Raw genomic sequence first — 54488 nt, 5'->3', positions numbered from 1 at the left:
CTTAAACCAGCTTATATTTCACCCCTCTCCTAACTTCACTCAGTTCTGCCGAAGGGTCGTGAGGACTTGAAACATCAACTCTTTTCTTCTCCGCCGATGCTGCCAGACCTGCTGAGTTTTTCCAGGTAATTCTGTTTTTGTTCAGGAACTGTAGGCCAATCAGTATAATCTTGGCTGTGGGGAAGCTTCTAGAAACTATATTCAGGAAAAAATTCATAGTCACATGGACAAATGCAGGTTAATGAAGGAAAGTCTGCATGGATTTCTTAGGGGAAAATCGTGTTTAGTTAACTTGCTGGCCTTTTTTTTTTGAAGAGTTAGCAGAGGGTTGATAAGGGCAATACTGCTGATGTGGTGTACATGGACTTCCAAAAGTGCCGCACAACAGACTTGTGATCAAAGTTGTAGCTCATGAAATTAGCAACATGGATACGAAATTGGCTGAGTGACAGGAAACAGGGTAGTTAATGGAGGAAGTTTTATAGTGGAGTCGTCCAGGAGTCTGTGTTCGGACGCTTTCTCTTCCTGATATATATTAATGACATACACCTTGGTGTAAAGGGCACAATTGCAAAATTTGAGGATGATACAAAACTTGAGGACGATGGTTAGAACTTCAAAAGAACATAGACAAGTTAGTGGGATGGGTGGACAAGTGGCAGCTGAAGTTCAATGCAGAGAAATTTAAGTGATTCATTTTGCTAGAAAGAGCACAGACAGATAATATGAAATAAAGGGTACAATGCTAAAGAGGGTGCAAGAGCAGAGGGACCTGGATGTTTATGTGCATAAAATCAGTCAAGGATGAAAGAGCACTTAATAAAACATATGGGATCCTGGGCTTTATTAATAGGGCCATAGAGCACAAGAGCAAGGAATTAATGATAAACCTGTATGAAACACTGGTTTGGCCTCAGCTGAAATATTGTGTCCAGTTCTGGGCAGCACACTTTAGGAAGGATGTGAAGGCATTATAGAGGGTGCAGAAAAGATTTGTGACAATGCTTCCAGGGATGAGGGACTTCAGCCAAGGAGATAAATTGGAAAAGTTGGGACGGTTTTCATTGGAGAAGAGAAGGTTGAGACGAGATTTGATAGAGGTATTCAAAATCATGAGGGGTCTGGACAGAGTACATAGGGAGAAACTGTTCCCATGAAAGGATCGAGAACCAGAGGGCACAGATTTAAGGTAATTGGCAAAACAAACAATGGAGCCATGAGAAAAAACTGTTTCATGCAACGAGTAGTTAGGATCTGGATTGGAACATAAGGAATATGTTGGGAGATATGGGGAGATTGTGGTATAGTGGTAATATCACTGGTTAGTAATCCTGAGGCCCAGCCTGGGGACATGGGTTTAAATCCTACCAACACAACTGGTGAGATTTAAATTCAATTAATAATTCTGGAATATAAAGCTAGTCTCATTAATGGTGACCATGAAACTATCGTCAATTATTGTGAAAACCCATCTGGTTCACTAATGTCCTTTGGGAGGAAATCTTCTATCCTCAGCCTACTTTTGATTCCAGTTGCACAGAAATGTGGTGGACTCTTTACTGCCTTCTGAAATGGCCCAGCAAGACACTCGGATCAAGGGCAATCCAGGGATGGGCAACACATGCTGTCTTGCACATGCTCAATGGCTGAGCCTCCACAGCTCAGAAGGTAGAGAATTCCAAAGATTTATCACCATCTGTATGAAGAAATTCCTCCTCATCTCCATCCTACATGGCCTACCTCTCATTCTGAGAATTTGTCCCCCGTCCCTAGAACTTCCATCCAGGGGTAACATCCTTCCTGCATCTACACAGTCGAGCCCTGGAAGAATTTTGTATATATCAAAGAGGTTGCGCCTCACCCTTCTAAACTCTAGGAATAAAGGCCCAGTCTCCTCAATCTATCCTCATAGGACAATCCTGCTATCCCAGGAATCAGTCTGGTACACCTTTGTTACAGTCTGTCTATGGCAAATATAACCTTCCTTGGGTAAGGAGACCAAAACTGCACATGATACTCCAGGTGCACTCTCACCACAGCTCTATATAATTGCAGCAAGACATCTTTACTCCTGTACTCAAATCAATAATAACTCAAATCAATCAATAATAACTCAATAAAGGCTTGAGTGTGTTGTGGAGGTAGGTTTAATCGAGGCATTGATTATGAATTGGCTTATTATCTGGCAAGGACGAATGCAGGTTATGGAGAGAAAGTGGGAGATTGGGATGTGATGAATTGCTCCTTCAGAGGGCTGGCACAGACACAGTGGGCTGAATGGTCTCCTTGTGTAACCATTCTATGATTTTTTGAACAAGAACTGTCTCAGCAGTCATGCATCCCACAGGCGAATATCCTGTGTCCTAGTATTTATTGCGGGGTCGGTGGGGATGTGACATTCCCTGAACACAGTAAGTATTTTTGGGATGTCGCACCCAGGGGGTAGGCTGAGGCTCTGGCCCAGCTGTGGGGCCCACACTCTCCAGCTGGAATTGCCCCTTTAAGGGTTTGAACTTCCCCTTGAGGTTGGGCCACGTCAGCGCCGCTTCTGATTGGCGGAGAGGAGCGGAAGATTCGCTTGTTACCGGAAACGGAGCAATGGAGGAGCCGGGAACAGAGACCGAGACAGGGACAGGTATAGAGAGAGGGGGAGGGGGATCGGGGTGGGGATGAGGTGGGGGCAGAGAGGGGGTGGGGGTGGGGATGAGGGGGCGGAGAGGGGGATGGGATTGGGGGGAGGGGGAGGGGGATGGGATTGGGGGGAGGGGGATGGGATTGGGGGGAGGGGGAGGGGGAGGGGGATGGGATTGGGGGGAGGGGGATGGGATTGGGGGGAGGGGGAGGGGGAGGGGGATGGGATTGGGGGAGGGGGAGGGGGAGGGGGATGGGATTGGGGGGAGGGGGAGGGGGAGGGGGATGGGATTGGGGGGAGGGGGAGGGGGAGGGGGAGGGGGATGGGATTGGGGGGAGGGGGGAGGGGAGGGGGATGGGATTGGGGGGAGGGGGAGGGGGATGGGATTGGGGGGAGGGGGAGGGGGATGGGATTGGGGGGAGGGGGAGGGGGATGGGATTGGGGGGAGGGGGAGGGGGAGGGGGAGGGGGATGGGATTGGGGGGAGGGGGAGGGGGATGGGATTGGGGGGAGGGGGAGGGGGATGGGATTGGGGGGAGGGGGAGGGGGATGGGATTGGGGGAGGGGGAGGGGGAGGGGGATGGGATTGGGGGGAGGGGGAGGGGGATGGGATTGGGGGGAGGGGGAGGGGGATGGGATTGGGGGGAGGGGGAGGGGGATGGGATTGGGGGGAGGGGGAGGGGGAGGGGGATGGGATTGGGTGGGGGGGGAGGGGGATGGGATTGGGTGGGGGGGGAGGGGGATGGGATTGGGTGGGGGGGGAGGGGGATGGGATTGGGTGGGGGGGAGGGGGATGGGATTGGGTGGGGGGGGAGGGGGATGGGATTGGGGGGAGGGGGAGGGGGATGGGATTGGGGGAGGGGGAGGGGGATGGGATGGGGTGGGGGGGGGAGGGGGATGGGATGGGTGGGGGGGGGAGGGGGATGGGATGGGGTGGGGGGGGGAGGGGGATGGGATGGGGTGGGGGGGGAGGGGGATGGGATGGGGGGTGGGGGGAGGGGGGGGATGGGGTGGGGGGAGGGGGGGGATGGGGTGGGGGGGGGGGGGATGGGATGGGGGGGTGGGGGGGAGGGGGGGGGATGGGATGGGGGGGTGGGGGGGAGGGGGGGATGGGATGGGGGGGTGGGGGGGAGGGGGGGATGGGATGGGGGGGTGGGGGGGAGGGGGGGATGGGATGGGGGGGTGGGGGGAGGGGGGATGGGATGGGGGGTGGGGGGGAGGGGGATGGGATGGGTGGGGTGGGGGGGGAGAGGGGGATGGGATGGGGGGGTGGGGGGGAGGGGGGATGGGATGGGGGGGTGGGGGGGATGGGATGGGGGGGGTGGGGGGGAGGGGGATGGGATGGGGGGGTGGGGGGGAGGGGGATGGGATGGGGGGGGTGGGGGGGAGGGGGATGGGATGGGGGGGGTGGGGGGGAGGGGGATGGGATGGGATTGGGGGGTGGTGGAGGGGGTTGGGATTGAGGGGGGGTGGAGGGGGATGGGGATGGGATGGGGGGGATTGGATTGGGGGGGAATGGGATTGGGGGGGGGATGGGATTGGGGGGAGGGGGATGGGATGGGGGGTGGGGGGGGAGGGGGATGGGGTGGGGGGGGAGGGGGTGGGAATGAGGGGGTGGGGATGAGGGGGCGAGAGGGGGGTGGAGGTGGGGAAATTGGAGGGATGGGTGCTGGAACTGGGTTACCGATGTGTCAATTTCAATGCCCCTTTGATGAGTGAAAGTGTAGCTGAGTATCTGCTCTTGGTTCAACTGCCTTACCTTTCAGATAAGATTCTTTAACTACTGATTTTTTAAACATATAATGTTTATATTTTGTGTTCATAATGTGTCGTGGTCAATATGGCACAGAAGGAGGCCATTTTGCCCATTGCAGCCATACCAGCTCACTGGCAAACAATCCAGTCAGTCTCCTTCGCCCCTCGCTCTATCCTCTCAGCTCTGCCAGTTTATTTCCTTCAAGTGCCCATCCAATATCCTTTTGAAATCATCAATTGTTTCCACTTCCACCACTCATTACCACTCACTGTGTAAACAAAAATTCTTCCCATTTGTCTGCCCATTCTGCTAGCCTGCCTATGCCTTGTTGTAGTCAATTGGTATTATCCTCACTGTTTGCCACTCCAAGTTTGGTACCATCAGCAAATTTTGAAATTTCACTCTGTATTCCCATATCCAAGTAATTTTATATAACACGACTGTCTACCATCTTCCAGTCTGAAAAATAGCTATTTCCCACAATTCGCTGTATTCAGTCCTTAAGCCAGTATTTTTATCCAAGTTGACACTGACCCTCCCATTTCACGTGCCACAGTTTTATTAACCAATATTGGATCTTTGTCAAACGCTTTCTTAAAACCCATATGGACAATATCCATTGTGTTCACTTCATCAAACTTCTCTGTTATTTCATCAAAAATAGTCAATTAGTCAAGTACTACCTGTGAACAAAATCAACAATAATATCAAGGTGAAGAACATGTACAGACAGGCAATTATCACCAATCATGAAAGTAATGCTGCAACTGGATAAGATGTATTAGGCTATATCTATAAAGCATCTGAATTCCTCATGGATTGGATTGAGTGTGTGCCATTTGTGTTGAAATAACTAGAAGTCATTGATAGAGCATTTCTGAAACTGTTTTTGTTGATTTTTTTTATTCATTCATGGGCTTCGCTGGCTGGGCCAGCATTTATTGCCCATCCCTAATTGCCCTTGAGAAGGTGAATTATATCTTGTGAATTGTGTAAATCAGCAAACGCAGTTTATTTCCTTTGCCTGTTGAGGTTGCAGTGAGGGGGGTGGGAATCCTTGGCGCGGGAATGGGGTAGCTTGGGTGGTGCTGTGGGAGATGCAGCTTGGTATAAGGAGTGCATTTTGCTGATGTCACGGTGTGGGAGGTTTGGGAAGCAGGGGGAATGGGAGAGACTGCAGGTTGCTGAGGCAGGCAGTGGGCAGAAGGATCAGTGAGAGGAAACGGGATGGTTGGGGGTTGACCAGGGTATGGGGGCAATGGGGAAGCAGTCGATGGAAAGATGCTGAAAGGTTGTGGGTGAGCAGACAACACTGAATCAGCACCTCCCTAATTTGTCATTGATTCTCTTTGAGTCTTTGCATTGGTTCAGATTTCTGGGTTGGTTTAGAGTTGGGAGTTTGGCCCCTGCTGATTTTGCCCGTCTGTGGGGTACTACTCCCCAGGTTTGCCAATTGTCCAGAACTTTGAGAGTTGAGAAAGTAAGGGAACCTGAGGACATTCTCATCCCAAATCCAGCAGGGATCACTGGTGGGATCAGGAGCAGGAACTGAAACTGCTTTACCTCCTCCATCTGCCCCTGTTCTGCAGGGACACTGCACAACATGCCAGATTTTAATAAACTGACATAAATAAGACTATAATGAGCAGACCTGAGCTCGGTTATTTGTTCTTATGATTTTCCCAGCTGAGTAAAGTGTCAGCAGTTGATTCTGTTTTCCTTTCAGCGACACAGGTGCTGCACATCCTGTCTGAATATGGCTGGTACATCCTCTTCAGCTCCATCGCCATCTACTTCATCCTGCAGAAAATCAATGGGATGCTGCAGTCAAGAAGCCACAAGTGGACACAGGCTTCAGAGGCCCAGCTCGGTACAAATGATGCCTTATTTATATTTTCGAGTGAACTTTTCTTTTGTCAACTTCTCATCTTTCTGAATGTGTTTTAAACTTGTCATTTTGCCTTTAATCTAGTGAAATAATAGATTCTAGAATGAGATTGGGCATCAGTCACACACTTTTGGATTATTTTATGAATTTGTAACTTTTAAACCTGAATGAGTAGAATCAATGGACAGGTAATCCTGAGGCCCGGGCTAATGCTCTGGGGACATGGGTTCAAATCTCAGCACAGCAGATGGTGGAATTTAAATTCAATTCATAAATCTGGAATTAAAAGCTAGTCTTAGTAACGGTGACCATGAAACCATTGTCGATTATTGTAAAAACCCATCTGGTTCACTAATGTCCTTTAGGGAAGGAAATCTGCCGTCATTACCTGGTCTGGCCTACATGAAAGTCCAGACCCACAGCAATGTGGTTGATTCTTAGATGCCCTCTGAAATAGATTAGCAAGCCACTCAGTTGTATCAAACCGCTACGAAATCTGAAAGGAATGACACCAGACGGACCACCTGGCATCAATCTGGGCACTGGAAATGACAAAGGCAAAGCCAGCCTTGTCGATCTGCAAAGTCCTCGTTACTAACATCTGGGGGCTTGTGCCAAAATTAGGAGAACTGTCTCATTGATTTGTTGTTACTTGACTACTCTACGTCCCAGACACCACCTACTCAGAAACAATCTGCTCACTGACACTCAGTTTGGTTCTGCCAGGGCCACTCCTGTCCTCATTACAGTCTTAGTTCAAACATGGTCTGTGACTAGTGGTGTACCTCAGGGATCTGTACTGGGACCATTGTTGTTTGTTGTCTATATCAATGATTTGGATGATAATGTGGTGAATTGGATCAGCAAGTTTGCTGATGACACTAAGATTGGAGGCGTTGTGGACAACGAGGAAGGCTTTCAAAGCTTGCAGAGGGATCTGGACCAACTGGAAAAATGGGCCAGAAAATGGCAGATGGAATTTAATGCAGAAAAGTGTGAGGTGTTACATTTTGGAAGGTCAAACCAAGGTAGGACATACACAATAAATGGTAGGGCACTGAGGAGTGCGGAGGAACAAAGGGATCTGGGAGTTCAGATACATAATTCCCTGAAAGTGACGTCACAGGTAGACAAGGTTGTAAAGAAAGCTTTTGGCATACTGGCCTTCATAAATCAAAGTATTGAGTATAGGAGTTGGAATGTTATGGTGAGGTTGTATAAAACATTGGTGAGGCCAACTTTGGAGTATTGTGTGCAGTTCTGGTCGCCTAACTACAGGAAGGATATCAGTAAGATTGAGAGAATGCAGAGAAGATTTACTAGGATGTAGCCGGGTCTTAAGGAATTGAGTTACAGGGAAAGATTAAACAGGTTAGGACTTTATTCCTTGGAGCGTGGAAGAATGAGGGGAGATTTGATAGAAGTTTACAAAATTATGAGGGGTATAGACAGAGTAAATGCGAGTAGGCTCTTTCCACTTAGATTAGGAGAGATAAACATGAGAGGATATGGCTTTAGGGTGAAAGGGTGTCGCGGAAATCGGAGTGAACACTCAGACCCAGGAGGTTTGTCTCGGAAACCTTTATTAATCGTGATATCACGGAGAGCCCAGCAGCATACAATGGAGCTAGCTGACACTCTGAGGAAGCATCAGAGCACACACATATTTACAGCAGAAATTGTACATATCAAAGAGCTTGAAGGTGATAAGACTGTCTAACCTTCAATGATCAATTACATTGAGAATCATTGTCACACAATTAGTCTATTCTAAGTTTATGACTATACAGGATATTGGGGGAGGCTCACGTAGTAATAAAAAGTGAGACAGAGAATAGATAACCATGCTTGACCTTATCTTTAGTGCTAGGGGGTGTACACTCTAGAGAACAGATGACCATTGCTTGATCCTGTCTCTTTGTGTTGGGGGCAGACATCCCAGACCCGTCTCAAGGACTCCAGGAAGCCTGCCCATGACACTCCCCTTTCTCCCCTCCTGCTCAATCAGCTGGCAGCTGCAGGTGTACCTGCTAGAACAAAAGAGGGAACTGTGCTGTAGTATTCCACTATGGTTTTAACTGTTTAACCCTTAGTTGACCTGTAGATGTATTTTGTTCTTCCACAAAGGGGAAAGGTTTAGGGGGAACATTAGGGGGAACTTCTTCACTCAGAGAGTGGTGAGAGTGTGGAACGAGCTACCATCTGACGTGGTGAATGCGGGCTCACTCTTAAGTTTTAAGAATAAATTGGATAGATACATGGATGGGAGAGGTCTGGAGGGTTATGGACTAGGTGCAGGTCAATGGGACTAGCGGAATAATATTTCGGCACAGACTAGAAGGGCCGAATGGCCTGTTTTCTGTGCTGTAGTGTTCTTTGGTTCTATGGACAAAATAGTTGAATTCAAAAGGTGAGGTAGAAATACTGTCTTTGACACCAAGGAGCCCTAGGAAAACTGAAGTCGATGGGAATCAGGGGAAAACTCTCCACAGGTTGGAGTCATACCCAGCACAAAGGACGTTTATTATGGTTGTAGGAGGTCAATCATCTCAGTCCCAGGACATCACTGCAGGAATTCCTCAGGGTAATGCCCTAGGCCCAACCATCTTCAGCTGCTTCATCAATGACCTTCCCTCCATCATAAGGTCAGAAGTGGGGATGTTCGTTGATGATTGCACAATGTTCAGCACCATTCATGATTCCTCAGATACTGAAGCAGCCCATGCGCATGTGCAGCAAGACCTGGACAATATCCAGGCTTTGGCTGAAAGGTGGGAAGTAACATTCGCACCACACAAGTGCCAGGCAATGACCATCTCCAACAAGAGAGAATCCAACCATCGCCCCTTGACATTCAATGGCATTACCCATTAGCAACATTCTGGGGGTTACCATTGACCAGAAACTGAACTGGACCAGCCATATAAATCCTGTGGCTACAAGAGCAGTCAGGGGCTGGGAATTCTGCAGAGAGTAACTCACCTCCTGACTCCCCAAAGCCTGTCCACCATCTACAAGGTACAAGTCAGGAGTGTAATGTATTACTCTCCACTTGCCTGGATGAGTGCAGCTCCAACAACACTCAAGAAGCTTGACACCATCCAGGACAAAGCAGCCCACTGATTTGCATCCCATCCATCACCTTAAACATTCACTTCCTCCATACTAATGCACAGTGGTAGCAGTGTGTACCATCTACAAAATGCACTGCAGCATCTCACCAAGGTTCCTTTGACAGAACCTTCCAAACCCATGACCTCTACCACCTTGCAGGACAAGAGCAGCAGATACATGGAAACACCACCACCTGGAAGTTCCCCTCCAAGTCACTCACCATCCTGACTTGGAAATATATCGCCGTTCCTTCATTGTTGCTGGGTCAAAATCCTGGAACTCCTTTCCTACCAGCACTGTGACTGCAGCAGAAGTCAGCTCAGAACTATCTTCTCGAGGGCAATTAGGGATGGGCAATAAATGCTGGCCTGGCCAGTGACGCCCACATCCCGTGAACCAATAAATTCTTTCAAAAATTTAAAAATAACCCAATGAATCTTGAAAGCTGCTGGTAGCTACGGACGGCCTTATGTTTGGCTGTAGTTTGTTTCTTGCAGTAAGTCCATTTCTTCAGTACAATCGTGATTTAATGATTTTCTTGTATGTTTCCTACAATTTTTGCCAAGATGTGTCACCTGTGGGAGCCCTGGGCTGCCTCCCCCTCCTGCCTTTCTCCCACCTTCCCCTCTTTCTCGACGCTTATTCAGCGATTGGACTCACTTTACCCTCCACTTCCAGTTGATCCCTACAAAGCTGCAGGAGAGACAAAGGAGAGTGAGAGCTAAACAGAAAAAGGAGAAATAAAGGAACAGGGATGCGGAACTGAAACAAGGAGAACATAACACTAACAAGGCAAAGAAAGAGGTTGAAAGGGAGGAGACAGAGCAGAGCGAGAGAAGAGAAAATGGCTCCTGACCTATCCCTACACTGTCACCATGGCAACCCCCAAGCATCCATCTTCCTCAGCTACATGCCATTTCTTGCAACACCGTCTGTGGATAGGGATATGTAGGTTGAGGACACTCAGCTCTACCTCACTTCATTCTTCCATTGAATCAGACTGGGCCAAATAGTGGCACATTCATCGTGAGGAAGTAAGAGATCATCCACTTTGGACCTGAGAACAGAGTATTTCCTAAATGGTAAGATACTAGGAACTATGGAGGAGCAGAGATTCGAGTGTCCATATACAGAAATTACTAAAAGTTAGCAGACGGGTACAAAAATATTTAAAAGGCTAATAGAATGTGAGCATTTATTTTAGGACAGCTGGAATACAAATGGGTGGAAGTTATGTTACAATTGTACAGAGCTCCAGTTCAATCCCATCTGGGGTATTGAATCAGTTCTGGACACCATTCCTCAGGAACTATGGATTGTCTTTGGAGGGAGTGCAGTGCAGATTCACCGCAATAATAACCAGAGCTAAAAGTGTTAAATTACAAGGAGCCTAGACTAGATTTGTACTCCCTTACATCTAGAAATTGAGGTGATTAATTGCTGTTTAATGTGATTAAAGGATTTGAGAAGATGGAGAAAAAACATTTCTTCCAGTGGGGGAGGGACTTACAATTAGATCCAGGCTGAAGAGACTGTTTTATCCTTAGCTGAGCCTCTGAGCATTTCTAAGAGTGCCTACTTCCACCATCATAACGTCGCCCGTCTCATGCCTCAGCTGACCTGCACCTTTGCTACCTCTATGCTCCCTGATGGCTCTCCCATCTTCCACCATCCGAAATCTTCAGTGTATCCAAAACTGTCTTATCCAACACTAAGTCCCATGACATCTTTGTCATTTTAATTTCCCCCATCCTCAATTTCCTTGACCTTCTGTTTTGCTGCACCCACCCCTCCCCCTTTTGCAACAGCATAAAACTCATCATATTTCCACCTCTTCAGTTCCAGAGAGGAGTCATTTTGGACTCGAAACGTTAACTCTGTTTCTTTCTCCACAGATGCTGCCAGACCTGCTGAGTATTTCCAGCATTTTGGTTTCATTATTGAAGAACTAACTAGCTTCAATATAAGTAAAACGATGGTGACAGAGAAACTGCGATAAAAGATAAATCTCCATGTTTTTTTGCTTTTGGACCTTTTAGCAATTAAACCTTAATTTTATAGTGGATGGCACAGTAACCAATATGTGAAATGGACTTCCAAATATAGCAGAGAATTCACTAACCAATTGGATCTGGGGTGAAGAGGGAGATTTTAAAATCTGGATGGTTGAATTAAAAATCATCTTCATTCGTCATCCTTAATTATCTTTTAATCTCATTTAAAGATGCCAGAGGTGACCTATTCCTAAGAGTGTTTGCCACTTGTAAAGTATAGTCGTAATGACACTTACTTTAAAAGTTAAAATCTGTGGTAGAGGAAAATGTTGCCTAAGAAAAGCTGGAAGTACATTTTTTGAATAAATTGCTTCATTAAACATGTGCAGCTTATTGAACTGTTTTATTCTCTTTGAAATTAGAACCATCATTAATTCTAAGGCGACAGGGAGCGATGGATGCTGCTCGCCATCGGATGCAGCAGGAGCTGGATGAACAGGCAGCGAAATATCGAGAGAAGCAGAAAGAAGTAAGGGTGCAGCGAATCAGCTAGGAACTGATGATAAATTAACAGGCCTGGTATAGGTAGATGATTTGGATTTTAGTACAAGGAAGCACAATTTCACGATTTATCAAAGATACTTATGTGTTTTGACTGGCAGGAAGTTCAGTTACCAGTGGGGACACATTCAAGAAAATTGGGGTGAAGAACCAGCTGAGGAGAAGTTTTGTTTAACGGGGAGTAAGTTGTGCTCTGGCAGGTTGGAACGTGCTGCCTGAAAGGCTGGTGTAAGCAAAATCAATTGTAACTTTCAAAAGGGAACTGGATAAATGGTTGGAAGAGGCAAAATTGTAGTGTTACAGGGAAAGAAGAGAGGAGCGGGACTAATTTGAGGGCTTTTTCCGAGACCTAGCACTGGCACAGTTAGCTGAGTGGCTGTACTGTAAGATTCTATAATTCTAAGAGGGTTAGCAAACAGACTGAAGTGTAAATTGCATCAAGTGAACAGAATGGGCAGACAGGGGGTAAAATTTAATGTGGATCAGTGAGAGATTTTTGGAAGCAATACCAGGAATAGGAGAGTGCCCTCATTGGAAAGACGGTGAAGGTGTAAGGAAACTGAAGGCCATAAATACATTACCTGCTGAGAATCAGAGTGCAGATCTATATGGGCGTTAAAATTGTATTTTGGAATTTATAAATAGGGGCAGAGAGGACAAGAGTAAAGAGGTAATGAAGAATTTACTTGTGTGATGCCGTGGTGGTTGAAGTTATTGTTGTTCTATGCAGATTGAAGAAGAGAAGAGGAGAGAGAAAATCGAAGCGTGGGAAAATATGCAAGAAGGAAAGAGCACCCGGAAGAGAACAAAACTCCATCCTGTAACGTGCTGTTATGTTTAGTTATTATTCATGAGTAAGATGTTTATAATGACCACTGCCTAATCTTGATTAGTTGTGGTTATACGATGGCTAATTGTTTTATTTTTGTTTAACATCAGGAGTCAGAATCCAGTGCACCGAGTTCAGCGAAACCCAAATCCGATAAGAAGCCCCTGAGAGGAGGTAAGTGCTCACAGTCATCGACCATTCTTTCACACAAAATGGTCAATGTGTCAGCAAAAATGAACAAGGACATCAATGCTAATACACACAGTCAATGCTAATACACACAGTCAATGCTAATACACACAGTCAATGCTAATACACACAGTCAATGCTAATACGCACAGTCAATGCAAATACGCACAGTCAATGCTAATACGCACAGTCAATGCTAATACGCACAGTCAATGCTAATACGCACAGTCAATGCTAATACACACAGTCAATGCTAATACACACAGTCAATGCTAATACACACAGTCAATGCAAATACACACAGTCAATGCTAATACACACAGTCAATGTTTTAGAGTCAGGATTATCTTCACTGCTTTATATTAATTCTGAGGCGGCAGGGAGCGATGGATGCTGCTCGCCATCGGATGCAGCAGGAGCTGGATGTACAGGCAGTGAAATACCAAGAGAAGCAGAAAGCAGTAAGGGTGCAGCGAATCAGCTAGGAACTGATGATAAAATGACAGGCCTGGTATAGGTAGATGATTTGGATTTTGGTATAAAATGTTTAATGAAGCAATTTATTCAAAAAATGTATTTCCAGCTTTTTTTGGGCAACATTTTCCTCTACCACAGATTTTAACTTTTAAAGTAAGTGTCATTACGACTATACTTTACAAGTGGCAAACACTCTTAGGAATAGGTCACCTCTGGCATCTTTAAATGAGATCAAAAGACAATTAAGGATGACAAATGGAGATGACATTTAGTTATAAGTTATAAAATATTACCAGCAAATCTGCTTAAATTGGCACAGAGCTGGTGAAAACCCCAAGGTTTGAATAACAGCATTAACTCAACAGGCGTTAGGAGAACAGTTGTGCACTGAGGTGATAACGTGAGTCAGCTGAACTATAGTTTCACACAACTTGAAGCATAATCTCCCCCCAGCAGGAAACGAGGACTTTATCACTCTCTCTGCAGTGACTGTGATTTCACAGCTCTCTCTGCAGTGACTGTGATTTCACAGCTCTCTCTGCAGTGACTGTGATTTCACAGCTCTCTCTGCAGTGACTGTGATTTCACAGCTCTCTCTGCATTGGAAGCTCGAGTTTCAGAGCTGGAACGGCGGCTGGGGACACTGTGGAGCATCCGCGAGTCTGAGAGCATCGTGAATAGCACGTTTAGAGAGGTGGTCACACCGCAGATACAGGGACTTGAGGAAGGAAGGGAATGGGTGACCACCAGGCAGTACAACAGAAACAGGCAGGTAGTTCAGGAGTCCCCTGGGGTCCTGCTTGCAAATCGGTATTCCGTTTTGGAGGCTGATGAGGGCGCTGGTTCCTCCAGGGAGTGCAGACAGAGCCAAGCTTCTGGCACCACAAGCAGCCTGTCTGTACAGGAGGGGAGGAAGAGAGGAAGAGCAATAGTAATGGGGGATTCTATAGTCAGGGGAACAGATAGGTGCTACTGTGGCCGTCAACGTAACTCCAGGATGGTGTGTTGCCTCCCTGGTGCCAGGGTCCAGGATGTCACTGAACGGCTGCAGGGCATCCTGAAGGAGGAGGGTGATAAGGCAGAGCTCATGGTACATGTTGGTATCAATGACATAGGTAGAAAGAGGGATGAGGTCTTGCATCAAGAATTCAGGGAGTTAGACAGTAGACTAAAAAGCAAGACCTCTCGGGTTGTAATCTCTGGATTACTCCCAGTGCCACGTGCTAGCGAGCTCAGAAATAGGGGAATAGCGCAGATGAATACGTGGCTTAAGAGTTGGTGCAGGAGGGAGGGTTTTAGATTCCTGGATCACTGGGACTGTTTCTGGAGAAGGTGGGACCTGTACAAGCGGGATGGTCTACATCTGAACCAGAGCGGGACTAACATCCTTGTGGGTGGGTTTGCTAGTGCTGTTGGGAGGAGTTTAAACTAATTCGGCAGGGAGAGGGGACACAGAATGTTAGCAGAATAGGGACACATCATAATACAGTAAAACAATCAAGTCAGAGGGAGTACAGCTGCATTAAGTCTCAAGGGAGTAAGGCAAGGCTGGATGGCCTCTACTTTAATGCCAGGAGTATTACAGGTAAAACGGATGAGTTAAGGGTGAGGATTGACATGTGGAATTGTGATATAGTAGCCATCACAGACGTTGTTGAGGGAGGGGCAGGATTGGCAGCTCAACATTCCGGGATATAGAATCTTCAGGCGAGACAGGGGGGTGGGTAAAAGAGGAGGAGGCATTGCATTATTAGTTAAGGAGTCTGTTACTGCAGTAAGGAGAGATGATATCTTGGATGGGGCATCGAATGAAGCTTTGTGGGTAGAGCTTTGGAATAAAAAAGGGGCAGCCACATTGTTAGGTGTTTATTATAAACCCCCAGATAGCAGGAAATTGAGAAGCAAATATGTGCACTATTTGCGGAGGTGTGTAAAAACAATAACAATATGGTGATTTCAACTTTCCCAACATTAATTGGGATAGACATAGTGCTAAGGGCTTGGATGGAGTGGATTTCTTGAAATGTGTACAGGAGAACTTTTTAGGTCAATATGTAGAGGGTCCAACAGGGGACGGCGCAGTGCTGGACCTAATTCTGGGGAATGAAGCCGGACAGGTGGCTGAGGTGGTGGTGGGGGAGCATTTTAGTGATAGCGATCACAACATGGTACAAGTAAAGTTTGTTATGGACAAAGAAATAGACAAGTTGCAAACAATTGTTTTGGATTGGGGGAGAGTGGATTTTAATAAAGGCGGGATCTGGCCAAGGTAGACTGAGAACAGCTACTTGTAGGGAAATCTACAGAGGAGCAGTAGAATACAGAAAGTGCAGGGTGGAGCTTAAGAAAGCAATTAGAAGAGTAAAAAGGGGACATGAGAAAGCTCTGGCTGGTAAAATCCCAGGATATTCTGTAAGAGTATCAATGGGAAGAGGATAACCAGGGAAAGAGTGGGACCCAGAAGGGACAATCTATGGGTGGAGCCAGAGGACATCGCTAGAGTGTTGAATGAATGCTTCACATCCATCTTCACCCAAGAGAATGAGGATGAAGGTATTGAACTCGGGGAGAGAGACAGCGAGGTTATTAAGCAAATTGACATAAGGAGTGACAAGGTATTGGAGGTGTTGGCAGGCTTAAAAGTGGACAAATCTCCAGGTCCAGATGATTTGTGTCCCAGACTGCTGAGGGAGGCAAGGAAGGAGATCGCAGGGGCTCTGACCCAAATTTTTAATTCCTCTCTGGCCACGGGGGAGGTACCAGAGGACTGGAGAACAGCCAATGTGGTTCCGCTATTTAAGAAGGGTTGTAGAGATAAGCCAGGGAACTACAGGCCAGCGAGTCTCATGTCAGTGGTAGAGAAACTATTGGAGAAAATTCTGAAGGAGAGAATCTATCTCCACTTGGAGAGGCAAGGTTTGATCAGGGATAGTCAGCATGGCTTTGTCAGATGGAGGACATGCCTAACAAATTTGATTGAATTTTTTGAGGAGGTGACCAGGTAGATGAGAGTAGTGCAGTTGATGTAGTTTATATGGATTTCAGCAAAGCCTTTGACAAGTTCCCACGTGGGAGACTTATAAAGAAGGCAAATGCACATGGGATACAGGGTAATTTGATAAGGTGGATTCAAAATTGGCTTAGTTGTAGGAGACATGGCTGATGACAGAAGGATGCTTTAGTGACTGGAAGCCAGGGGACATAAGTTCAAGGTGAGGGGCAGGCGGTTTAGAGGGGGTGTGAGGAAAATCTTTTTTACCCAGAGCGTGGTGACGGTCTGGAATGCACTGCCTGGGAGGGTGGTGGAGGTGGGTTGCCTCACATCCTTTAAAAAGTAACTGGATGAGCACTTGGCACGTCATAACATTCAAGGCTATGGGCCAAGTGCTGGTAAATGGGATTAGGTAGGTAGGTCAGGTGTTTCTCAGGTGTCGGTGCTGGCTCCATGTGCCGAAGGACCTCTTCTGCACTCTGTGATTCTGTGATTGACTGTGATTTCACAGGTCTCCCTGCATTGACTGCGATTTCACAGGTCGCCGTGCAGTGACTGCGATTTCACAGGTCTCCGTGCAGTGACTGCGATTTCACAGGTCTCCGTGCAGTGACTGTGATTTCACAAGTCTCCGTGCAGTGACTGTGATTTCACAGGTCTCCGTGCAGTGACTGCGATTTCACAGGTCTCCGTGCAGTGACTGCGATTTCACAGGTCTCCCTGTAGTGACAGATTTCACAGGTCTTCCTGCATTGACTGCGATTTCACAGGTCGCCGTGCAGTGACTGCGATTTCACAGGTCTCCGTGCAGTGACTGCGATTTCACAGGTCTCCGTGCAGTGACTGTGATTTCACAGGTCTCCGTGCAGTGACTGTGATTTCACAGGTCTCCCTGCAATGACTGTGATTTCACAAGTCTCCCTGCAGTGACAGATTTCACAGGTCTTCCTGCATTGACTGTGATTTCACAGGTCTCCGTGCAGTGACTGCGATTTCACAGGTCTCCCTGCAGTGACTGTGATTTCACAGGTCTCCCTGCAGTGACAGATTTCACAGGTCTTCCTGCATTGACTGTGATTTCACAGGTCTCCGTGCAGTAACTGTGATTTCACAGGTCTCCGTGCACTGACTGTGATTTCACAAGTCTCCCTGCATTGACTGCGATTTCACAGGTCTCCGTGCATTGACTGCGATTTCACAGGTCTCCGTGCAGTGACTATGATTTCACAGGTCTCCCTGCAGTGACTGCGATTTCACAGGTCTCCCTGCATTGACTGCGATTTCACAGGTCTCCGTGCAGTGACTATGATTTCACAGGTCTCCCTGCAGTGACTGCGATTTCACAGGTCTCCATGCAGTGACTGTGATTTTACAGGTCTCCTTGCATTGACTGCGATTTCACAGGTCTCCGTGCAGTGACTGTGATTTCACAGGTCTCCCTGCAGTGACTGATTTCACAGGTCTCCCTGCAGTGACTGCGATTTCACAGGTCTCCATGCAGTGACTGTGATTTTACAGGTCTCCTTGCATTGACTGTGATTTCACAGATCTCCGTGCAGTGACTGTGATTTCACAGATCTCCGTGCAGTGACTGTGAATTGACAGGTCTCTCTGCAGTGACTGCGATTTCACAGGTCTCCGTGCAGTGACTGCGATTTCACAGGTCTCCATGCAGTGACTGTGATTTCACAGGTCTCTCTGCAGTGACTGCGTTTTCACAGGTCTCCGTGCAGTGACTGCGATTTCACAGGTCTTTCTGCAGTGACTGTGATTTCACAGGTCTCTCTGCAGTGACTGTGATTTCACAGGTCTCTCTGCAGTGACTGTGATTTCACAGGTCTCCCTGCAGTGACTGTGATTTCACAGGTCTCCGTGCAGTGACTGTGATTTCACAGGTCTCCGTGCAGTGACTGTGATTTCACAGGTCTCCGTGCAGTGACTGCGATTTCACAGGTCTCCCTGCAGTGACTGCGATTTCACAGGTCTCTCTGCAGTGACTGCGATTTCACAGGTCTCTCTGCAGTGACTGTGATTTCACAGGTCTCTCTGCAGTGACTGCGATTTCACAGGTCTCCCTGCAGTGACTGTGATTTCACAGGTCTCTCTGCAGTGACTGTGATTTCACAGGTCTCTCTGCAGTGACTGTGATTTCACAGGTCTCTCTGCAGTGACTGTGATTTCACAGGTCTCTGCGGTGACTGTGATTTTACAGGTCTCTCTGCAGTGACTGCGATTTCACAGGTCTGTCTGCAGTGACTGCGATTTCACAGGTCTCTCTGCAGTGACTGCGATTTCACAGGTCTCCATGCAGTGACTGTGATTTCACAGGTCTCTCTGCAGTGACTGTGATTTCACAGGTCTCTCTGCAGTGACTGTGATTTCACAGGTCTCTGCGCTGACTGTGATTTTACAGGTCTCTCTGCAGTGACTGTGATTTCACCGGTCTCTGTGCAGTGACTGCGATTTCACAGGTCTCCCTGCAGTGACTGCGATTTCACAGGTCTGTCTGCAGTGACTGTGATTTCACAGGTCTCTCTGCAGTGACTGCGATTTCACAGGTCTCCGTGCAGTGACTGCGATTTCACAGCTCTCCGTGCAGTGACTGTGATTTCACAGGTCTCCGTGCAGTGACTGTGATTTCACAGGTCTCCGTGCAGTGACTGTGATTTCACAGGTCTCCGTGCAGTGACTGTGATTTCACAGGTCTCCGTGCAGTGACTGCCATTTCACAGGTCTCCCTGCAGTGACTGTGATTTCACAGGTCTCTCTGCAGTGACTGTGATTTCACAGGTCTCTCTGCAGTGACTGTGATTTCACAGGTCTCTGCGGTGACTGTGATTTTACAGGTCTCTCTGCAGTGACTGTGATTTCACCGGTCTCTGTGCAGTGACTGCGATTTCACAGGTCTCCCTGCAGTGACTGCGATTTCACAGGTCTGTCTGCAGTGACTGTGATTTCACAGGTCTCTCTGCAGTGACTGCGATTTCACAGGTCTCCGTGCAGTGACTGCGATTTCACAGCTCTCCGTGCAGTGACTGTGATTTCACAGGTCTCCGTGCAGTGACTGTGATTTCACAGGTCTCCGTGCAGTGACTGTGATTTCACAGGTCTCCGTGCAATGACTGTGATTTCACAGGTCTCCGTGCAGTGACTGCGATTTCACAGGTCTCCGTGCAGTGACTGCGTTTTCACAGGTCTCCGTGCAGTGACTGTGATTTCACAGGTCTTTCTGCAGTGACTGCGATTTCACAGGTCTCCCTGCAGTGACTGTGATTTCACAGGTCTCCATGCGGTGACTGTGATTTCACAGGTCTCTCTGCAGTGACTGTGATTTCACAGGTCTCTCTGCAGTGACTGCGATTTCACAGGTCTCCGTGCAGTGACTGTGATTTTACAGGTCTCCCTCCAGTGAATGTGATTTCACAGGTCTCCGTGCATTGACTGTGATTTCATAGGTCTCCGTGCAGTGACTGCGATTTCACAGGTCTCCCTCCAGTGAATGTGATTTCACAGGTCTCCGTGCATTGACTGTGATTTCACAGGTCTCTCTGCAGTGACTGCGTTTTCACAGGTCTCCGTGCAGTGACTGTGATTTCACAGGTCTCCGTGCAGTGACTGCGATTTCATAGGTCTTTCTGCAGTGACTGTGATTTCACAGGTCTCTCTGCAGTGACTGCGATTTCACAGGTCTCCGTGCAGTGACTGTGATTTCACAGGTCTCCCTGCAGTGACTGCGATTTCACAGGTCTCCGTGCAGTGACTGTGATTTCACAGGTCTCCGTGCAGTGACTGCGATTTCACAGGTCTCCCTGCAGTGTCTGCGATTTCACAGGTCTCTCTGCAGTGACTGCGATTTCACAGGTCTGTCTGCAGTGACTGCGATTTCACAGGTCTCTCTGCAGTGACTGCGATTTCACAGGTCTCCCTGCAGTGACTGTGATTTTACAGGTCTCTCTGCAGTGACTGTGATTTCACAGGTCTCTCTGCAGTGACTGTGATTTCACAGGTCTCTGCGCTGACTGTGATTTTACAGGTCTCTCTGCAGTGACTGTGATTTCACCGGTCTCTCTGCAGTGACTGCGATTTCACAGGTCTCCCTGCAGTGACTGCGATTTCACAGGTCTGTCTGCAGTGACTGTGATTTCACAGGTCTCTCTGCAGTGACTGCGATTTCACAGGTCTCCGTGCAGTGACTGCGATTTCACAGGTCTCTCTGCAGTGACTGTGATTTCACAGGTCTCCGTGCAGTGACTGCGATTTCACAGGTCTCCGTGCGGTGACTGTGATTTCACAGGTCTCCGTGCAGTGACTGCGATTTCACAGGTCTCCGTGCAGTGACTGCGTTTTCACAGGTCTTCGTGCAGCGACTGTGATTTCACACGTCTTTCTGCAGTGACTGCGATTTCACAGGTCTCTGTGCAGTGACTGTGATTTCACAGGTCTCCCTCCAGTGAATGTGATTTCACAGGTCCGTGCATTGACTGTGATTTCATAGGTCTCCGTGCAGTGACTGCGATTTCACAGATCTCCGTGCAGTGACTGTGATTTCACAGATCTCCGTGCAGTGACTGTGATTTCACAGATCTCCGTGCAGTGACTGTGAATTGACAGGTCTCTCTGCAGTGACTGCGATTTCACAGGTCTCCGTGCAGTGACTGTGATTTCACAGGTCTCCCTGCGGTGACTGTGATTTCACAGGTCTCCTTGCAGTGACTGATTTCACAGGTCTCCCTGCATTGACTGTGATTTCACAGGTCTCCCTGTGGTGACTGTGATTTCACAGGTCTCCCTGCAGTGACTGTTTTCACAGGTCTCCCTGCAGTGACTGCGATTTCACAGGTCTCCCTGCGGTGACTGTGATTTCACAGGTCTCTCTGCAGTGACTGCGTTTTCACAGGTCTCCGTGCAGTGACTGTGATTTCACAGGTCTCCGTGCAGTGACTGCGATTTCACAGGTCTTTCTGCAGTGACTGTGATTTCACAGGTCTCTCTGCAGTGACTGCGATTTCACAGGTCTTTGTGCAGTGACTGTGATTTCACAGGTCTCCCTGCAGTGACTGCGATTTCACAGTTCTCCGTGCAGTGACTGTGATTTCACAGGTCTCCGTGCAGTGACTGCGATTTCACAGATCTCCGTGCAGTGACTGTGAATTGACAGGTCTCTCTGCAGTGACTGCGATTTCACAGGTCTCCGTGCAGTGACTGTGATTTCACAGGTCTCCCTGCGGTGACTGTGATTTCACAGGTCTCCCTGCAGTGACTGATTTCACAGGTCTCCCTGCATTGACTGTGATTTCACAGGTCTCCCTGTGGTGACTGTGATTTCACAGGTCTCCCTGCAGTGACTGATTTCACAGGTCTCCCTGCAGTGACTGCGATTTCACAGGTCTTTCTGCAGTGACTGTGATTTCACAGGTCTCTCTGCAGTGACTGCGATTTCACAGGTCTCTGTGCAGTGACTGTGATTTCACAGGTCTCCCTGCAGTGACTGCGATTTCACAGGTCTCCGTGCAGTGACTGTGATTTCACAGGTCTCCGTGCAGTGACTGCGATTTCAAAGGTCTCCCTGCAGTGTCTGCGATTTCACAGGTCTCTCTGCAGTGACTGCGGTTTCACAGGTCTGTCTGCAGTGACTGCGATTTCACAGGTCTCTCTGCAGTGACTGCGATTTCACAGGTCTCCCTGCAATGACTGTGATTTTACAGGTCTCTCTGCAGTGACTGTGATTTCACAGGTCTCTCTGCAGTGACTGTGATTTCACAGGTCTCTGCGCTGACTGTGATTTTACAGGTCTCTCTGCAGTGACTGTGATTTTACAGGTCTCTCTGCAGTGACTGCGATTTCACAGGTCTCCCTGCAGTGACTGCGATTTCACAGGTCTGTCTGCAGTGACTGTGATTTCACAGGTCTCTCTGCAGTGACTGCGATTTCACAGGTCTCCGTGCAGTGACTGCGATTTCACAGGTCTCCGTGCAGTGACTGCGATTTCACAGGTCTCCGTGCAGTGACTGTGATTTCACAGGTCTCCGTGCAGTGACTGTGATTTCACAGGTCTCCGTGCAGTGACTGTGATTTCACAGGTCTCCGTGCAGTGACTGTGATTTCACAGGTCTCCGTGCAGTGACTGCGATTTCACAGGTCTCCGTGCAGTGACTGCGTTTTCACAGGTCTCCGTGCAGTGACTGTGATTTCACAGGTCTTTCTGCAGTGACTGCGATTTCACAGGTCCCCGTGAAGTGACTGTGATTTCACAGGTCTCCGTGCAGTGACTGCGATTTCACAGGTCTCCGTGCAGTGACTGTGATGTCACAGGTCTCTCTGCAGTGACTGTGATTTATCAGGTCCCTCTGCAGTGACTGCGATTTCACAGGTCTCCGTGCAGTGACTGTGATTTCACAGGTCTCACTCCAGTGAATGTGATTTCACAGGTCTCCGTGCATTGACTGTGATTTCATAGGTCTCCGTGCAGTGACTGCGATTTCACAGGTCTCCGTGCATTGACTGTGATTTCACAGGTCTCAGTGCAGTGACTGCGATTTCACAGGTCTCCGTGTAGTGACTGCGATTTCACAGGTCTCCGTGCATTGACTGCGATTTCACAGGTCTCCGTGCAGTGACTGTGATTTCACAGGTCTCCCTCCAGTGAATGTGATTTCACAGGTCTCCATGCAGTGACTGTGATTTCACAGGTCTCCCTCCAGTGAATGTGATTTCACAGGTCTCCATGCAGTGACTGTGATTTCACAGGTCTCCCTACAGTGAATGTGATTTCACAGGTCTCCGTGCAGTGACTGCGATTTCACAGGTCTCCCTGCAGTGACTGATTTCACAGGTCTCCCTGCAGTGACTGCGATTTCACAGGTCTCCCTGCAGTGACTGTGGTTTCACAGATCTCCCTGCAGTGACTGATTTCACAGGTCTCTCTGCAGTGACTGCGTTTTCACAGGTCTCCGTGCAGTGACTGCGATTTCACAGGTCTCCCTGCAGTGACTGAGATTTCACAGGTCCCCATGCAGTGACTGTGAATTGACAGGTCTTTCTGCAGTGACTGTAATTTCACAGGTCTCTCTGCAGTGACTGCGATTTCACAGGTCTCCATGCAGTCACTGTGATTTCACAGGTCTCCCTGCAGTGACTGCGATTTCACAGGTCTCCGTGCAGTGACTGTGATTTCACAGGTCTCTCTGCAGTGACTGTGATTTCACAGGTCTCTCTGCAGTGACTGTGATTTCACAGGTCTCTGCGGTGACTGTGATTTTACAGGTCTCTCTGCAGTGACTGCGATTTCACAGGTCTGTCTGCAGTGACTGCGATTTCACAGGTCTCTCTGCAGTGACTGCGATTTCACAGGTCTCCATGCAGTGACTGTGATTTCACAGGTCTCTCTGCAGTGACTGTGATTTCACAGGTCTCTCTGCAGTGACTGTGATTTCACAGGTCTCTGCGCTGACTGTGATTTTACAGGTCTCTCTGCAGTGACTGTGATTTCACCGGTCTCTGTGCAGTGACTGCGATTTCACAGGTCTCCCTGCAGTGACTGCGATTTCACAGGTCTGTCTGCAGTGACTGTGATTTCACAGGTCTCTCTGCAGTGACTGCGATTTCACAGGTCTCCGTGCAGTGACTGCGATTTCACAGCTCTCCGTGCAGTGACTGTGATTTCACAGGTCTCCGTGCAGTGACTGTGATTTCACAGGTCTCCGTGCAGTGACTGTGATTTCACAGGTCTCCGTGCAGTGACTGTGATTTCACAGGTCTCCGTGCAGTGACTGCCATTTCACAGGTCTCCCTGCAGTGACTGTGATTTCACAGGTCTCTCTGCAGTGACTGTGATTTCACAGGTCTCTCTGCAGTGACTGTGATTTCACAGGTCTCTGCGGTGACTGTGATTTTACAGGTCTCTCTGCAGTGACTGTGATTTCACCGGTCTCTGTGCAGTGACTGCGATTTCACAGGTCTCCCTGCAGTGACTGCGATTTCACAGGTCTGTCTGCAGTGACTGTGATTTCACAGGTCTCTCTGCAGTGACTGCGATTTCACAGGTCTCCGTGCAGTGACTGCGATTTCACAGCTCTCCGTGCAGTGACTGTGATTTCACAGGTCTCCGTGCAGTGACTGTGATTTCACAGGTCTCCGTGCAGTGACTGTGATTTCACAGGTCTCCGTGCAATGACTGTGATTTCACAGGTCTCCGTGCAGTGACTGCGATTTCACAGGTCTCCGTGCAGTGACTGCGTTTTCACAGGTCTCCGTGCAGTGACTGTGATTTCACAGGTCTTTCTGCAGTGACTGCGATTTCACAGGTCTCCCTGCAGTGACTGTGATTTCACAGGTCTCCATGCGGTGACTGTGATTTCACAGGTCTCTCTGCAGTGACTGTGATTTCACAGGTCTCTCTGCAGTGACTGCGATTTCACAGGTCTCCGTGCAGTGACTGTGATTTTACAGGTCTCCCTCCAGTGAATGTGATTTCACAGGTCTCCGTGCATTGACTGTGATTTCATAGGTCTCCGTGCAGTGACTGCGATTTCACAGGTCTCCCTCCAGTGAATGTGATTTCACAGGTCTCCGTGCATTGACTGTGATTTCACAGGTCTCTCTGCAGTGACTGCGTTTTCACAGGTCTCCGTGCAGTGACTGTGATTTCACAGGTCTCCGTGCAGTGACTGCGATTTCATAGGTCTTTCTGCAGTGACTGTGATTTCACAGGTCTCTCTGCAGTGACTGCGATTTCACAGGTCTCCGTGCAGTGACTGTGATTTCACAGGTCTCCCTGCAGTGACTGCGATTTCACAGGTCTCCGTGCAGTGACTGTGATTTCACAGGTCTCCGTGCAGTGACTGCGATTTCACAGGTCTCCCTGCAGTGTCTGCGATTTCACAGGTCTCTCTGCAGTGACTGCGATTTCACAGGTCTGTCTGCAGTGACTGCGATTTCACAGGTCTCTCTGCAGTGACTGCGATTTCACAGGTCTCCCTGCAGTGACTGTGATTTTACAGGTCTCTCTGCAGTGACTGTGATTTCACAGGTCTCTCTGCAGTGACTGTGATTTCACAGGTCTCTGCGCTGACTGTGATTTTACAGGTCTCTCTGCAGTGACTGTGATTTCACCGGTCTCTCTGCAGTGACTGCGATTTCACAGGTCTCCCTGCAGTGACTGCGATTTCACAGGTCTGTCTGCAGTGACTGTGATTTCACAGGTCTCTCTGCAGTGACTGCGATTTCACAGGTCTCCGTGCAGTGACTGCGATTTCACAGGTCTCTCTGCAGTGACTGTGATTTCACAGGTCTCCGTGCAGTGACTGCGATTTCACAGGTCTCCGTGCGGTGACTGTGATTTCACAGGTCTCCGTGCAGTGACTGCGATTTCACAGGTCTCCGTGCAGTGACTGCGTTTTCACAGGTCTTCGTGCAGCGACTGTGATTTCACACGTCTTTCTGCAGTGACTGCGATTTCACAGGTCTCTGTGCAGTGACTGTGATTTCACAGGTCTCCCTCCAGTGAATGTGATTTCACAGGTCCGTGCATTGACTGTGATTTCATAGGTCTCCGTGCAGTGACTGCGATTTCACAGATCTCCGTGCAGTGACTGTGATTTCACAGATCTCCGTGCAGTGACTGTGATTTCACAGATCTCCGTGCAGTGACTGTGAATTGACAGGTCTCTCTGCAGTGACTGCGATTTCACAGGTCTCCGTGCAGTGACTGTGATTTCACAGGTCTCCCTGCGGTGACTGTGATTTCACAGGTCTCCTTGCAGTGACTGATTTCACAGGTCTCCCTGCATTGACTGTGATTTCACAGGTCTCCCTGTGGTGACTGTGATTTCACAGGTCTCCCTGCAGTGACTGTTTTCACAGGTCTCCCTGCAGTGACTGCGATTTCACAGGTCTCCCTGCGGTGACTGTGATTTCACAGGTCTCTCTGCAGTGACTGCGTTTTCACAGGTCTCCGTGCAGTGACTGTGATTTCACAGGTCTCCGTGCAGTGACTGCGATTTCACAGGTCTTTCTGCAGTGACTGTGATTTCACAGGTCTCTCTGCAGTGACTGCGATTTCACAGGTCTTTGTGCAGTGACTGTGATTTCACAGGTCTCCCTGCAGTGACTGCGATTTCACAGTTCTCCGTGCAGTGACTGTGATTTCACAGGTCTCCGTGCAGTGACTGCGATTTCACAGATCTCCGTGCAGTGACTGTGAATTGACAGGTCTCTCTGCAGTGACTGCGATTTCACAGGTCTCCGTGCAGTGACTGTGATTTCACAGGTCTCCCTGCGGTGACTGTGATTTCACAGGTCTCCCTGCAGTGACTGATTTCACAGGTCTCCCTGCATTGACTGTGATTTCACAGGTCTCCCTGTGGTGACTGTGATTTCACAGGTCTCCCTGCAGTGACTGATTTCACAGGTCTCCCTGCAGTGACTGCGATTTCACAGGTCTTTCTGCAGTGACTGTGATTTCACAGGTCTCTCTGCAGTGACTGCGATTTCACAGGTCTCTGTGCAGTGACTGTGATTTCACAGGTCTCCCTGCAGTGACTGCGATTTCACAGGTCTCCGTGCAGTGACTGTGATTTCACAGGTCTCCGTGCAGTGACTGCGATTTCAAAGGTCTCCCTGCAGTGTCTGCGATTTCACAGGTCTCTCTGCAGTGACTGCGGTTTCACAGGTCTGTCTGCAGTGACTGCGATTTCACAGGTCTCTCTGCAGTGACTGCGATTTCACAGGTCTCCCTGCAATGACTGTGATTTTACAGGTCTCTCTGCAGTGACTGTGATTTCACAGGTCTCTCTGCAGTGACTGTGATTTCACAGGTCTCTGCGCTGACTGTGATTTTACAGGTCTCTCTGCAGTGACTGTGATTTTACAGGTCTCTCTGCAGTGACTGCGATTTCACAGGTCTCCCTGCAGTGACTGCGATTTCACAGGTCTGTCTGCAGTGACTGTGATTTCACAGGTCTCTCTGCAGTGACTGCGATTTCACAGGTCTCCGTGCAGTGACTGCGATTTCACAGGTCTCCGTGCAGTGACTGCGATTTCACAGGTCTCCGTGCAGTGACTTTGATTTCACAGGTCTCCGTGCAGTGACTGTGATTTCACAGGTCTCCGTGCAGTGACTGTGATTTCACAGGTCTCCGTGCAGTGACTGTGATTTCACAGGTCTCCGTGCAGTGACTGCGATTTCACAGGTCTCCGTGCAGTGACTGCGTTTTCACAGGTCTCCGTGCAGTGACTGTGATTTCACAGGTCTTTCTGCAGTGACTGCGATTTCACAGGTCCCCGTGAAGTGACTGTGATTTCACAGGTCTCCGTGCAGTGACTGCGATTTCACAGGTCTCCGTGCAGTGACTGTGATGTCACAGGTCTCTCTGCAGTGACTGTGATTTATCAGGTCCCTCTGCAGTGACTGCGATTTCACAGGTCTCCGTGCAGTGACTGTGATTTCACAGGTCTCACTCCAGTGAATGTGATTTCACAGGTCTCCGTGCATTGACTGTGATTTCATAGGTCTCCGTGCAGTGACTGCGATTTCACAGGTCTCCGTGCATTGACTGTGATTTCACAGGTCTCAGTGCAGTGACTGCGATTTCACAGGTCTCCGTGTAGTGACTGCGATTTCACAGGTCTCCGTGCATTGACTGCGATTTCACAGGTCTCCGTGCAGTGACTGTGATTTCACAGGTCTCCCTCCAGTGAATGTGATTTCACAGGTCTCCATGCAGTGACTGTGATTTCACAGGTCTCCCTCCAGTGAATGTGATTTCACAGGTCTCCATGCAGTGACTGTGATTTCACAGGTCTCCCTACAGTGAATGTGATTTCACAGGTCTCCGTGCAGTGACTGCGATTTCACAGGTCTCCCTGCAGTGACTGATTTCACAGGTCTCCCTGCAGTGACTGCGATTTCACAGGTCTCCCTGCAGTGACTGTGGTTTCACAGATCTCCCTGCAGTGACTGATTTCACAGGTCTCTCTGCAGTGACTGCGTTTTCACAGGTCTCCGTGCAGTGACTGCGATTTCACAGGTCTCCCTGCAGTGACTGAGATTTCACAGGTCCCCATGCAGTGACTGTGAATTGACAGGTCTTTCTGCAGTGACTGTAATTTCACAGGTCTCTCTGCAGTGACTGCGATTTCACAGGTCTCCATGCAGTCACTGTGATTTCACAGGTCTCCCTGCAGTGACTGCGATTTCACAGGTCTCCGTGCAGTGACTGTGATTTCACAGGTCTCCGTGCAGTGACTGCGATTTCACAGGTCTTTCTGCAGTGACTGTGATTTCACAGGTCTCCGTGCAGTGACTGCGATTTCACAGGTCTCCCTTCAGTGACTGCGATTTCACAGGTCTCCCTTCAGTGACTGCTATTTCACAGGTCTCCCTGCAGTGACTGCTATTTCACAGGTCTCCCTGCAGTGACTGTGATTTCACAGGTCTCCCTGCATTGACTGTGATTTCACAGGTCTCCCTGCAGTGACTGATTTCACAGGTCTCCCTGCAGTGACTGTGATTTTACAGGTCTCCGTGCAGTGACTGCGATTTCACAGGTCTCCGTGCAGTGACTGCGTTTTCACAGGTCTCCGTGCAGTGACTGCGTTTTCACAGGACTCCGTGCAGTGACTGCGTTTTCACAGGTCTCCGTGCAGTGACTGCGTTTTCACAGGTCTCCGTGCAGTGACTGTGATTTCACAGGTCTCCCTGCAGCGACTGCGATTTCACAGGTCTCCGTGCAGTGACTGTGATTTCACAGGTCTCCGTGCAGTGACTGTGATTTCACAGGTCTCCCTACAGTGAATGTGATTTCACAGATCTCCTTGCAGTGACTGTGATTTCACAGGTCTCCGTGCAGTGACTGCGATTTCACAGGTCTACGTGCAGTGACTGCGATTTCACAGGTCTCCCTGCGGTGACTGCGATTTCACAGGTCTCCCTGTAGTGACTGCGATTTCACAGGTCTCCGTGCAGTGACTGATTTCATAGGTCTCCGTGCAGTGACTGTGATTTCACAGGTCTCTCTCCAGTGACTGTGATTTCACAGGTCTTTCTGCAGTGACTGCGATTTCACTGGTGTCTCTGCAGTGACTGCGATTTCACAGGTCTCCGTGCAGTGACTGCGATTTCACAGGTCTCCGTGCAGTGACTGTGATTTCACAGGTCTCCCTGCAGTGACTGCGATTTCACAGGTCTCCGTGCAGTGACTGATTTCACAGGTCTCCGTGCAGTGACTGTGATTTCACAGGTCTTTCTGCAGTGACTGCGATTTCACAGGTCCCCGTGCAGTGACTGTGATTTCACAGGTCTCCCTGCAGTGACTGCGATTTCACAGGTCTCCGTGCAGTGACTGTGATTTCACAGGTCCCTCTGCAGTGACTGCGATTTCACAGGTCTCCGTGCAGTGACTGTGATTTCACAGGTCTCCCTCCAGTGAATGTGATTTCACAGGTCTCTGTGCATTGACTGTGATTTCATAGGTCTCCGTGCAGTGACTGCGATTTCACAGGTCTCCGTGCAGTGACTGTGATTTCACAGGTCTCAGTGCAGTGACTGCGATTTCACAGGTCTCCGTGTAGTGACTGCGATTTCACAGGTCTCCGTGCAGTGACTGCGATTTCACAGGTCTCCGTGCAGTGACTGTGATTTCACAGGTCTCCGTGCAGTGACTGTGATTTCACAGGTCTCCCTCCAGTGAATGTGATTTCACAGGTCTCCATGCAGTGACTGTGATTTCACAGGTCTCCCTACAGTGAATGTGATTTCACTGGTCTCCGTGCAGTGACTGCGATTTCACAGGTCTCCGTGCAGTGACTGTGATTTCACAGGTCTCCCTGCAGTGACTGTGATTTCACAGGTCTCCCTGCAGTGACTGATTTCACAGGTCTCCCTGCATTGACTGTGATTTCACAGGTCTCCCTGCGGTGACTGTGATTTCACAGGTCTCCCTGCAGTGACTGATTTCACAGGTCTCCCTGCAGTGACTGCGATTTCACAGGTCTCCCTGCAGTGACTGTGGTTTCACAGATCTCCCTGCAGTGACTGATTTCACAGGTCTCTCTGCAGTGACTGCGTTTTCACAGGTCTCCGTGCAGTGACTGCGATTTCAGAGGTCTCCCTGCAGTGACTGAGATTTCACAGGTCCCCATGCAGTGACTGTGAATTGACAGGTCTTTCTGCAGTGACTGTAATTTCACAGGTCTCTCTGCAGTGACTGCGATTTCACAGGTCTCCATGCAGTCACTGTGATTTCACAGGTCTCCCTGCAGTGACTGCGATTTCACAGGTCTCCGTGCAGTGACTGTGATTTCACAGGTCTCCGTGCAGTGACTGCGATTTCACAGGTCTTTCTGCAGTGACTGTGATTTCACAGGTCTCCGTGCAGTGACTGCGATTTCACAGGTCTCCCTTCAGTGACTGCGATTTCACAGGTCTCCCTTCAGTGACTGCTATTTCACAGGTCTCCCTGCAGTGACTGCTATTTCACAGGTCTCCCTGCAGTGACTGTGATTTCACAGGTCTCCCTGCAGTGACTGCGATTTCACAGGTCTCCCTGCAGTGACTGATTTCACAGGTCTCCGTGCAGTGACTGCGTTTTCACAGGTCTCCGTGCAGTGACTGTGATTTCACAGGTCTCCCTGCAGCGACTGCGATTTCACAGGTCTCCGTGCAGTGACTGCGATTTCACAGGTCTCCGTGCAGTGACTGCGATTTCACAGGTCTCCGTGCAGTGACTGCGATTTCACAGGTCTCCGTGCAGTGACTGTGATTTCACAGGTCTCCGTGCAGTGACTGTGATTTCACAGGTCTCCCTACAGTGAATGTGATTTCACAGATCTCCTTGCAGTGACTGTGATTTCACAGGTCTCCGTGCAGTGACTGCGATTTCACAGGTCTCTCTCCAGTGACTGTGATTTCACAGGTCTTTCTGCAGTGACTGCGATTTCACTGGTGTCTCTGCAGTGACTGCGATTTCACAGGTCTCCGTGCAGTGACTGATTTCACAGGTCTCCGTGCAGTGACTGTGATTTCACAGGTCTTTTTGCAGTGACTGCGATTTCACAGGTCTCCCTGCATTGACTGCAATTTCACAGGTCTCCGTGCAGTGACTGTGATTTCACAGGTCTCCGTGCAGTGACTGGGATTTCACAGGTCTCCATGCAGTGACTGTTATTTTACAGGTCTCCCTGCAGTGACTGTGATTTCACAGGTCTCCGTGCAGTGACTGCGATTTCACAGGTCTCCGTGCAGTGACTGTGATTTCACAGGTCTCCGTGCCGTGACTGCGATTTCACAGGTCTCCGTGCAGTGACTGTGATTTCACAGGTCTCTGTGCAGTGACTGTGATTTCACAGGTCTCTGTGCAGTGACTGTGATTTCACAGGTCTCCGTGCAGTGACTGTTGATTTCACAGGTCTCTGTGTAGTGACTGTGATTTCACAGGTCTCCGTGCAGTGACTGTTGATTTCACAGGTCTCCGTGCAGTGACTGCGATTTCACAGGTCTCCCTGCAGTGACTCGATTTCACAGGTCGCCCTGCAGTGACTCGATTTCACAGGTCGCCCTGCAGTGACTCGATTTCACAGGTCTCCCTGCAGTGACTGCGATTTCGCACGTCTCCGTGCAGTGACTGCGATTTCACAGGTCTCTCTGCAGTGACTGTGATTTCACAGGTCTCCGTGCAGTGATTGTGATTTCACAGGTCTCCGTGCAGTGACTGTTGATTTCACAGGTCTCCGTGCAGTGACTGCGATTTCACACGTCTCTGTGTAGTGACTGCGATTTCACAGGTCTCCGTGCAGTGACTGCGATTTCACAGGTCTCCGTGCAGTGACTGCGATTTCACAGGTCTCCGTGCAGTGACTGCGATTTCACAGGTCTCCGTGCAGTGACTGCGATTTCACAGGTCTCCGTGCAGTGACTGCGATTTCACAGGTCTCCGTGCAGTGACTGCGATTTCACAGGTCTCCGTGCAGTGACTGCGATTTCACAGGTCTCCGTGCAGTGACTGCGATTTCACAGGTCTCCGTGCAGTGACTGCGATTTCACAGGTCTCCGTGCAGTGACTGCGATTTCACAGGTCTCCGTGCAGTGACTGCGATTTCACAGGTCTCCGTGCAGTGACTGCGATTTCACAGGTCTCCGTGCAGTGACTGCGATTTCACAGGTCTCCGTGCAGTGACTGCGATTTCACAGGTCTCCGTGCAGTGACTGTGATTTCACAGGTCTCCGTGCAGTGACTGCGATTTCACAGGTCTCCGTGCAGTGACTGTGATTTCACAGGTCTCCGTGCTGTGACTGGGATTTCACAGGTCTCCATGCAGTGACTGCGATTTCACAGGTCTCCCTACAGTGAATTTGATTTCACAGGTCTCCGTGCAGTGACTGCGATTTCACAGGTATCCGTGCAGTGACTGTGATTTCACAGGTCTCCCTGCGGTGACTGTGATTTCACAGGTCTCCCTGCAGTGACTGATTTCACAGGTCTCCCTGCATTGACTGTGATTTCACAGGTCTCCCTGCGGTGACTGTGATTTCACAGGTCTCCCTGCAGTGACTGATTTCACAGGTCTCCCTGCAGTGACTGCGATTTCACAGGTCTCCCTGCAGTGACTGTGATTTCACAGATCTCCCTGCAGTGACTGATTTCACAGGTCTCTCTGCAGTGACTGCGTTTTCACAGGTCTCCGTGCAGTGACTGCGATTTCACAGGTCTCCCTGCAGTGACTGAGATTTCACAGGTCCCCATGCAGTGACTGTGAATTGACAGGTCTTTCTGCAGTGACTGTAATTTCACAGGTCTCTCTGCAGTGACTGCGATTTCACAGGTCTCCATGCAGTCACTGTGATTTCACAGGTCTCCCTGCAGTGACTGCGATTTCACAGGTCTCCGTGCAGTGACTGTGATTTCACAGGTCTCCGTGCAGTGACTGCGATTTCACAGGTCTTTCTGCAGTGACTGTGATTTCACAGGTCTCCGTGCAGTGACTGCGATTTCACAGGTCTCCCTTCAGTGACTGCGATTTCACAGGTCTCCCTTCAGTGACTGCTATTTCACAGGTCTCCCTGCAGTGACTGCTATTTCACAGGTCTCCCTGCAGTGACTGTGATTTCACAGGTCTCCCTGCATTGACTGTGATTTCACAGGTCTCCCTGCAGTGACTGTGATTTCACAGGTCTCCCTGCAGTGACTGTGATTTTACAGGTCTCCGTGCAGTGACTGCGATTTCACAGGTCTCCGTGCAGTGACTGCGTTTTCACAGGTCTCCGTGCAGTGACTGCGTTTTCACAGGTCTCCTTGCAGTGACTGCGTTTTCACAGGTCTCCGTGCAGTGACTGCGTTTTCACAGGTCTCCGTGCAGTGACTGCGATTTCACAGGTCTCCCTGCAGCGACTGCGATTTCACAGGTCTCCGTGCAGTGACTGTGATTTCACAGGTCTCCCTACAGTGAATGTGATTTCACAGATCTCCTTGCAGTGACTGTGATTTCACAGGTCTCCGTGCAGTGACTGCGATTTCACAGGTCTACGTGCAGTGACTGCGATTTCACAGGTCTCCCTGCGGTGACTGCGATTTCACAGGTCTCCTTGTAGTGACTGCGATTTCACAGGTCTCCGTGCAGTGACTGATTTCATAGGTCTCCGTGCAGTGACTGTGATTTCACAGGTCTCTCTCCAGTGACTGTGATTTCACAGGTCTTTCTGCAGTGACTGCGATTTCACTGGTGTCTCTGCAGTGACTGCGATTTCACAGGTCTCCGTGCAGTGACTGATTTCACAGGTCTCCGTGCAGTGACTGTGATTTCACAGGTCTCCCTGCAGTGACTGCGATTTCACAGGTCTCCGTGCAGTGACTGAGATTTCACAGGTCTCCGTGCAGTGACTGTGATTTCACAGGTCTTTCTGCAGTGACTGCGATTTCACAGGTCCCCGTGCAGTGACTGTGATTTCACAGGTCTCCCTGCAGTGACTGCGATTTCACAGGTCTCCGTGCAGTGACTGTGATGTCACAGGTCTCTCTGCAGTGACTGTGATTTCACAGGTCCCTCTGCAGTGACTGCGATTTCACAGGTCTCCGTGCAGTGACTGTGATTTCACAGGTTTCCCTCCAGTGAATGTGATTTCACAGGTCTCTGTGCATTGACTGTGATTTCATAGGTCTCCGTGCAGTGACTGCGATTTCACAGGTCTCCGTGCAGTGACTGTGATTTCACAGGTCTCCGTGCAGTGACTGCGATTTCACAGGTCTCCGTGTAGTGACTGCGATTTCACAGGTCTCCGTGCAGTGACTGCGATTTCACAGGTCTCCGTGCAGTGACTGTGATTTCACAGGTCTCCCTCCAGTGAATGTGATTTCACAGGTCTCCATGCAGTGACTGTGATTTCACAGGTCTCAGTGCAGTGACTGCGATTTCACAGGTCTCCGTGTAGTGACTGCGATTTCACAGGTCTCCGTGCAGTGACTGCGATTTCACAGGTCTCCGTGCAGTGACTGTGATTTCACAGGTCTCCGTGCAGTGACTGTGATTTCACAGGTCTCCCTCCAGTGAATGTGATTTCACAGGTCTCCATGCAGTGACTGTGATTTCACAGGTCTCCCTACAGTGAATGTGATTTCACAGGTCTCCGTGCAGTGACTGCGATTTCACAGGTCTCCGTGCAGTGACTGTGATTTCACAGGTCTCCCTGCGGTGACTGTGATTTCACAGGTCTCCCTGCAGTGACTAATTTCACAGGTCTCCCTGCATTGACTGTGATTTCACAGGTCTCCCTGCGGTGACTGTGATTTCACAGGTCTCCCTGCAGTGACTGATTTCACAGGTCTGCCTGCAGTGACTGCGATTTCACTGGTCTCCCTGCAGTGACTGTGGTTTCACAGATCTCCCTGCAGTGACTGATTTCACAGGTCTCTCTGCAGTGACTGCGTTTTCACAGGTCTCCGTGCAGTGACTGCGATTTCACAGGTCTCCCTGCAGTGACTGAGATTTCACAGGTCCCCATGCAGTGACTGTGAATTGACAGGTCTTTCTGCAGTGACTGTAATTTCACAGGTCTCTCTGCAGTGACTGCGATTTCACAGGCCTCCATGCAGTCACTGTGATTTCACAGGTCTCCCTGCAGTGACTGCGATTTCACAGGTCTCCGTGCAGTGACTGTGATTTCACAGGTCTCCGTGCAGTGACTGCGATTTCACAGGTCTTTCTGCAGTGACTGTGATTTCACAGGTCTCCGTGCAGTGACTGCGATTTCACAGGTCTCCCTTCAGTGACTGCGATTTCACAGGTCTCCCTTCAGTGACTGCTATTTCACAGGTCTCCCTGTAGTGACTGCTATTTCACAGGTCTCCCTGCAGTGACTGTGATTTCACAGGTCTCCCTGCAGTGACTGCGATTTCACAGGTCTCCCTGCAGTGACTGATTTCACAGGTCTCCGTGCAGTGACTGCGTTTTCACAGGTCTCCGTGCAGTGACTGTGATTTCACAGGTCTCCCTGCAGCGACTGCGATTTCACAGGTCTCCGTGCAGTGACTGCGATTTCACAGGTCTCCGTGCAGTGACTGCGATTTCACAGGTCTCCGTGCAGTGACTGCGATTTCACAGGTCTCCGTGCAGTGACTGTGATTTCACAGGTCTCCGTGCAGTGACTGTGATTTCACAGGTCTCCCTACAGTGAATGTGATTTCACAGATCTCTTTGCAGTGACTGTGATTTCACAGGTCTCCGTGCAGTGACTGCGATTTCACAGGTCTACGTGCAGTGACTGCGATTTCACAGGTCTCCCTGCGGTGACTGCGATTTCACAGGTCTCCCTGTAGTGACTGCGATTTCACAGGTCTCCGTGCAGTGACTGATTTCATAGGTCTCCGTGCAGTGACTGTGATTTCACAGGTCTCTCTCCAGTGACTGTGATTTCACAGGTCTTTCTGCAGTGACTGCGATTTCACTGGTGTCTCTGCAGTGACTGCGATTTCACAGGTCTCCGTGCAGTGACTGATTTCACAGGTCTCCGTGCAGTGACTGTGATTTCACAGGTCTTTTTGCAGTGACTGCGATTTCACAGGTCTCCCTGCATTGACTGCAATTTCACAGGTCTCCGTGCAGTGACTGTGATTTCACAGGTCTCCGTGCAGTGACTGGGATTTCACAGGTCTCCATGCAGTGACTGTTATTTTACAGGTCTCCCTGCAGTGACTGTGATTTCACAGGTCTCCGTGCAGTGACTGCGATTTCACAGGTCTCCGTGCAGTGACTGTGATTTCACAGGTCTCCGTGCCGTGACTGCGATTTCACAGGTCTCCGTGCAGTGACTGTGATTTCACAGGTCTCTGTGCAGTGACTGTGATTTCACAGGTCTCTGTGCAGTGACTGTGATTTCACAGGTCTCCGTGCAGTGACTGTTGATTTCACAGGTCTCTGTGTAGTGACTGTGATTTCACAGGTCTCCGTGCAGTGACTGTTGATTTCACAGGTCTCCGTGCAGTGACTGCGATTTCACAGGTCTCCCTGCAGTGACTCGATTTCACAGGTCGCCCTGCAGTGACTCGATTTCACAGGTCGCCCTGCAGTGACTCGATTTCACAGGTCTCCCTGCAGTGACTGCGATTTCGCACGTCTCCGTGCAGTGACTGCGATTTCACAGGTCTCTCTGCAGTGACTGTGATTTCACAGGTCTCCCTGCAGTGATTGTGACTGGGATTTCACAGGTCTCCATGCAGTGACTGCGATTTCACAGGTCTCCCTACAGTGAATGTGATTTCACAGGTGTCCGTGCAGTGACTGCGATTTCACAGGTCTCCGTGCAGTGACTGCGATTTCACAGGTCTACGTGCAGTGACTGCGATTTCACAGGTCTCCCTGCGGTGACTGCGATTTCACAGGTCTCCCTGTAGTGACTGAGATTTCACAGGTCCCCATGCAGTGACTGTGAATTGACAGGTCTTTCTGCAGTGACTGTAATTTCACAGGTCTCTCTGCAGTGACTGCGATTTCACAGGTCTCCATGCAGTCACTGTGATTTCACAGGTCTCCCTGCAGTGACTGCGTTTTCACAGGTCTCCGTGCAGTGACTGTGATTTCACAGGTCTCCGTGCAGTGACTGCGATTTCACAGGTCTTTCTGCAGTGACTGTGATTTCACAGGTCTCCATGCAGTGACTGCGATTTCACAGGTCTCCCTTCAGTGACTGCGATTTCACAGGTCTCCCTTCAGTGACTGCTATTTCACAGGTCTCCCTGCAGTGACTGCTATTTCACAGGTCTCCCTGCAGTGACTGTGATTTCACAGGTCTCCCTGCATTGACTGTGATTTCACAGGTCTCCCTGCAGTGACTGATTTCACAGGTCTCCGTGCAGTGACTGCGATTTCACAGGTCTCCGTGCAGTGACTGTGATTTCACAGGTCTCCCTGCAGTGAGTGTGATTTTACAGGTCTCCGTGCAGTGACTGCGATTTCACAGGTCTCCGTGCAGTGACTGCGTTTTCACAGGTCTCCGTGCAGTGACTGCGTTTTCACAGGTCTCCGTGCAGTGACTGCGTTTTCACAGGTCTCCGTGCAGTGACTGCGTTTTCACAGGTCTCCGTGCAGTGACTGTGATTTCACAGGTCTCCCTGCAGCGACTGCGATTTCACAGGTCTCCGTGCAGTGACTGCGATTTCACAGGTCTCCGTGCAGTGACTGTGATTTCACAGGTCTCCCTACAGTGAATGTGATTTCACAGATCTCCTTGCAGTGACTGTGATTTCACAGGTCTCCGTGCAGTGACTGCGATTTCACAGGTCTCCGTGCAGTGACTGCGATTTCACAGGTCTACGTGCAGTGACTGCAATTTCACAGGTCTCCCTGCGGTGACTGCGATTTCACAGGTCTCCCTGTAGTGACTGCGATTTCACAGGTCTCCGTGCAGTGACTGATTTCATAGGTCTCCGTGCAGTGACTGTGATTTCACAGGTCTCTCTCCAGTGACTGTGATTTCACAGGTCTTTCTGCAGTGACTGCGATTTCACTGGTGTCTCTGCAGTGACTGCGATTTCACAGGTCTCCGTGCAGTGACTGATTTCACAGGTCTCCGTGCAGTGACTGTGATTTCACAGGTCTCCCTGCAGTGACTGCGATTTCACAGGTCTCCGTGCAGTGACTGATTTCACAGGTCTCCGTGCAGTGACTGTGATTTCACAGGTCTTTCTGCAGTGACTGCGATTTCACAGGTCCCCGTGCAGTGACTGTGATTTCACAGGTTTCCCTGCAGTGACTGCGATTTCACAGGTCTCCGTGCAGTGACTGTGATGTTACAGGTCTCTCTGCAGTGACTGTGATTTCACAGGTCCCTCTGCAGTGACTGCGATTTCACAGGTCTCCGTGCAGTGACTGTGATTTCACAGGTCTCCCTCCAGTGAATGTGATTTCACAGGTCTCTGTGCATTGACTGTGATTTCATAGGTCTCCGTGCAGTGACTGCGATTTCACAGGTCTCCGTGCAGTGACTGTGATTTCACAGGTCTCAGTGCAGTGACTGCGATTTCACAGGTCTCCGTGTAGTGACTGCGATTTCACAGGTCTCCGTGCAGTGACTGCGATTTCACAGGTCTCCGTGCAGTGACTGTGATTTCACAGGTCTCTGTGCAGTGACTGTGATTTCACAGGTCTCCCTCCAGTGAATGTGATTTCACAGGTCTCCATGCAGTGACTGTGATTTCACAGGTCTGCCTACAGTGAATGTGATTTCACAGGTCTCCCTGCAGTGACTGATTTCACAGGTCTCCCTGCATTGACTGTGATTTCACAGGTCTCCCTGCGGTGACTGTGATTTCACAGGTCTCCCTGCAGTGACTGATTTCACAGGTCTCCCTGCAGTGACTGCGATTTCACAGGTCTCCGTGCAGTGACTGCGATTTCACAGGTCTCCCTGCAGTGACTCGATTTCACAGGTCGCCCTGCAGTGACTCGATTTCACAGGTCGCCCTGCAGTGACTCGATTTCACAGGTCTCCCTGCAGTGACTGCGATTTCGCACGTCTCCGTGCAGTGACTGCGATTTCACAGGTCTCTCTGCAGTGACTGTGATTTCACAGGTCTCCCTGCAGTGATTGTGACTGGGATTTCACAGGTCTCCATGCAGTGACTGCGATTTCACAGGTCTCCCTACAGTGAATGTGATTTCACAGGTCTCCGTGCAGTGACTGCGATTTCACAGGTCTCCGTGCAGTGACTGCGATTTCACAGGTCTACGTGCAGTGACTGCGATTTCACAGGTCTCCCTGCGGTGACTGCGATTTCACAGGTCTCCCTGCAGTGACTGAGATTTCACAGGTCCCCATGCAGTGACTGTGAATTGACAGGTCTTTCTGCAGTGACTGCGATTTCACAGGTCTCCGTGCAGTGACTGTGATTTCACAGGTCTCCGTGCAGTGACTGCGATTTCACAGGTCTCCGTGCATTGACTGCGATTTCACAGGTCTCCGTGCAGTGACTGTGATTTCACAGGTCTCCGTGCAGTGACTGTGATTTCACAGGTCTCCCTCCAGTGAATGTGATTTCACAGGTCTCCATGCAGTGACTGTGATTTCACAGGTCTCCCTACAGTGAATGTGATTTCACAGGTCTCCGTGCAGTGACTGCGATTTCACAGGTCTCCCTGCAGTGACTGATTTCACAGGTCTCCCTGCAGTGACTGCGATTTCACAGGTCTCCCTGCAGTGACTGTGGTTTCACAGATCTCCCTGCAGTGACTGATTTCACAGGTCTCTCTGCAGTGACTGCGTTTTCACAGGTCTCCGTGCAGTGACTGCGATTTCACAGGTCTCCCTGCAGTGACTGAGATTTCACAGGTCCCCATGCAGTGACTGTGAATTGACAGGTCTTTCTGCAGTGACTGCGATTTCACAGGTCTCCGTGCAGTGACTGTGATTTCACAGGTCTCCGTGCAGTGACTGCGATTTCACAGGTCTTTCTGCAGTGACTGTGATTTCACAGGTCTCCGTGCAGTGACTGCGATTTCACAGGTCTCCCTTCAGTGACTGCGATTTCACAGGTCTCCCTTCAGTGACTGCTATTTCACAGGTCTCCCTGCAGTGACTGCTATTTCGCAGGTCTCCCTGCAGTGACTGTGATTTCACAGGTCTCCCTGCATTGACTGTGATTTCACAGGTCTCCCTGCAGTGACTGATTTCACAGGTCTCCCTGCAGTGACTGTGATTTCACAGGTCTCCGTGCAGTGACTGCGATTTCACAGGTCTACGTGCAGTGACTGCGATTTCACAGGTCTCCCTGCGGTGACTGCGATTTCACAGGTCTCCCTGTAGTGACTGCGATTTCACAGGTCTCCGTGCAGTGACTGATTTCATAGGTCTCCGTGCAGTGACTGTGATTTCACAGGTCTCTCTCCAGTGACTGTGATTTCACAGGTCTTTCTGCAGTGACTGCGATTTCACTGGTGTCTCTGCAGTGACTGCGATTTCACAGGTCTCCGTGCAGTGACTGATTTCACAGGTCTCCGTGCAGTGACTGTGATTTCACAGGTCTTTTTGCAGTGACTGCGATTTCACAGGTCTCCCTGCATTGACTGCAATTTCACAGGTCTCCGTGCAGTGACTGTGATTTCACAGGTCTCCGTGCAGTGACTGGGATTTCACAGGTCTCCATGCAGTGACTGTTATTTTACAGGTCTCCCTGCAGTGACTGTGATTTCACAGGTCTCCGTGCAGTGACTGCGATTTCACAGGTCTCCGTGCAGTGACTGTGATTTCACAGGTCTCCGTGCCGTGACTGCGATTTCACAGGTCTCCGTGCAGTGACTGTGATTTCACAGGTCTCTGTGCAGTGACTGTGATTTCACAGGTCTCTGTGCAGTGACTGTGATTTCACAGGTCTCCGTGCAGTGACTGTTGATTTCACAGGTCTCTGTGTAGTGACTGTGATTTCACAGGTCTCCGTGCAGTGACTGTTGATTTCACAGGTCTCCGTGCAGTTACTGCGATTTCACAGGTCTCCCTGCAGTGACTCGATTTCACAGGTCGCCCTGCAGTGACTCGATTTCACAGGTCGCCCTGCAGTGACTCGATTTCACAGGTCTCCGTGCAGTGACTGCGATTTCACAGGTCTCCGTGCAGTGACTGCGATTTCACAGGTCTCCGTGCAGTGACTGCGATTTCACAGGTCTCCGTGCAGTGACTGCGATTTCACAGGTCTCCGTGCAGTGACTGCGATTTCACAGGTCTCCGTGCAGTGACTGCGATTTCACAGGTCTCCGTGCAGTGACTGCGATTTCACAGGTCTCCGTGCAGTGACTGCGATTTCACAGGTCTCCGTGCAGTGACTGCGATTTCACAGGTCTCCGTGCAGTGACTGCGATTTCACAGGTCTCCGTGCAGTGACTGCGATTTCACAGGTCTCCGTGCAGTGACTGCGATTTCACAGGTCTCCGTGCAGTGACTGCGATTTCACAGGTCTCCGTGCAGTGACTGCGATTTCACAGGTCTCCGTGCAGTGACTGCGATTTCACAGGTCTCCGTGCAGTGACTGCGATTTCACAGGTCTCCGTGCAGTGACTGCGATTTCACAGGTCTCCGTGCAGTGACTGCGATTTCACAGGTCTCCGTGCAGTGACTGCGATTTCACAGGTCTCCGTGCAGTGACTGCGATTTCACAGGTCTCCGTGCAGTGACTGTGATTTCACAGGTCTCCGTGCAGTGACTGCGATTTCACAGGTCTCCGTGCAGTGACTGTGATTTCACAGGTCTCCGTGCTGTGACTGGGATTTAACGGGCTGCGGTGCTGTTACTGTGCATAGGTGGTAGAGGGAGTGAATGTTTGTGCATGTGGTGCCAATCAAGTGGGCTGCTTTCATCCTGGATGGTGTCAAGCTTCTTGAGTGTTGTGGAAGCTACACTCATCCAGGCAAGTGGAGGATATTCCATCACACCCCTAAGCTGTGCCTTGTAGATGGTGGACGGGCTTTGCAAAGTCAAGAGGTGAGTTACTTACCTCAGGATTCTGAGTCTCTGACTTGCTCTTGTAGCCACAGTATTAAAGTGTAGTTCCGTTTCTGTCAATGGACGGGTTACCTCTGAACAGGAATGGGACCAACATCCTCGCGGGGAGGTTTGTTAATGCTGTTGGGGTGGATTTAAACTAAATTGGCAGGGGATGGGATCCTGAAAAGTAATTCAGAGGGGAGAGAATCTGAGATGGAATTAGAAGTTAAAACGCTAGTGAGTGAGTTTGGAAGGCAGAGGAAACATAGGCCAGAGAAGAAGGAAGTGAGTTTAGCAAGGCCAAATGGAATATATTTTAATACAGGGAGCCTGAGGGAAAAGACAGACGAGCTGAGGGCACAGATAGACACCTGGGAATATGATATCATAGCTATGAGCAAGATTTGGCTAAAAGAAGGACAAGATTGGCAGCTCAACATTCCTGGTTGTAGGATATTCAGACGAGGTAGAGGGGGATAGAAGAGGAGGTGGGTCACAATATTGATCAAGGAATCAATTATAGCAGTGAGGAGGGATGATATCTTAGAAGGATCATCAAATGAGGCCATATGGATGGAAGTAACAAACACAAAAGGGGCAAACTCACTGTTGGATGTGTAGCATAGGCCCCCAAACAGTCAGGGAGAGATAGAGGATCAGATATGTAATCAAATTTCAGAGAAGTGTAAGAATAATAAGGCAGTAACAGGGGATTTTAACTATCCAAATATTAACTGGGATAGTTTTAATGTGTGAGGTAGGGAGGGAGCAAAATTCTTAAGTTGCATCCAGGAGAACTTTTTTAGCCAGTACATCGTTCAACAAGGGAGGGGGCAGTTCTGGACCTAATATTTGGAAATGAGCCCGGGCAGGTGGAAGGCATATCAGAAGGAGAGCATTTTGGAGATAGTGACCACAACTCGGTTAGGTTCAGGATAGTTATGGAAAAGGATAAGGTTGGGCTGGGAATAAAAGTTCTAAACTGGGGAAAGGCTAATTTTACTAAGATGAGATACGATTTGGGCCAAGTGGAGTGGGAGCAGCTACTTGCAGATAAAACTGTGTCAGAGCAGTGGGAGGCATTGAAGGAGGAAATATCGAGAGTACAGAGCAAATATGTTCCCTTAAAGACAAAGGGAAAGAGTTGGGGGTGATATATTAGCATGGATGGCGATTGTTTAACTGACAGGAAGTAGAGAGTAAGGATAAATGGAGCATTTTCAAGTTGGCAGGCTGTGACTGGTGGAGTGCTGCAAGGATCAGAGCTGGGACCATGGCTATTGACATTCGATATTACTAATTGAGACAAGATAAAGAGTAATCATTCTAGTTTACTGATAATACAAGGCCACGTGGGAACGCAAGCTGTAGTGAGGAACAGGCTGCAAAGAAGTATAGACAGGTTAAGTGAGTGGGCATTAAGGTGGCAGATGGAGTATAATGTGGGGAAGTGTGAAGTTATTCACTTTGGTTGTAAGCAGAATCTTTTTTAAATGGTGTGAAACTTGTCGATGTAAATCAGAGGGACTGGGGTGTACTTGTATAAGGAACAAAAAGTTAGCATATGGGTACAGCAACAATTAGGAAAACAAATGGCAGGTTGGCCTTTATTGCAAGGGGATTGGAGTAAAGAATAAAGAAGTTTTGTTACAATTGTACAGGGTTTTGGTGAGACTACACCTGGAATACCATGTGCAATTTTAGTCTCCATATTTAAGGAAAGATATACTTGCAGTGAATGTTCACTAGGTTGGTCTCTGGAATGAGAGGGTCATCCTATGATGAGAGGATAACTAAATTGGGCCTAAACTCCGCTGGGAGTTTAGAAGTTAATTGAAACATTCGAGATTATGAAGGGGCTTGACAGGTAGTTACTAAGAGGTTGTTTCCCCTGGCTGAGAATCTAGGGGACACAGTTTCAGATAAGGGGATGATCATTTAGGACTCAGATGAGGAGAAATATCTTCACTTGAAGGGTTATGAATCGTTGGAATTCTCTATCCAGCAGGTTTGTGGATGTACCATCATCGGATATATTTGAAGCTGATATTTGGTATCTCAGGCAATCGAGGGATATGGGGAATGGGTGGGAGAATGAGGTTTAAGCCTAGGATCAGCCATGATCATGTTAAATGGCAGAGCAGACTCAATGGGCAGGATGGTCTTCTGCTTCTATTTTTGTTTTCCCCTCCCCGCAACTCCCTTCTCTATCTTCACCACCCACCCCAGCCCATCCTCATCCCCCTTCCCTCCTCACCTTCTCCCTTCCCTAAGTTGTGTTGTTCGTGAGATCCCCAGAATCTCACCAAGGAGCAGGACAGACAGCTCCCAGTTTAGACAATGGGTCCTTGGGGTGAGTGGGTCAAATGGGTGAGCAGTGAAATGTGCTTTTCTGATTAAAATGGTGAAATGACAAAGATAGCTTGTTGGATTTTGTAGGTTTTAATCCTCTGACGGGAGATGGTGGAGGTTCGTGTTCCTGGAGACCAGGTCGCAGGGGTCCATCTTCTGGGGCATGAGGTTAAAGGTCGGTCAGTGCCCACTCCTACAGCTAGCACTGACCACAGTTGGAGATGCACTATCCTGTTATCAAAGCTGGTCAAGTTGAGTGATTTTATTCTGCTTTGATTAGTTTCAGCTTGTTGTTAGTCACACCTGACTTTCAATTTTCACTTTTTATTAATGAAACGAATCGGATCTCTCAATTCTTTTTAATGTTTACCAAAACTTGATGAAATTGACAGCTATGAATGATGCCATCCTTGTAAATGGCAGTCCAGCCAATAAGGATGTCTGAGAATGGACATGGGTAGTGGCAGTAAATAATCTTGTTATGTGAAAATTTCTTGCTTTTAAGTATCAAAGTGTGAGTTAAGTTTATTTTGTTTTAGCTAAAGATTAAAAGCTTGAAATATGTTTGCGATTCCAGCAGTGCAATTACTAAAATGTTGTATTTGTTTTCGTCATCTCGATATATAATAAATGTACATCCTGGATTCGATAAAGGGGTCATGCCTTTATATGAAAAGCTGTCTTTTTGCAACAGATGTTTATTAAAGACACCCGTGTGTGTGTTTCTGAATGAACAATGACAGACAAGACCCCTCTGGTCCACCCAGCCTGTCACAATATATACACAACCCACTCCATCTGAAACCCTATGATCTCTTGTGAGAGGTGAAAATCCAGATGAGAACACAGGCTAATGTGAAGGAAATAGTGAGAGATAGCTCTTCGACCCGTCTAGCCAATTGGTATTGGTCCAGCAGGTCGCTCTGGCGCTGAGTTCCCTGCAGTACCTAGTTTTGAATGAGGTAATGTCCAGCCCATGTACAGCCAGAGCTCGAGGGAATTCCGCAAATTGATGTCCATCGCACAAGGCAGCAACCTGTTCCTGACCTCCATTATCTTTGGGAAAAAACTGTCTCCTGATGGCTAGATCTGGCTTTATCTCCTTAAAATGGTGACCCCCTAGTCCTCCGTGTTGGAACAAACTTGTTAGTTAAAACACAATTTATTCCCTTTATTGTCTTACAAACCTCATATGTGGTGTTTGTGTATGTGTCTTGGCAGATGTAAGCACAAGTATCGGCAGATAGCCCTGTGTGTCGGCGGGATGTGCATGTGCGAGTGTGTGTTCCGACAGAAATGTGTGCGCATAATCAGAATCTCTCAGTGTCTTGAGATGTCTAGTGACCTCGAGGATGTCAGCCAAGCATTTTGCCAAATTTCATCCATGTAGAAACATTGCAAATAAAAGTTAACTCTATATCCAGTGTAGTTGGAACATGCTGATCTCTCATGGAATCATTGTACATACGAACATACGAATTAGGAGCAGGATTAGGCCATTTGGCCCCTCGAGCCTGCTCCGCCATTCAATAAGATCATGGCTGATCTGAATGTAATCTCAACCCCACAACCCTGCCTACTCCCGATTAACCTTTCACCCAGTTGTTAATCAAGAATCTATCTAGCTGTGCCTTAAAAATATTCAAAGGACTCTGCTTCCACTGCCTTTTGAGCAAGAGAGTCCCAAAGAATCACTACCCTCAGAAAAATTTTCTCCTTATCTCTGTCTTAAATGAGCGACCCCTTATTTTTAAATAGTGACCCCTAGCTCTTGATTCTCCCATGAGAGGAAACATCATCTCCACATCCACCCTGTCAAGACCCCTCAGGATCTTAAAGATTCCAATTAAGTCGCCTCTTACTCTTCTAAGTTCCAGTGGGTACAAGCCTAACCTGTCCAGCCTTTCCTCATAAGACAACCCACCTTTTCCTGGTATTAGTCCAGTAAACCTTCTCTGAACTGCTTCTAACGCATTTACATCTTTCTTTAAATAAGGAGACCAGGACTGTACACAATACTCCAGATGTGGTCTCACCAATGCCTTGTACAACTGAAGCATAACCTCCCTACTTTTGTATTCAATTCCCCTCACAATAAATGATAACATTCTATTAGCTTTCCTAATTACTTGCTGTACCTGCAAGCTAACCTTTCGTGATTCATGCACTAGGACACCCAGATCCCTCTGAATCTCAGAGCTCTGCAATCTCTCACCAGATAATAAGCTTTTTTATTCTTCCTGCTAAAATGAACGATTTCACATTTGCCCACATTATACTCCATTTGCCAGATCTTTGCCCACTCACTTAAACTATCTATGTCACTTTGCAGACTCCTGACATCCTCTTCACAATTTACTTTCCTACTTATCTTTGTCAGGAGATTTAGCAACCATTCCTTCAGTCCGTTCATCCACGTCATTTGTATAAAAAAGTTGAGGCCCCAACGCTGATCCCTGTGGCACACCACTCATCACATCCTGCCAACCAGAAAAAGACCCATTTATGCCAACTCTGCCTCCTGTTAGCTAACCAACCTTCTATCCATGCCAATATGTTACCCCCTTCACCATGAGCTTTTATTTCCTGCAATAACCTTTGATGTGGCAATTTATCAAATGCCTTCTGGAAATCACAGTACATCCACCAGTTCCCCTTTATCCACAGCACATGTGACTTCTTCAAAGAACTCTAATAAATTGGTTAAACATAATTTCCCTTTTACAAAACCATGTTGACGCTGCCTGATTGCTCTGAATTTTTCTAAGTGCCCTGCTATAACATCTTTCATAATAGCTTCTAATGTTTTCCCTATAACAAATATTAGGCTGACTGACATATAGATTCCTGCTTTCTATCTCCCTCCCTTTTCGAATAAAGGCTATATTTGCTATTTTCCAATCTAATGGAACCTTTCCTGAATCTAGGGAATTTCAGAGCAAACCATTTCACTCCCAATTTGATAGGAATGATAGTGATTCTATCTTTCAAACACATTTCAATTATTTTCTTTTGTTTTTCCCATTAAATGAATGTCCGCAACTGAGATCTTTAATTTACAATCACAGGCGGCGTGAAATAAAAAATTCAATTAGGAGAATATTTTCTGGTTTTAACTGTGCAGTGTGTGTGCGCGCGCTTTGATCTATGTGTACTTGGTTTCCCTCGTCATCCATCCTGCTGCTCTTTCTGGGAGAAGTCCCAGCAGTTTGCAAAAGTACAATATTAGTGTATGACAGATTCATGTTTAACATGCAGGATCAGAAGGAATGTTTGAAAGGTGTTACTGAGAGCGCCTGTCATGAAGTCACTGTTGGGCAGAGTAAGAATAAGGCTCATGAAGTGCTAAAGGCCACATAAGTTTTTTTGATAATGGTCTGTTTTGCAAAGGAAGATTTAAGCAGATTACATTTACTCAGATTACAGATAGAAATCTGGAAACACTTTACAAAAGTTTAGCAGAACAGCTTGTGGCTACAATATGCAAATGTTCTATTTGTTACACCCCATAGTTCAAGTGCAGTAAACTTAATGTGGGAAGATTCCCTCTATTTGTTAATACAATCTGCCTTTCTTGGCCTGATGGGGCTTTCAAAACACTCATACTTAAATCTCACCATCTTGGGAACAAGATAATTTGCAGAGGTGATATCCTCTCCCCCAAACAGACTTTCAAATTGACAGGGTTTTGAGAGGGTAAATAGTGAGACAGTGCTTCCTTTTGCTGTTCAACTGGCAATCACTGGAGGAATGAAGGAGGAAGTTTTCAGAGTTAATGTTTCGAGTCCGTATGACTCTTCTTCAGGACCTTGAAAAGAAGAGGCTCTGAAGAAGAGTCACACCAACTCGAAGCGTTAACTCTGTCTTTCTCTCCACAGACGCTGTCAGACCTGCTGGGTTTTTCCAGCATTTTTTGTTTTTTGTTTCAGATTTCTAGCATCTGCAGTATTTTTCCTTTATCTGAGGAAGTTTTCGCACAGGTTATTAGAACCTGTCCCCTTTTCTATTTTTCCTTGGTTCTGTTGAAGAGTCATGCGGACTCGAAACGTTAACTGTGTTCCTCTCCACAGATGCTGCCAGACCTGCTGAGTTTCTCCAGGTATTTTTGTTTTTGTATTAGAACCTGTTACTGTTTGACTCCTTTACCACAGGGGACTATCGAGGGAAAGTCAGGTAACATTGGTTAATGGGAAGCCCCTTGAACCTGTGCCACCTTTCAATCAGATCATGACTTAGTTCTACTTATTTGGTGAGGTTTTCCTCTGGAGTCTTCCATCAGGAATTTTCACAGGAGGTACACAATGAGTACAGTCAATGGTCACATTTATTTAAAAAGTTTTACTTAGTAACTTATCAATATCTTAGCACCATTTTCCCCAGCTTGGTGCCCTAGCCCTCTATCCTTACTCAACAAGAAACTATCAATCTGAGTCTTGAAATTCAACCACAGCATCCCAAAGCTTTTTGAGGAGATAGTTCCAGATTTCCATAACCCTTTGTATGAAAATGTGCCTCCTGATTTAATTCGTAAATGGCATAGCTGTAATTTTAACAACATGTCCCCCTTATGGATTCCCCACCACCAGAAATAGTTTCTCTATATCTAAACTATTGAATCCCTTCATCATGTTAAACCCCTCCATTAGACCATCTCTCAATCTCCTCACTCAAGCCTGTTTCCTCTGGTGAGGCAGTGATGAGGGTAGACTAATTTTATACTGTCAGGAAAAGTGAGGCGAGAAGTTAGAAGAAATGACTTTACATGGGGTTTAAGGAGCTTGGAATGCTTTGCCACAGAGTGGCTGAGGCATCTTTCAAGGAAAAATTGGATAAACATTTGAAGTAGAGCGACTTATAGGGCTGTGAGGAGAGAGAGAAGGGCAGTGGATTGCACCAGAATAGAGACAATGGGTTAAATGGTTCCATAGTTTGCAAATATATGTCTGATCACCAAGGACAAAATTGAACATGGTTCAAGCTGTTTTGTTAGTATTGGTTCTTTAAATGCATGATTGAGTGCTCCTTGGAGATTACACTGCAGTTTGAGGCCTACCACAGAATTTAAAGGGGAGCCAGAACTAATTGAAATTTTTATATATACAGCAGTAATTGCACTGCCACGCGGAACCACATTGTAAAACAGCTGACCTAGGCGATGGGGCAAATATTTGGAATGAATATGCTGTTCACAAAAAAATTGTAGGTTCCAGCTTCAGGTTCTAAAAAGATCAGAATTACACTTTGAAAAGAGTTATACATGACAATTTGTAACGTTTAACGTTTGTAACGTTGTAACGCTCAACAATTAAAAAGGGGAAACTTGTAGAGGTGACACGTTGATGTATTTTTTAATGTTGTTTTACAGGAGTCATATGGAATAGAATGTGATGTAGAACTCAGGCTCCACGTTTATCTTTTTAAAAAAAACTGGTGCAATGTTAGATAGAATTAGAGATTTGGATTTCCAGCATCTGCAGTTTTTTGTTTTTATAAGTAATTATATTTGTTCCGGCTTTTAATTCAGTTTTTATATCTCTGCCACTCAGATTTAAAAGTATTGGGTCTGGTGACCTGGCAGTAGACTGATAGCAATTCTGTATACTCATTGAATCAGGCCTTGGCCTTGTCTTTTAAACGTAGCTCAAAATAATTTTGAGTTTCTAAAGAATTTGTTTCCTTTCAGAATAAAAATAACAATTTCTGAGCCAAAGGCACAACAGAAAGAGAAGTTTCAGGAAAATACCTGAAATTAAAACAAGGACGTTGGTCATTCCAGATAAAATATAACCGTCTGTAAAACAAGAGGGTCAGTCACAAACGTTAATTAACATTTATCAAACTTTCAGAGTTCAAACTAAAGAGTTCAGAGGGCTGTTCTTTTTCCTTCTTTCTAGGATATGAGCATCACAGGCAATGCTAGCATTATTGTTCATCCCTGAATTCCCTTGAGCTGCCTTCTTGAACCGCTGCAGTCCCTGTGGTGTAGGTACACTCACAGTGCTATTAGGGAGGGACCATAAGATGCAGGGGCAGAAGTAGGCCATTCGGCCCATCAAGTCTGCTCTGCCATTCAATGAGAATCACGGCTGATCTGCTAATCCTCAACACCACTTTCCTGCCTTTTCCCCATAACCCTTGATTCCCTTACTGATTAAAAATCTGTCTCTGCCTTGAATATACTTAATGACCCAGCTTCTACAGACCTCTGCGGTAAAGAATTCCACAGATTCACCACCCTCCTGAGAGAAGAAATTCCTCCTCATCTCTGTTTTAAATGGGCACCCCCTCACTCTGAGATTATGCCCTCTGGTCCTAGACTCTCCCACAAGGGGAAACTATCCCTCAGCATCTACCCTGTCAAGCCCCCTAAGAATCTTATATGTTTCAATAAGGTCACCTCTCATTCTTCTAAACTCCAATGAGTACAGGCCCAACCTACTCAACCTCTCCTCATAAGAAAATCCCTCCAAACTCAGGATTAACCTAGTGAATCTTCTATTATCTTTCCTTAGATAAGGGGACCAAAATTGTTCACAGTATTCTAGGTGTGGTCTAACCAGTGCCTTGTATGGTTTTAGCAAGACTTCCCTATTTTTATACTCCATTTCCTTTGAAATAAAGGCCAACATTCCATTTGCCTTCCCTATTACCTGCTGAACTTGTATGTTAGCTTTTTGGGATTCATGCACAAGAACTTCCAAATCCCTCTGTGCTGCAGCTTTCTGCAGTCTTTCTCCATTTAAATAATATTCAGCTCCTCTATTCTTCCTGCCAAAGTGCATAACCTCACATTTTCCCACATTATATTCCATCTGCCACTTTTTTGCCCACTCACCTAACCTGTATATAGCCCTCTGTAGACGCCTTGTGTCATCCTCAACATAGAAAAGTTACAGCACAGAAGGAGGCCATTCAGCCCATCTTGTCCATGCCAGCCCGAGGACACCCAGGTGCCCTTTCTAATTCTACCTTCCTGCACCCGGCCCATAGCCCTGCAGCTTACAGCACCTTAGGTGCAGATCCAGGTACTTTTTAAAAGAGTTTAGAGTTTCTGCCTCTACCACCAACTTGGGCAGCAAATTCCAGACACCCACTACCCTCTGCGTAAAAAAGTTCTTCCTCATGTCCCCCCTACACCTTCTGCCACTTATCTTGAATCTATGTCCCCTGATTCTAGAATTCTCCACCAAGGGAAACAATTTTATCCTGTCCACTCTATCTATTCCCCTCATAATTTTGTACACCTCAATCAAGTCACCTCTCAGCCTTCTTTGTTCCAAGGAAAATAACCCCAACCTATCCAATCTCTCCTCGTAGCTACACTTTTCTAACCCTGGCAACATTCGTGTAAACCTCCTCTGCACTCTCTCCAGAGCTATTACGTCCTTCCTGTAATGTGGTGACCAGAACTGCACACAATAGCCCAGTTGTGGCCTCACCAGTGTTTTATACAATTCCAACATTACATCCTTACTTTTATATTCCATACCTCTGCCAATGAAGGAGAGCATTCCATATGCCTTCTTTACAACCTTGTCTACTTGAACTGCTGCTTTCAGGGACCTGTGTACTTGTACGCCAAGATCTCTCACTTCATCTACCCCTCTTAGTATATTCTCATTTATTGTGTAATCCCTGTAACTGTTTGACCTCCCTAAATGTATGACCTCACACTTCTCTATGTTAAAATCCATCTGCCACTTTACCGCCCACTCCACCAACCCATCTATATCGTTTTGGAGATTATGGCTATCCTCTACACTATCCACTACTCGGCCAATCTTTGTGTCATCTGCAAATTTCCCAATCGTGCCCCCCACGCTCACGTTCAAATCGTTAATATATAACACAAACAGCAAGGGTCCCAACACCGAATCCTGTGGAACACCACTTGAGACAACTTTCCATTCACAAGGGCATCCATCGACCATTTCCCTTTGTTTCCTGTTACAAAGCCAACCTTTGATCTAGTTTTCCATATTACCCTCAATCCCATGGGCTAGCATGTGGGACCTTGTCAAATGCCTTGCTAAAATCCATGTACACAACATCCACTGCACTACCTTCATCAACCCTTCTGTCACTTCCTCAAAGAATTCATTCAAATTTGTGAGGCAAGACCTTCCTTTAACAAATCCATGCTGACCATCCCTGACTAGTCCATGCCTTTCCACATGACAGTTAATCCTATCTCTCAGGATTGATTCTACTAATTTGCTCACCACCGATGTAAGACTAACTGGCCTATAATTGTTTGGCATTTCCTTTGATCCCTTTTTAAACAATGGAACTACGTTTACATTTCTCCAGTCCTCCGGTACCCCCCCTATATCTAGTGAAGATTGGACAATCATTCTCAGAGCATCTGCTATCTCCTCCCTGACTTCCTTCAGCAGCCTCGGAAACAATCCATCTGGCCCTGATGACTTATCAACTTTCAAGGATTTCAACCCTTCGAGTACTTCCTCTCTCTTTATGACTATCCGTTCCAATATCTCGCAGTGTTCCTCCTGGACTACTATATCTACATCCTCCCTTTCCTTTGTAAACACGGAGACAAAATATTCATTCAAAACCCTTCCCACAGCCTCTGCATCTACACACAAGTTTCCATCTTCATCTCTGATAGGTCCTGCTTTTTCCTTAACTAATCTTTTAGCATTAATGTATTGGTAAAACATCTTTGGGTTATCTTTAACTTTACTTGCTAATCTTTTTTCATGCCCTTCTTTGATTTCCTTATTTCCTTTTTTACTTCGTCCCTGCACTTCCTATGTTCGTCCAGGCTATCTGCAGTGCTTAGTTCTTTGTGCTTATCGTACGCTTTCTTTTTCTGTTTGATCTTCCCCTGTATTCCTCTAGACAACCAGGGGCGTCTAGATTTGGCAGTACCGCTCTTATTTTTGTAGGGGACATGTCTACACTTGCCTTCCCACCTATAGTTCCAGGATTTTGACCCAGGGACAGTGAAGGAACGGCGATATAGTTCTAAGTCAGGATGGTGTGTGGCTTGGAGGGGAACTTGCAGGTGGTGGTGCTCCCATCTATCTGCTGCCCTTGTCTCTCTAGGTGGTAGAGGTTGTAGGTTTGTCGAAGGAGGCTTGGTGAATTTTTGCAATGCATCTTGTAGATGGTGCTCACTAGTCAACAGTGCAACTTTATGAAAATTACAATCCAAAGTAGATTGTATTTTAAAATCATGAAGATTAATTTGTTCAACTTCAGTTTACAGTTTGAGCCTTCCAATATTCTCACACAGGAAACTGAAGTCTAAGATGATCAGTTCCCTTCGATTGATTCCTTTTGATGGCTGCTGCTTGCAGTTTGCACTAAAAAACACTGCCACTAGAGGATTGGGTTAAAATGCCTCAAACTTTACTCTGGTGACCTGCAAAATTATCAACATGATATATTTGGGCCAATGCTGGTGCAATTTGGGATCCAGGGAGATTCACAGCAATTCTAGCTGTAAGTCACTATAACAGTGAGACTGGGCCCCAGAAGAATCACTGTGACAGTTGAGGGTGGGGAGGTGGGTAAGGCATGTGAGATTTAACTTCCCCGCTCCAAGTGTTAGCCTTGGCTCAGTAGTGCACACACCTCTGAGTCTGAATGTTGTGGGTTCAATTTTCCCTCCAGGTCTTGAGCAGTGCGATACTGAGGGGGTGTTGCACTGTAGGAGGTGCAGTCTTTCAGATCAGATGTTAACCAAGAGCCTGTCTGCAACTTCAGATCCATGGAAAAGAAC

General features: G+C 47.9%; 1 protein-coding gene across 1 annotated transcript; it reads left to right on the top strand.

The window, feature by feature from the left end:
* The first annotated feature begins 2541 nt into the window (after positions 1–2541).
* selenos (selenoprotein S) lies at positions 2542–45393 on the top strand. The gene is made up of 6 exons (XM_078530498.1): positions 2542–2635; positions 6114–6257; positions 11806–11912; positions 12675–12764; positions 12884–12947; positions 44828–45393. The coding sequence occupies exons 1-6, from the start codon at positions 2599–2601 to the stop codon at positions 44905–44907; spliced, it is 522 nt and encodes a 173-aa protein (XP_078386624.1). The 5' UTR covers positions 2542–2598; the 3' UTR covers positions 44908–45393.
* The last annotated feature ends 9095 nt before the right edge of the window (positions 45394–54488 follow it).

This window comes from Cetorhinus maximus, chromosome 26 (genome assembly GCF_964194155.1).
Source record: "Cetorhinus maximus chromosome 26, sCetMax3.hap1.1, whole genome shotgun sequence".
Lineage (NCBI taxonomy): Eukaryota > Metazoa > Chordata > Chondrichthyes > Lamniformes > Cetorhinidae > Cetorhinus > Cetorhinus maximus.
The sequence above is the reverse complement of the archived record's forward strand: the minus strand, read 5'-3'. Positions and strand labels throughout refer to the sequence as shown.

Excerpts from the sequence above, each read along its gene's own strand:
- selenos (XM_078530498.1), top strand. The coding sequence starts at position 2,599 with ATGGAGGAGCCGGGAACAGAGACCGAGACAGGGACAG. Across the intron at positions 2,636-6,113 it reads AGAGACCGAGACAGGGACAG|CGACACAGGTGCTGCACATC; the intron begins GTATAGAGAGAG and ends TTTTCCTTTCAG. Across the intron at positions 12,765-12,883 it reads AGAGAACAAAACTCCATCCT|GAGTCAGAATCCAGTGCACC; the intron begins GTAACGTGCTGT and ends GTTTAACATCAG.